Here is a 72,089-nt window from a genome sequence, read left to right on the forward strand (position 1 = left end):
CACTCGACAAAGGTTGCATTAAATATATTTTAACTAGTGAAACCATCAATTGAAATTGCCTGCCTCGGTTTTATGTATACTCTATATGAGATATAACCAAAGTTTTCCGATCTAAACTTATATTTCGATTATACGTAAATTTGTTTCTTTTTAGCTCCTCATTAAATTCGTTTGTCCTAGAGTAATTTTTTTTTCTTTCTACTGATATTTTTGTCATAATCTGTCTTTAAGAGGCGGTTGCATTCTTTAATACCGTACAATTTTTCAGGACATTCTTTTCATTGTAATGGTACTTTCTCTTTTTTAGATTAAAATTTTTCATCAAGTACTAGTTCAAGCAGAATCTTTGTATTAATTATAAACCTATTAATTTACATTAATATTTTTCTAAAATCCTTTCTTTTCTTGATTCATTCATCAGCTTACTTCATTTTACTAGCCTGTGTACCGATTTTTATACACTGCAGAGAGTGAATCATTTATTTCTCTCTAAGTACGTATTATTAAGAGATATGATTTAAGAGATTATTATTATTATTTTATGATATTAAGAGATTTGATTGATAAACTTTTATTGATTCTTTTTTTTTAACTTTTTAAACTTAAATTAGTGATTTTAATATTAACAAGTTAGATTAAATAAAAGTAATTTAACAGTTGTACAGTTGTATTTGTAATATAATGTCCTCACATTATTTGTTAACGTATACACACATACTCAGTAGTGGGAATACGCTAACTGTAATTAAAATAAATAAATAAATTAGCTTTTAATTTTGGTACACGTTAATCATTTTCTATGCCCTATTGAATTTTTATTTGCCCGTTATTTTTACAAACTATAAAGAAATTCTTATATTGTCTTGGCAAAACGTAAAAAATTACAATTGCTGTAAAGCAAATATAATTCAACATATTCTTTGTATTAACAGCAGAAAGGAACAATTGTTTTTTAAACTTACATGCTAGTTTAGAACGATTTACAGATCTGTATTCTTAACCACAATAATACAGTCAACTCTCGTCTATAAAAAATGTGCATGACAAATCACCCGTGAGATTTAACTCTTTGAATCTCTTCACTATTTAGCAGCTTGTATGATAAATGTTGCCAGGGCCGACTTATCTTAGTTTTAAAAAAATTTCCTTCTTTTCTTATCTATCTTAAAGTATTGTATTCTTTATTCTTTTGTTTAGGTACAACCATCTTGTTTTTGTTGAGGTAGATATGTAATACTTTCTACTTCCGGTAATGTGTTTTTCTGCTGACCATTTTGAACCATGAGGTTTCAGAATGAATTTTCTTAACATACTTATTTTGTATGTGTCGTAATTCCTGACAGCAAAAGCCTAACAATATATATAATTAAACTATATATAAAAATAGTTATTTGTTAATTTTTTTTTTTAATGCATAGCATTCTTAAAATTCTGTTGTTTTATAAAACGCTATTCATTACATTTTACTGTTTTTATGGCATGTTGCGTTTTATGTTTATGAAACTTGGATAGTATGCAAATAACAAAGGGAAACGATTGAGTGTCACAGATGGATGTTAAAATTTTCTTAGCTTGATAAAATTCGAAATTAAAAGGTCTTAAGACACATAGGAGAAATGAGAAATTTATGGCAGAATTTTCTAAAGACACGAACTAAGTTCGTAGACCATCTTAGGACATTTAGATTTATTTCATTTATAACTTTTATAAAAATCTGATTTGGACAGCATATGACTTCCTTGTACGCCTATTAAATTACATTTACACATTTAAAAGAAAAAATTAAAAGTACATGAAATTTTATTTCATTAATAAATTCTGATATTTTTTTAATTTTGTTTTTAATTGTTTTTGAATTAATATTTATCGTAATTTTTTTTTTAAATTGGAGGTTGATAATTTATAAATATCAATAAATTTAAATTAAAAAAAAATTAGTTAAAAAAAGGAGATGATTTCTGATTCGAACCGATGTGTCTTCCTCGTGAAAGATCCAAATACTTCATTAATAAAAATTTTGTTTGGCTATAACTCTGGAACCAATGGAAATAAGTACCAGTTATGGTATATCGTTGAAAAGCTCTCAATGAGGGCATATTACTGCTTTTAAAAAGCAGTCCAAAATCCAAATTTGTTTTGATTTTCGGCTTTTTTGGACACTTTTGGACAGTCGATTGAAATTAAATGGGAAGGTACACAACTAGATGTTACAACAGTCCTAAATTCAAAATTTCAACATCGTACGGCTAATCGTTTTTGAGTTATGCGAGATACATACGTACGTACAGATATCACGCCGAAACTAGTCAAAATGGATTCAAGGATGATGAAAATGGACATTTCCGTTGAAACTGAAAACCGAAATTTTTCGTGATCACAATACTTTCTTTACTTCGTACAACGAAGTAAAAATGTGTAGTATTTATTCGGATAAAAAGCGCATCGACTTACCTAAGGTCTGGGTTATATTTACACTGATATTTTCTACGTAGTCACATTCACTCGTCTTTTCTGTTCATATAAACAAACGTCTTACTTTTGCTCCATTTGAACAGTATTTCGTGTAGCCACATTATCTGTTAGTGAAGCTTAAGCTTAATGTTGAGAGAAATGCACGGTATGTTTATTATATATGCAGTATGGTCACTATCCCTATCCAAGTTAATTTTCGCTTTATATTACAGCTAGAAACCCGTGTTGAGATTGAAAGTGACTGTCTTCCAGATGATTAAATCACAAAAAAATTAAGCGAAGATTGCAAAATATGAGTGGTACTGATTCTTATTCTATTAAAGAGGGATCAAAAAGATGATTTTTTATTATATACAAAAACATATGTTTAAATGCACGCGGTTTTAACCACGATTAATATTTTACCTAATTTTCGTCCAAAACCCAGAAAAAAGAATAAAATACTCGTTCAAATTCTGTCTAAATTATTGCTGTGAACTATAACATTACTAAACTTTTCATAGTAGGTAATATAAAATACCATTTGTTATAACGTAATTAGAAAAAAAGAAAATTGTTTACAATGCATGAATGGATTTCAGCCATCTGCTTATGCCAGATCAGATAGAGTTGCGATGATAAATGGTTTACATTACGCTAAATAATAGTAGGATGTGTGTAGCAATAAATTGTTTTGTATTCAAAGCTGTACAAAAGTTTTTCTTTCTAGCACCGGATAAACAATTTGACGTGTGACACGTTCACCTGTAATGTGGCGGGATTTTAAAATACACTGCAATTATGATACTGTCATTTATCAGGCTTGCAGGTAAGACAAGCTGATTGCAGACTGATCTATTAATATGGATCAGACTGACTCCACGTTACAGTTTTAATCCTCTATATGATTGATGCATCATTGGGGTGGTGGCTTACACGTTCATAAAGCTCGTTTTCGATCGCTCTTGTATCTTATTTCTCTTCAATGTTTGTTAATTTAGAGCTACCAGCATTTACTTCACTGGATTTTTAAAAGATTGTATTAATATTTTACTCGATGAAGTAAAAATAATTAGGTAAATAGTTTTTATTTATTTTATAAATCTATACATCATCGTTTATTATTATAAAACGTGTAATATTAAAATAAAATTCTCAATAATGGAAAATACATAAATTTTTAGCAATTAATTCCAAAATGTATACAACTATCACTACACTACTATCACTAGTATTATTAGTATTAACATACAAATAATACTAGTGATAGTTGCTGCATTCTATAATAATTTATTCTTGGTTATAAAAAGTAGGAGAATATTTAAAAAGCATACTTAAGTGTTCTGGTATTCCGGTTACATTTGCTTTCATAACTAGTACAAAATCTAACACAAAACCTGTTAGTAGTTCGGTTGACAAACCCAAAATGATACTCTTGCAAAGTTGTAAATAAATACTGTAACTTGTCAATAACATTGATTGCTTCTTGTAGGTGTTAGGAGATATTGAAGTTTGGCTTTACTCTAAGCGTCTCTTCTCGTGAGTTGGGCATATTTTAGAGCTGCGGATGCGATATTCCTGAACAGTCATAGATCGAGTCACTTCAACTTACCGTACAAGGAACCAAGGAACCGTAATTCTGTATGTCTTTACTTCCTTAACATTTATTCAGCGAATAAATTATATAGATAAATGCATTGCGCTTCTCACTGTGCAGTCCGCTGTTAGCAAAAGCCAGAATACACGCCGGAAAAAGGAATTACGGAAGAAGATAAGTGAGAATAGTAAAGAATCTACCTATAGAGTACCGCGGAAGGAGGCTACTCGAAAGATTTCATGGTCCTTTTAGGCAGTAAGTACCCATCATGCTCATTGTTCTTCAGTATTTGGGAAATTCTTATCCAAGATTGCAGCAGAATTTTATTGATCAACGATTTTGAGTCACGGCTGTACTAGAGAGACACGAAGAACAGTGTTTGGCTTTTTTATAAAAACCTGAAAAATATTATACAATGCTCTGATATGGTGTAATAATATATAGCATAAGATATTACTTATGAATCGGTCAACCATCCATTTTCGTATTGGATAGTGTTGATCTATAATTCATACAAAATTTTTAAAAAATGTTCACATGTAATATGCAAGTTTTTACTTTCAATTCATTGTTATTTTTTACCTAAACCCTCCAGCGTTAAATAAATTTCTCTAGCCTCCTCAATGTACATATTTGTCTGATTTTTCTCCATTTCTGTCTTATTTTTTATCGGTAAAGTAGCTAGCCATCTTTTTTTCTACCTTAGTTATAAGTTGTTCGTAATTCTTTTCTTCTTACGTTATTTCACTTTTAGTATCACTTGATTTCTTATAAAAATTTTTTTTTATTTATTTAATTTTACGTATTCGATTTTTATATACTACAGAGTTATTCTGTGGAAAAAAATCTGTAGTAAATGAAATTACAAACTTTTATTTGCTAGAATATAAAAAAATATTAAACAATTCAAAATAATAGTTTTGCTTACCGGCTATAATTAAACAATCACAGTAACCTACAGTGTCGGTTTTTGAAAGAACACTATTCTCGGTGTGGCATTCTGTTTCATTTTTTTGTGTTGAGATAATTTTTTTCTACTGCTTCCCCGGGTCGGATCGGGATTCAAGCAATACTCAAACCAGGGGGATCTTTTATTCACTTCATTCGCCTGCCTAAAATCACTGAGGCGGGGCAACCGGGCCCGGCTATGCCGTTTCCGGGCCCCGTCACAGTAACCGGGACTCGGTCTTGCCTCTTGCCTGCCTCAAGCCATCAGGGAGAGAAATCAAGTCCGACTATACCGTTCCCAGATCCCCCCTAGTAGCCGGGTCTCGGTCTTTCTCTTCCTTCTTTTTATATTTGCTGTTCCCTGCTTCAGTCACGAAACTCTATTTCTTTCCTGTGAAGAATTTCCGTGGCCAAATCGTCTATAGCATTCCATTCTACCACCCCTTGTATCATGTAGCTTACAGGGTATTCGGGTGTTATCCACTCAAGGCTTGCTCTCTCTTTACATCCGATCCATCTCTCACATTAATAAAATATATGGTAAGGTGAATCTATCAGGCCACAGTATATACAGTTGGGCATCTCTCGCTTTCCAAATCGGTGTAAATTTTCACCAAATTCTCCATGGCCGGAGAGAAGCTGTGCAACATAATAACTCACATCACCATGACTTCTTCTGAGCCACGGCTCTAATCGCGGTATAATGTTCTTCGTGTCCATGTCCCAGTGTATGACGCATCCTAAGGCCGCTGCCACTCATGCCATAGGAGAGTTTTAGCGTCCTACCTTATCATACCGTCGTTTTTTTTTCCTGTGTTGGGCTATAAATTGAATGGGAGATACTCCTGCCAACACACTCGCCGCTGCTGCCGACACTGTTCTGTACGCTGTCGTTATCTTTAATGTGATTCTCCTTTGCAGTAAGGTCAATCGCTTCACATTTCTTTTCTTTTCTAATGTACTGTACAATATCGGTATAGCATATAAATTATAGCCATAGCGGCTGTCATCAGAAACTTACGTTTTGCAGCCCTCGGTTCCCATTTAGACTCCATAAGGCGCCCCAATTGATGGCTCGTTCCGCCATCGCTGAGATTTCTTCCAAATGTTTGTTGAACATTCCTGACTGCGCAGTCCATACTCTCAAATATTTTATGTGCATTATATATTAACAAATTGTATTTTAATTTATATTATGATGCATTAATTATTTGTTATATTGAGGCGTAAAATGAGATAATCATTTATTTAGGTTAACTTATTTTATATCTGCTTTGCCAGATATTCAAAAATCTTTTCATATATGTAAACGAATGTTTTTTAAAATCCCTTTTTCTGCCGATGATAAATTTCTATAATACTTAATTGTCGTTTTTATTGAAACTGTTTTATATAATAAATCTTCTTTGTACTTTTAAAATTACCGTAAGTTAATACTGTAAATTACTTTAAGTTTGAAATAGAAAGGGTTGTTAAATAATACATCTGAAACATTTTTTTTAATTTTAAGATACATATCGAAAAAAGTGTAAAATTTTACTTACGATTTTTGTAAAAAATGTACTGTACTTGGATAACATTTAAATATTTCGATTATTTCATAAATTCAGTCTTGGCACCGGCAATTAAAGCTACAGAATCTTTTAAAAGCGCAACAATATTTTTTGATTACTTCTTGTCATGAAGATGGACGATGGTGTTATATGAAATTAATATTATAGTTTAAATTAATATATAGGTATTAAAGTATATAGTATATACAGTTTTAAATTAATATAATTACTATAGTTAACGTTTCTGTATATTGTATAATATTAATAACTTCTAAATATTATATTTTTCTCACTAATCTGTTTTCGTAACAAATATAATTTCAATTCTGAAATGGATACAAGAAGAGAATTGAAAACTGATTTATTAAATAAGAAAAAAACACTGCGTACTGTAATTTCACAACGATTGCAGAAGAACGTTAATTTTACATACTGAATACTAGTGACTGTCTTGTCAGTCAGTTTTGAAAGCTTCCCAATTTTCAAGACGAAGGATTCAATATTTATTTTTGCGTAGTTTTTAGTGTTATGATAAAAAAAACGTTAAATTTTACTCTGAAAATCGTAAGAATTTTGAAATTCAAAATGAACTCTAACTTTTTACGTGTTAAGATTGATAAATTACGACTTTTCATACACTTAATTACTTGCACGTACCGGTAAAATCATAAATAATAGTATCTACTTACATAACCATGAAGTTGTAATACTCCGAATAACTAACTGCAAACACGAAAATTGAATTTTTGCAATCGGTTGTATACGAAAAATAATTTCATTACTTATGAGGCAGCTATCTTCACTAATGATCTACTTATAAAATTATTAGTTTGGCTTGTTAAATTATTAATACTGTGAACGCTCAGCACTCATTATTATTTTTAACGGGTAAGGATATTTTAAACTTATTCAATGGAAATGGTTTTGTGATAACTCGGTAGTACGCTTGCGCACCGTAATGCAAGCTGATAATCTTTTGCCCGTTGTTATTTCCTCCACTAGATGTAATAAAAAATATTAAAATAATAATAGTAAATTCATAAAAATTATCACCTTGCATTACGATGCGCAAGTCGGGTTATTTGTCTGCAATAACTCGATTGTTTGTAAACGGATTTTTAAAAATGAGATGTCATTTTGTTAAAAATAAAATGCTTAATAAATTTTGTAATAAGTCAAAATTGTATAAATAAATAATTACAAAGATATTGATTAAAAAATTAAGATGGTCGCCATATTGAAATTTTTCAAGGTGACGTTTTCAATTTTTTTTGGAATAAGACACTAGTCTCTTAGCTTTGCCAAATTTAATTGAAGTAGGTTTTCCCGTTCCTGAGAAATAATTTTTTTTTGTAGAAAATTACAAAATGGCGTCAACAAAAAAACGGAATAGGTCTGACTCGATATGGCCTTTTTTGCTCATTTTGGTGTCCTGACTCAGTTCCTGAAGTTCGGCGAATACGTTCCGGAACACTCCCTTTACAAAATAATTGTACTTCTTTTCGAAATTATGTACGTATTTTCTGAATTTAATACTAAAATAAAAAAGTTGATGGTACTTCTAAATACCAGTTAATTAATTAGGTAATTTTACAAAAAAAAAGTCATTTTGTCGTTTTACATACAAATGTAATTGAATCTTGTAAATCAATTAATTTCTTCAGCAATATTAAATAATATGTATGTGAATGTAAAACAAAAGGAATAGGATATCTTGAAAAGCTTATGAGTTAATTACCCTATTTTTAGGTAAAATTATTTTTTGTTGTGTTGAGCCACTATTTTTTTAATTTTTTTTCCCGAAGTTACTAAATTACATCGTAAACAAGAGAACAGCTGATTACAGGAACAGAGTATTAAAACTTAAAATATTTTGTGAATTGAAGACTTATGGATCATCATACATCTCAACCACTCACTTCTATATTCAGTTATAAATTATTAATTATACACAACTTCTAACTGCTCAATTTCATACTCGGAGCTTGTTTAATTGTGGTTTATGTATTCCTACAATCATAAATAGAGTATTTTGTTAGATGTATAATTATTGTATGAGTAGTACGGAAATGGGGATACGGCCTCCGGAAATGACGTCATCCAAGATGGCGGCCGTCCGCCATCTTGGAAATTGCGGTCAAGATGGCGGTAGTCGGGCATCTTGATTGCACATTGATTGTGACGTCAGTGGCGCCGTAGCCCGCAGTCTTTCAAACATGTTTTTTTTTTGGGGGGACGTTCCTCGAGAATGATCCTGGTCGTTGTAGATCGTGCACCGGGAGGCGGCGCCCGCCATCTCTACGACGAGAACCTTATCGTCGTCGTCGCCTCGACGCGGACGTTCCTCGAGGTAGATCCAAGCCGTCGTAGTCGTTGCACCAGGAGGCGTCGCCCGCCCCATTTTAGGTCTTCGTTGTGGCTCGTGCACCGAGAGGTGATGTGAAACGTACTTCGAGGATGATCCAGGTCGTCCAGGCGACAGTGTTGGGAGGCGTCGCCGATCGAGAGGTTCTCGTCATAGATGGTGCACCAAGAGACGGTGTGTGCGTGTGTGTTTGCATGCGTACGTCAGCGGAGTGACGCAGAGGTGTTCACCGTGCGAGATGCGGCGCTCGACTGAAGAATTGTGGGACCGACGTGGTCTAAAGTTGTCCGATTGACCAATCGCAGCGTTCGAATTCGAATCGGCGCATGCGCACTAGCCGTTAGTGCGTACGTGCGAACTGGATCGTCGTTACTAATAAGAGCGGATGCGATAAGGAACATTTTTTTTTTAATAATTATCGGGTCACTAATACAAATGTGTGTGTGTGTGTGTGTGTGTGTGTGTTGTTGTAACCGGTTAAATCCAGTTGTGTCTGGTTCTGTAAAAGAAAAAAGTTATGAAATGCATTTATGTGTTACATACACACACATGTGTGTGTGTGTGTGTGTGTGTGTGTACGCAGTTGCAGAGAATTACAACCAGCGATGTTGATGGTGTGGGAGTTCGAGTGCTACTGACACGAACAGTTGATACAATATACATACCTCCCCTTTGCAAAATTGTTTCATTCCTTTACCGACTTGTGATCAGTGAACACGGTATTATTGTAAAGTTAAAAAACTATTAAGTGTAGTTTTATCATCACCTTAAGCAACTAGGTAAGTTTGAATATAAGTTATTTTTTTTAATATGACTAAGGTAACATTAAATGACGTTCAATCAAATAAATAATATAAATATGTTAATTAAATTTTTTAAAAATAAATACAAATAAATAATAGATAAATTTAAGTAAGATTAAATATATAATATAAATAATTTAATTAAATTTAAAAAAAATAAATACAAAGAAATGAAATATATAAATGTTTTCTTCTGTTACTGTCTGAAACACAGAAAAAAAAACAAAAAAAAGATTACCATTTTTTAAAAAAACAATGTTACGATATATGTTATTTTAATTTGCTTTCAATGTTACGATATATGTTATTTTAATTTGTTTCAGATATTACAAAAAAACTAGAAATAGTATTACCGGTAGTTATCCGAGCAATAAATAACCACGTCATCCGTCTTCGATGGGACCTGTCTGACTTTGAGAAATTATACCTTCATTCAACCCTTTTGCGGTATCAGATCAACATCCTGAATGGTTTGAAGGAAGAAGGCAGACACTTTGATGGCAACATAAAATGGTAATTAAAAAACGTTAATATTTTTTTGTAAATGTACTGTTTTTATCTTTAAAAAATAGTAGTCAATATGTACTAAAATTATTCTGTTTCTACAGGTATGTTGCTGTAAATGTTGAATTGATGAAACAGACACATCTCGAAGACGGAGTAGAAACAACATTTACCAATTTGTACCTGCATGGATAAACTAGAACGGTGATAAATTTGGACGATAACACCGACGTTGTTGAAGAATCGTGGATAGAATCTGAGGAAAAGATCATAGAGACACTAACCAAATTCATCAACAACGGTAGCGGGTGGGTAATGAGTAAAATAATTTATATTGATTTAAACATTATCCGTTACCGTCCGTTATACGGCGCCTCTAGTTCATTTATAAAAACACCAAACAAACTAGAAAGAAGAGAGGCAATAATTAATGTAAAAAATCTGCATGATGAAAAATGTTTCCTATGGTCCGTACTAGCATATCTCTACAATCAACCTGGCAAAAACCAACGACAGGTTTGGAATGCAAAGTACGAACATGAAATTAACATGACCGACATATCATATCCAGTAAAAGTAAAAGAAATTGATCGCTTCTTGTTGAACCTCACTATAAGCATCAATGTCTACGGCTATGAGGAAGATAACGATCGTGTGTACCCGGTACGTGTTACCAAAAACCGCGATCGTACCCACTGCATACACCTATTGCTGCTTGCAGGGAGACGAGAGATAAATTCCACTATTGACTTATAAATACCAAACCAGGTAAAAATGGCCTTTCTCGCCTACTTTCAGTTCTTACGAAACATCACGGTAGCAGCCAATATTACCCTTACTTTTTGCACCGTTTCAGTTCATCAGACCAACTTATCGCTACACAAAACCTAAACCAACATTTGATCGAGTGTAAGCGACACGGTGCACAAAGGATAAGAGTACCCGATACCATTAAAGAAAAGGAATGCGTGATGAAGTTTAGGGACTACTCGTCCACACTAAGCGTTCCGTATACGGTGTATGCAGACTTTGAATCATTTGTACTTCCGATGGACACTACCACCCCTAAACCAAACACTAGTTTTACCGATAAGGTAGCACATCATCTTCCGTCCGGTTACGCCTATATAATCGTCGACGAGGAAGGGCAGATTTGTGAAGGTCCTGTTATCTACTGAGCGAGAACCGATGGTGAAAATATCGTTGAAAAGATGCTGGATAAATTGCTCGCACACGCCGATAGATTGCACAAAATTATGATTACCAAAAAAAAGATGGTGATGACCACCCGAAGACACTGAAAAGTTTCAAAGTGCAGCAGAGTGTTTTCTTTGTCATTGTGAGTTGAACGACGACGACCGTGTAAGTCATCATTCGCATACCACTGGACGGTTTCGCGGTGCATGTCATAACGAGTGCAATTTAAATTGTAAGCGCACCTAGCACATTCCGGTATTTTTTCATAACCTCCGCGGTTACGATAGCCATCATATAGTTCAAGCTTTGGGAAAATATAAGGACGATGTAAAAATAAACTGTATCGCCAACACGTCCGAGTGATAACAGTCACTGTCCGTCGGTCCATTGAGGTTCTTGGACTCTTTACAATTTCTTTAGCCGTCGCTCGAAAAACTTGTAGAAAATCTTGTAAAAGATTGTCAGGACAAAGACACCGAATTTAAACGTCTCACGAACTGTTACCCGCTACCCGAGAAAAGAGATTGTTTAATCCGGAAAGGCGTTACCCGTACGAGTACATGACCCATATAAACAAGTTTTTCGAAAGAAACCCAACTTCCACCGCAGATGGCATTCTACAGTACGCTAAGAAGAGAGAACAAAACGGACGATGATTACGTCCACGATCAACACGTGTGGAAAACGTTTGACTGCAATACGTTAGGCGATTACCACGATTTTTATTTTCTTAGCGACGTACTATTGTTGGCAGACGTCATTGAAAATTTCCGAAGTACGTCTATGCAATATTACGGTTTGGACCCCTGTCACTTTTACTCCACCCCCCATTTCACGTGGAATGCCATGTTAAAATTTACTCGACAAAAATTGGAACTGTTGACTGACATAGATATGCATCTGTTTGTTGAAAAAGGTCCACGAGGCGGTGCAGCCATGATTTCAAACAGGTACGCCAAGGCGAACAATCCCAACATTCCAGATCAGTATGGCCTATCCGAACCCTCGTCCTGGGTTCAATATTACGATTGCAACAACTTTTACGGAACAGCCATGGTTGGGCCCTTACCACAAGCTAATTTTAGGTGGTTGAGTACTGAAGAGATTGACAATCTCGATATTAACAGCGTCGTCGATCGTGGTTAAAAGGGCTACATCTTGGAAGTGGATCCTGAGTATCCGAAAGAATTGCACGATCGTCACAAGGATTACCCTCTCGCACCAGAACGATTTGTACCAACCGATGATATGTTGTCCCCCTATTTGAAGGACATAAAAAGATGTCCCGTAAAGAAATTAATAACAACATTGTACGACAAACAAAACTACGTTTTACAATACAGAAACCTAAAGTTGTATACTCGACTAGGACTGAAAGTGAAAAACGTTCACAGAGTTCTGTAATTCTCCCAATCGCCTTGGTTGAAACCGTACATCGATTTCAATACTGAAAAGCGTGCACAAGCACGAAACAGTTTTGAAAAGGATTTTTTTAAGTTGATGAACAACGCGGTGTACGGCAAGTCCTTGGAAAACGTACGACACAGAAAAGACTTCCAACTGGTCACTAACGAACGTAAATTGGATAAGGTGATTGCAAAACCGAGAGTTAAGGCTTGGTACATCTATAACAAGGTTGTCGGGGTAAGTCGGAAGAAAACGCAGATATTCCTCAATCGTCCGATCTACATCGGATTTACCGTATTGGACATTAGCAAAATGATCATGTGCGAATTCCACTACGACTACATGGTGGAAAAGTACGGTCATAATACAAATCTTCTAATTACCGATACGGACAGTCTGATGTATCATATCGTGATCGATATCGTTTACAACGATATTCTTCATATATCGATTGTTTCGATACTTCACTGTGATCACCCTCGTGATCACGCATGTTTTAGTAATACTAATAAGAAACGACTTGGTAAATTCAAAGACGAAATGAATGGAAAAGCTATTCGTGAATTTGTCGGTCTTCGTGCTAAGACGTATAGCATTCTCGACTTTAATAAGAAAGAGAAGAATGTAGCAAAGGGTATTCCTAGAGTATCCATTGCAAAGGATCTTAGACACGATCTGTACAAAAAAGGTGTTTTAATGATTCCGTTATATACACAAGCGCGTACGGAATCATAAGCACTTTGCACAATATATTTTCTATTAACAAGTCAAAGAAATCACTTTCACCTTACAACGATAAACGTTACATATTAGAAAATAAAATCAACACAGTTCCATACGGACATTACAGTATAAACAAAAGGAAACGTAAACTCTCACCCAACAATGAAGACAACACTCAGCAAAAGAGACCAAGAACCGTAAACAAAGTGCTCATAGCCCACAGTCATGACTAGTGTAGTCCAAGAACCGTAAACGAAACCCTAGTAGCTCAGGACCATGACTATGGTTAATTTTTTATCATGCGGATATATATTGCGTTTCTTTTATTTAAAATAAAACCATTATGTAATAAATTATTGTAAGTGAAACAAATTATATCTAAAAAAAATTGAAATAAACTATATATCTAATAATATAAATGACTTTTTTCCAAAAAAAAACACTAAAAAGAATTATAATTACTTACATCAATTACTCTCGTCTCCCTCTCTAATGTGGCGGTAGCCCAATACATCTCGACGACAGACGGGACAAATTCTGCTGTACCTTGCTAATTTTCGCACACAGTCTTTGCAGTATCGATGACTGCAAACCAACAACAAGACAGTTACTGATTCTGTTAAACAGATTGGAGATCTGTCGGTTAATGAGTTTCCATCACTGATCTCAACAGACTGGCTTGAATTAGCGTCGACCTGTTGTAGAATTCTATTTAGAGTTCTACAATGAGGTAGACGTGGTGCCGAACTAACATCCACGTCTGTGACCTCCGGACGACGACACACTCGAACACGCCGACGTCGAAATTGATGTCCACGACGAACACGACGATTGGTACTACTACTACAACTACTACTCTGCCCATTATCACCATCGATAATTTTGTGTATTATTTGCAATTCATTATCTGGTAATGGCGATTGTGGTGGCTTATTTTCATTGTTATTGCTGTTGTTGTCGTTGTTGTTGTTAGGATTGAAATCCGTTGCGGACCCATCGGATTCTGCCTCTTCTTCTTGATGGTTAGATGGTGACGGTGATGATGGTGGTGGTGGAACATTGTGGTTGAAACGAACAACTAATCGTATTGCCCGTGGTCTCGCCCTCAATATCCCATTCATCAAGTCATTCGACGCGTGTTCGACTTCATTGTGGTCATACATATTTCTCAGTATGCGATCCTTAATCTCAAATAAGTCTTGAAAGGTGCTCATCAACTCATTTATCTTATGCTGTACCTCATAGTATGCGATTGTGAACACTTCTTCAATATGTAATGTTGACATGTAAAATGTTGAAGTCAGAATGATACATATATATATCCAATAAGAAATATTAAGTAAACTGCAATTTTATCAATTTAGTTTATGTACTGTTTTTAATTGCATTGTCAGCGATAACAAGTACGCGGTTACCAATTAATTTTATTAAAATACAATTTTAACTGCGGTGTGAGCGATAACAACTATGCGGTTTTGATAAAACTTCTTATAACAAATAAATGTAATTATTATCATCAAGAGAGAGAGAGAGAGAGAGAGAGACATACTGCATTTCATAATAAAGAAATAATTATTGCACATAATAATAAAAGAAATTATTAAAATAAACTAAATTTAAAGAAATAATTATTAAATAAATTAAATTTTATACAACTTATCAGCGGAAGTTGCATTTAGATAAAAATAATTGAATAGTAAAACAAGTTATTTTTTTAAGAGATAAAAAATATTATTCGAAACTTTATTCATTCTTGCGTTAACACTCAATCATAATGGAACGTTCTTTTTATGATAGAGTACATACATTTTACAGAGTTACTAAAAACGGTAACAAAAAGATATATACACCGTTATGGCCGCATATGAACAATCAGTTACTTTCCCCCTGATCCTAGCTATGCATGGGTTCAGGTACGAGGGTATTCATGATATGGTCAGATGTGACCATTGTCGAATACGCTTGTGGAAGTGTGAAGAGACAGACAATCCATATGTGGAACATAAACGGCGTATGCTGTCTTGTACGTTTTTCGGGTAACCGTTTAAAATGTAAAACGACCCTTTATGTAAAACGGCCCTTTTCAGGGCCACCCTAACCCCCCGAATTGATCACACATTAAATCATTAACCCATCTACACATGTGCAGATTGATTAATGATTTATCTATGTTTTCGATACGGCCGGTGCCAAGGCCGGGATATAAGAGTGGTGAGGCGGGTAAAAAAACCATAAAGAAATAAAGAACCTTTTTCTTCCTATTCCTATCCAAACACACGAAATACGGTCGGCACAACAATGAACGTCAAGGCATCAATAGCTAAAGAGCTTCACCGACAGGCTCAACGAAACTATCCTACAAGACTGTCGAACTCAAGAATATTTCTGACTTTTTTCAAGCTGACCTTGTAGAAATGGGACCGTACGCTAGATCAAACAAAGGCTATCGATACATATTGACGATGATAAATTGTTTTTCTAAACTAGTATTCGCCGTACCGGTTAAAACTAAAACCGGTACGGAGATTGCTAAAGCCCTCAAACCTATTTTGGATAAACACAAGATGCGGCATTTTCAAACCGATTTGGGTAGAGAGTTCTACAATCCGTCGGTTAAACGACGATTACAGACGTACAATATAAATCACTATTCCACACATTCCGATAAAAAAGCGTCGATAGTGGAGCGATTTAATCGAACACTGAAAACGATGATGTGGAGAAAATTTACTGAATAAGGACCCTAGTTGGAATCACTACCGAAATTAATCGCAAAATACAACAACACCAGTCATCGCACTATCGGAATGAAACCCAAAGATGAAAACAAGCAAAACCAAGCCGATGTTTTACGGCGATTGAATACGGCAATCGAGTGCGTATAAGCAAATTTAAAAAGACATTCGCTAAAGGATATTTACCGAATTGGACGAACGAAATATTTATCGTACATAAGGTACATGACAATACGCGACCGTGTAAATACACATTGATCGATGTTCACGGTGAGGAGGTGAGCGGTAAATTTTACTCTGAAGAGCTCACTAAAACTAACGTTACAAATAATGTGTATTTAGTCGAGAAAGTCTTACGAAGAAAAGGCGATAAGCTATTTGTAAACTGGCAAGGGTTCAAACATATTTACATGTTTTCGAAATCGCATTACCAACCGAAATATGAGTTTCTAGAACAAGTCATGACTGGTGTCCCGGAGATCGGCTTTTTTGCATACACAGAAAACGATAATGTAATGGCACCCGACGAAGCGGAACGGAACTCGATAATGATTTTCGACGATGTAGCTTGCGAAAAGCAACATAATATTCGCAAGTAGTTTGCGATGGGACGACACAACAACATCGACAGCTTTTATTTGACTCAGACATATTCCAGTACCGGGAAGCACCTTGTCCGGGACAACGCAAATCTCCTTCTTATATTCAAACAAGACGATCTCAACTTACGTTATATATATCAAGATCATGTAAATACCGATATGAAATTCGATCGGTTTAAAAGTCTGTGCGGTGTTGCATGGAGAAAACCTCATGGATATTTGGTTGTGGATAAGGTGAGTGATATTGACGGCGGTCGATATAGATTATGCTTCGATGTTTTCGAAAAGAGATCAGTTGATAGTCGTTAACAATGGCAAGCATACACACCTAAGAGGACGGTATACCGTACGCTAACGCGCTACGTTTTAGACAAAAACCAAAAAACAACTTGTGTTCCAAATATTTTAGCGACCGTCAGAAGTTTTGCGGTAACTACGTCTGTCGTAAAGTGAACTCCTGTGAAAATAAAGACCGACGATGCTGGCGACATGTAAAAAGAATGAATCGTGACTATCCGTTGGTCGTTCTGTTGATGATTACTAGCGAAGCAAGATTTTCAATAAGCGTATATGGTTACAATTTTTTAGAATGCAACAAGTACGAGATGCCTATCGAACTGGTGATCTACGATAAAAACATGTTCAACACAACGTTCCGACACGATGGAACTTTATTTCAAGATGTAGACCCTCTCCGCTCGTGTACAAAAATCCTTTATTGGAACTTCGAAACCATCATGCATCTATGGACTACACAAACGTTTACATGCACATGTTGGAATACGCTATTCGTCTAGAAGGAGCGAGATGTTGTATAGTGATCACGGAATGAACTATTCCGATCAGATCGCCCAAAACGTTGTACCGCTTAGCGTTATCATACGGTAGAAAATGTTTTGTGGACACGGCTTACGGAGTACAATTTACCGACGACGTACCGGAAACATTACCGATAAGCGAGGAGGATTACCGTTTGACATCATGAACAACAGGGCGCAGGCGCCCTTTTCCAGCGAGTTTCTAAACGAAGCGCTACCTACGTTGCCATTATACGCCGATGCGTTCGGATTGAGGTACAACGAATGACGCAAACTCGAAAACGACGAAATCCAAAACGAAGATCAGCTGCGAAAATGGTGCGAATATGCAGGCGCGAAACCGGACGAACTTTGGTTGTTGAATAGCTATTTGTTGCATTTACATTCGGAAGGCTATCGTCATCCGATCAGACGACTTACCACACGGTACTTGACAAAGGTACCGCAACGCGATCACTCAACGGTTCTGGATATCTCGCTGTGGGTTGGAAATGTAAAACGACAGTCTGTCTTTAAAGACAGAAGCATAAAACAGTTGATACCGTCTATCGATCAGGGTGTGACGCAATATTACCGCGTATTGTGCAATACCAATCACCGTCCGGTGAGAATGAATGTTTCGTTAATCTATGTTATACGTTTCCTATGCGGAACCAAAAAACATGCAGTGTTCTTTAAATCGGTGGAACTAGGATAGTGATGAATGATAGTTGAAGGATAGTGATGATAGTTGTTGAATAGCTATTTGTTGCATTTACATTCGGAAGGCTATCGTCATCCGATCAGACGACTTACCACACGGTACTTGACAAAGGTACCGCAACGCGATCACTCAACGGTTGTGGATATCTCGCTGTGGGTTGGAAATGTAAAACGACAGTCTGTCTTTAAAGACAGAAGCATAAAACAGTTGATACCGTCTATCGATCAGGGTGTGACGCAATATTACCGCGTATTGTGCAATACCAATCACCGTCCGGTGAGAATGAATGTTTCGTTAATCTATGTTATACGTTTCCTACGCGGAACCAAAAAACATGCAGTGTTCTTTAAATCGGTGGAACCAGGATAGTGATGTGATCGACTGTTTTCCGATCATTCGTAACCACGATGTCAAACAAGAACGAGGTCGATATGCCATCGTCGTCGTCGTCGTCGTCTGTGAAGTTGGTAATGGAAATGGATAGAATACGAGATTCGATTGAACGAAAACATCGTGCTATTACGCAAGGAATAACAGAATCGGAACAAGTTATGGAAAAGCATTTTAAGCCTATTGTCGAACCGCTCCAAGTATTTAATCAAGCGTTTAAACAAAAGTACGATGTTAAAAAAGAACAAGAAGAGGATGCAAAGGGAGTGGGTGAAAAGGAAGAGGTAGAACAGACACCGACGGTTATGAGAAGACTCTTTAAAACACCGCCGTCGGAAAAACAGTTCGTCAAACCTGTAGACCCGTCAACACCGAAAACGTTGGGTTGTCGTGCAAAACATTTCTTGGATCTTGCCGTAACGGATAGAGGTAAAAAAATAGACAACGTCTACGGAGTGAAAAACATTGACGATCAATGGATGATCGGAACAAAACCACTTGAGTTCAAAGGAAATAAAATAGTTATCGGCAACAAGACGTATAGCGGTTCTAAAGGTTTATATCAATTGATTTTTTGAATGAACCTGTAGATTATACAACCAAAGATTTAAATAATTATAAGAAAATATTAGAAACTACTGAGGCGCATAAAAGTCAAAATACCGGTCGCATAATTTCCAGTCGATCGTTAAAGTACAAGAATATTATCAAACGACTGTTCCCTCGTACGCTTCTTTCATCGGAAAGCGGCCAAGACGATGAAAGTCCAATAACCGGATAGGGTCTGTTGATGAGAACGAAAAAAACGATTAGACCGGATTACGTTTACTGGGACGATCCGAATGAACTGTGCGATAGACTGCAACTTATATTGGCTTCGAAGCGAGTACAATTCGAACGGTATGACCCGTAGGTCATACCGTTCATAATAACGAAATAGTTTGGATCATAGAAGAACTGCAAGAAGGCGGATACATAAAGGAGGGTAGTACAGGGAACTTTTTATTTTAAACAGTCTGAAGATGAGTATCGACAAGTTCGGACGTTCTCGCGTTGGGAGTGCAACCCCTAACCAGCACCAAATCGGATTGTCGAAACGTTCGACAAAACCGCCGATGGAGATTTCGAAATCAAAAAAAGACGTTTGTGCAACGTCGGATTACCTGTTGAAGATGATGATGGTACAACAATTGGTCACGTTAAGAAAATGTTCGTAAAGCAAAGCGAATGGAATAATAAATACTTACCGACGGTTTCACCGATGGACAACATTGCATTGTCCTTTTCAAAGAGGCGATTGTGGGATATCGCCGACCTAATTGAAAAAACAGACGTCGTAACTGTCGACTATTTACGGAAAAACCTTTTCGATAAAAATGAGACAATTAACGCGAGAGGGTGCGTTATCGCAAATGCTGGTGCACCAATTAATAGTACGGATCTCACTACAAAGTCATACGTAGATAAAGTGACAAATGGGATTTTAACGAGTAAAAACGGTGTTGTGGATATCCAAAAAGGTGTTATAACAAACGCCATGGCGCCTCAACAGTTGACCGACCTCGTGACCAAAGGATATGTCGATATAATGAGGGATGAATTAAAGGGAGATTTGGTGGAAGAGTACGCAATGTATAGCGATCTAAATCATGTATTCTTAGCGAAGATTTTTAAAGATGATGTCAACGCAGTCAATTATCAAAATAAGCGAATATGTAGAATCGGTGATCCTGTCGAAAAGACGGACGTCATTACTGTCAACTATTTACGAAAAAACTTTTCGATGAAAAACAAATAGTCGACGGTAGAGAATCTGTTATCACTAACGCTGGCATGTCTAATAATAGCACCGATCTCGCTACAAAGTACTACGTGGACGATATGGAAATACTTATACAAAAATTACTTAGTACGACTAAGGGTTATATCGATGACACACTATTTAAGTTTTACAAATTTCTATTAAACATTCACGACAACGCTAACAGAAACATAAATCAAAAATCGCTTATGCGTATATTAACCGCTGACAATCATCACCAAAGCGATTCTGCAAACACAGATCTAAATAGTAAAGATAGAAAGGAGAACGAGGATGCGACAAAAAATATGATGCGTTCTCCGATCACTGGTAAAACAATGAAGAATGGTATGTGAATAAAAATATGATACGTCCCCCGGTCTCGGATTCAAAAACAGAAAGGATGACAACGAAAGAGGATGATGTGAATAAGAATATGGTACGATTGCCAAACACGGATCCAATGTAAGATGGTAGAATGTCGTAAACAAGTTCATTGTCTGTCCGACATGGCAAGAGTGAGGAGGTCCAAACGTTCTCCCTTTCTAAAGGGTAAGGTGAGAAGATCTAAACGAATAGCCAGTCTTAAACGAGGCGGTGGACTGTTAACAACTCTAACAGCAGGGGCTGCAGGAGCGTTGGGACCTTATATTGGCGATAAAGCATTAAAAGATGTCAAAAAGGTGGTGTGTACGGTTGTAAACAAAGGGATCGATTTATTACCGATAGAGTTACATATTCCGAGATATCAGTACTGCGGACCGGGAACGAATTTAAGAAAACGATTAAAGAGAGGCGATCCCGGTGTAAACAAGTTGGACGCCGCTTGTAAAGAACACGATATCGCATATGGAACGTACAGCGATAACAAAACAAGAGCGGCAGCAGATCGTAAATTAGCCGATAGCGCTTGGGAAAGAGTTAATGCTAAGGATTCCAGTATCGCGGAAAAGGCTACGGCATTGGCGGTTACAAACGCGATGAAGTTAAAAGCAAAGTTCGGTGGCGGAAGAGTAAGAAGACGATCAAAAAGGAATAATATAAAACGTCTTGTTGAAATGATGAAACGAAAAGCGGGCGCTGCAGGGTGGGGATTATACCTTAAGCCCTACCCTTTGACCGGATCGGGGATGGGCGGTAAAAAAAAACGTCGTCGTCTCCAATAAAGGGAATACCAGTGCGACCGCTATCCAACATAAAACTAATGTGGTACGCGAGAAGACTAAATATAGCTGATTTTCGAGGAGTCTTCATGTTGACGCATTACCCACACAACCGAAGACTAACGAAACTGCGATAGTTAATCTTGACCGCAGTACCGGTCATGGAACACACTGGGTATGTTATAGAAACATGGACGGGCGGTGGACTATTTCGATATTTTCGGTAATCTGCGTCCACCTAACGAATTGATGCATTATTTTCCACTCGATTCGATTATAAATTTCAATTATAACGCCAGATAGAGTATAAACACGGTTATCTGCGGTCATTTATGTCTTGAATTTCTCAGTCGTGATTCGTCAGCCTACAGGTAAACATATTCTGCATAAGTGGAAATATGTCGTTCTTACACGCTATATTCTTTCCGCCATTGGATTTGTCTGATGACGATTGGGAATTGGCGTTGATAAACTTAACCACATATAACTCGATTCCAAATGTCGAAGAGAGAATCAACAACACATTTACTGTTGTACCAAAAAAACCCTCAAAAACCGATTAAGCTGACACTAGCGATCGGATCGTACGAAGTGGATGATATCGCCAAACGCTTGAGCGATGAACTCAAAGACAAAAGCAAAATAGATTTACTTATGCGTCCAAATAACAACACGTTAAAATGCGAACTTAAATGCAGTGCCGCGATCGATTTGACATCAACAGATAGTTTGGCACCGTTGTTGGGGTTAGAGAAAACTAATCTGACGGCGAATTTATGGCACGAGTCATCGAAGCCGGTCGCTATTAACAACGTGAAAACCGTACGGGTCGAATGCAACCTTATACGAGGCTCCTATATGAACGGATCAGAGAGACGCATGCTGCACGAATTCACGCTAAGCGTACCTCCTGGTTTCTAAATAATCGAATCGCCGAAGAATATAATCTATCTACCGGTGAATACGAAGAGCTTAGACGATATCGCTATAAAGTTTACCGATCAAGACGGAAAACCGATAAATTTTCGCGGTGAAACCGTTACGGTGAGATTGCATTTACAAAGGAAAACCAAGTAAAAAGGAAAGCCAATAGATGGGGTTAATATACAATAGCGGTGGTACTAGATGCCAGACGACGTGCAAACCGATCAGTCGACGTGCAAACACCAAAGCGTTAACATTGCGTAACGTGTTGTTTCTTCAAAAACTTGGTTTTACAGTTTTAGTGAACCGTAATGGCAGCGATAGGAGCGAATATGTTGGACATCGGTGAAAGTGTTTCGTTCGACAACACGATCACACAGTACGAATATCATACCCATCTACCGTACACTTCGTCGACTTACAACAACAACGATGAAATCCGGATACCGATACACCAACAAGATGTGTACACGTTACCGCATAAAAGCTATTTGATGGTCGAAAAGACGTTAACTACGGCAACGGACGTTAAAGGCAACGGAATCGTGGTTATAAAACAACGCGATACCGTTTCTCTTCGAGGAGATACGATACGAGATAAACAGCACGGAGATGTGTCGCGTTCAATAGTTAGGAATAACGACAACGATAACGAATATTCTTTCGTTGCGTAAAAGCGAAGAAAATATTTTGGAGAATTTCGGGTGGAAGTTCAAAGCGTCGAATAAGTTCGATTTGGATGAAACTACTGGAAGATTTTGCTTCTACGTACCGCTGCGTATGCTGATGGGTTTCGCAGAAGACTACAAACACATAATATTGAACATGAAACAAGAATTGGTTTTTCTTAGATCTTCCAGCGACGTGAACGCACTGGTGTCGTTCAAAGAGGCGCACGATTCCAATTTGAAAGTGACTAAGTTAGCGCGGAAGATTCCGTATGTTCACGTTGCCGATAAGATGCGATTGCATTTGTTGAAGGTAGTAGAACAAGATAGGCCGTTGGCGATAGCCTTTCATAATGGCAGATCCACGAATATCCGGCTCTACCACAAACAAATATACATTCATGGACGGTAAAGACATGTGCGCAAACGGAGAAACCGAGATACGTGATATTCGATTTACAGACGGACAGAAAGAATAAAGCTACAAAATCATTGACGCTCTTCGATATGTGCTAATTGGTAAACGTTCGTCTGTATTTGAATTCGCAATACTATCCGTACAACAATCTACAGGGTGATGTGAATATGATGTATGAAATGTTCGCCAGCTTTCGGTCCGGTTATTACAACAAACAGGAGGACGAGTGTCCCGCTTACAGTTTGGCAGATGTCAAAGCCAGTGTACCATTAATAGTTATCGACTGTTCCCGTGAGAACGAATCGCTTAAAACAGGAACCGTAGATGCACTTCTCGATTTCGATACCAGACACAATATACCGGCCAACACGACCGCTTACTGTCTCATTATACATGATAGCATCGTCACGTACACTCCACTCACTGGAATAGTGAAAAAACTTATGTAATGGGGGAGGTATTTAAGATCGATCAATTAGGTGGTCATCAAACCGTCGCTTATTCATCAATTGAATAAGCGACTTGTTGCTACCAACTTCGTACCAAAAAGCGTTGGTGATCTCACTATCGGTAAACCTTATGAAATTGTATGGTTAAGGAAAATCGCTGCACGTTGTGGGAAGAGCATAGTATGTCGTTTACGAGATGGCGAAGAAGAAGAACCATTTAACGTTTATTTACCAAGACGTTTTACCGAAACGCTTAATGAGGATGAATTAGAATCTATGGTATCTATGAAATTAAAACTCGTATATAAAGACTAATTGGTAAAGCTTTCGATGTAGCATTCGAATAATGATTAACAGGTAGCTATAAACTGTCCTTTTCAGGACAACACAAAATTACACATACATACACAAAACAAAAAACACTTTAAACCCCCATTCAATAAAAACTGTAATTAACTATTGTTTTTTTTTAAATGTTTTCTTTTAAAGAAAACAAGATAGAAAACTATATTTAGTTACGTTTATTGAATGCAGTGGTTCCAAGGCCCGCGACACGATGTGGTAATAGATTTATCTACTATCATATTATGTTGCAAATGGTGAGGAGAGTGTTTAAAAAAACGGATTTAGTTCTGTTTTTAAAACTTCTTGCGACAAGCGTCTTAGTTGTCTGCTAACGACAATAAGTTTATTTGTGCTTAAGCATTCGGCGTGAACGTTTGAACATCGGGAAAATGAATATTTTATTGTGTGTACTGCTTTTGTGTTACATTATAATTACTGTAGAGTGTCTCAATTCGTTATTTTACGAAACGTATATGCAAACGTTATGTATTATTTGCGGACCGTCTAATTGGGGAAAAACAAATGTTCTATTCAAATTGTTGTTCTCCCCGGACGGTTTAAGGTTCAAAAATATTTACATGTTTTCGAAATAGCATTACCAACCGAAATATAAGTTTCTAGAACAAGTCATGGCTGGTGTCCCGGAGATCGGCTTTTTTGCATACACAGAAAACGATAATGTAATGGCACCCGACGAAGCGGAACGGAACTCGATAATGATTTTCGACCATGTAGCTTACGAAAAGCAACATAATATTTGCAAGTAGTTTGCGATGGGACGACACAACAACATCGACAGCTTTTATTTGACCCAGACATATTCCAATGCCGGGAAGCACCTTGTACGGGACAACGCAAATCTCCTTCTTATATTCAAACAAGACGATCTCAACTTACGTCATATATATCAAGATCATGTAAATACCGATATGAAATTCGATCGCTTTAAAAGTCTGTGCGGTGTTGCGTGGAGAAAACCTCATGGATTTTTGGTTGTGGATAAGGAGAGTGATATCGACGGCGGTTGATATAGATTAGGCTTCGATGTTTTCGAAAAGAGATCAGTTGATAGTCGTTAACAATGGCAAGCATACACACCTAAGAGGACGGTATACCGTACGCTAACGCGCTACGTTTTAGACAAAAACCTAAAAACAACTTGTGTTCCAAATATTTTAGCGACCGTCAGAAGTTTTGCGGTAACTACGTCTGTCGTAAAGTGAACTCCTGTGAAAATAAAGACCGACGATGCTGGCGACATGTAAAAAGAATAAATCGTGACTATTCGTTGGTCGTTGAACTTTTGAACATCGGGAAAATGAATATTTTATTGTGTGTACAGCTTTTGTGTTACATTATAATTACTGTAGATTGTCTCAATTCGTTATTTTACGAAACGTATATGCAAACGTTAGCTTCGGTGTAAAATACCGCAACAAAGATCCGTACCGGTAATGAGTCTTTCGAAAGATTTAAATTCTCAAAGATTTACTTTCAGACCGGTTTATGTCGTTCTACATCGTTGTGATATAGGTTCGGGTTGTTGTCATCAGAGTCCTGAATTCGTATGCCAACCAGATGTTAATGGTATCGAAAAAGTGATAGTAGAAATTAACATCACAGAACAGTTTATTAATAACACTTTGAAAATGTATCATAGAAAAATTGTAGCTTCAAATCATACAAAATGCACTTGTCAGGATATCACTATACCTATCAGATGAATTTTTCCGAATTGTGGAGGGGAGGTTGTGACATCCTGATTCGTTGATAGCAGGGTGTGGTAGTTGTGGTGGTGGGGAGGAGCTTATAAATAACGTGTAACTGAGTGAAGCAATTTATTCGTTGAGAAACGTTCGAGGTGTAAACATGAATCAGTTTAGTGAAGAAGATGTTTGCGTGCGCGTCGGTGACCATCATCTGACGCCTATGTGTTTTAAATTAAAACACAGTTACGTATATATTGTTGATTTATCTGAACATGATTTCGATAAAAACGGTGATAACTTGACCATAAGAATGGTTTTCAATGATGATGATTTCGGATATGGACGAAAATATTATTGCGAATTTGAATGCGGTGAACAAGCTATTCACAGCAAAGAAGTACTGTTTTCTGGATTCTACGGGGACGACGGTAACGTAAAGGCGTTCAAATTAAATCGTTCGGCGAATATAAAGTTGAAGGCGACGGTGTTAAAAAATCTCAATACATCGCATCGAAAAAATAACGTACTCGCTGTAAACGTGTTTGCTGCAAATGAAAAAGGAAGAGTAACAGCTAATGTAGCTACGGACGAAGGACTTTTCTTCAGGACCCGCGATGAGTTAGATTGTTCTAACAACGACGGTGATGATGATACCCAGTTCTCAGTATTAAGGTTAGTTGCAAAATTTAGAGAGACTGGTTCTGTTAATAACAAGGAACACAAAAGATCTGCGTCAGTGTTGAATGCAGATACAGTCACCGAAATCAAAGACCGGATTACTCGCCTCGTCAAATAAATCGATCAGACGTTTGTCCGCTGAAATTAATTTGTCTAAATCAACTGTTCATCGGGCGACCAATTACAATTACGACCTTATCGCATTCAAACGGTTCATCAACTTCTTGAGCCCGACAAAGAAAAACGGCTACAATATTATCAATGGTTCCGTCGATTTCTGCTTGAGGGAATTAATGTTATGGATTCTTTATTTTTCACAGATGAAGCACGGTTTCATTTGGATGGCTACGTAAACAGCCAAAACAGTAGAATTTGGAGCGCTGAAAATCCCCACGTTTATCACGAAAAACAATTACACCCGCAGAAGTTGGGCGTGTGGTGCGCGTTATCGCGTAAGAAAATAATCGGTCCTATTTTTTTCGAGTACACCATTAATGCAGAACGATAAAAGGATATTTTATTTCAGTTCATTGCACTCTTGGAAGAGGAAGACAGACACTGCTGGCCACAACATGACGGTGCGACATCGCACTACGCAGGTTCAACTTCTGATTTCATTGAGGAATTCTTTGGTAATCGTGTTATCGGTCGAGGCTTGTGGCCACCAAGATCTCCAGATTTGACTGCGGCGGATTTTTTTCTATGGGGTTACCTCAAAGAAAAAGCCTACAGCAACAAACCACGAACACTTGAACAATTGAAAGTCAATATTGAACAAGCAGTATTAAATATCCAGCTACAAACTTTGATAAAAGTTGCAAGAAACGCTGTAAAAAGAATTGAAGCTTGTATTCAAGAAGATGGCGGCCACTTTCAACATTTACTCTAAATGTAAGGTAATGGATGGTAATAATAAAAATTACATTTATATTTACACATGCCTTTTTATTATTTCAATACCTACCAATGTAAGGTTGGGTTGCATTTTATATGGGACACCCTGTAGTAAAGTAGTGTGTAAATAATGTAGGTACTTTTTTTCTAACATAGGCTTACTTGTTAGGCACTTTCTCGTTGTCAAAGTATCCCTGCTAATTTAGGGGAAACCTTTTTCAATGTGTATGCTATTCAATCAATAGGTTGGCAGTTATTTAACAAATGGAGAGGAGGAACTAACAATTGTAGATGAAATACCTGCTTATGTACTGTTATTGATAGATGTTAATTCATATTACTATATAAAAATCTCTATTATATATTAAATTAATTATAATTATATATTATACAATATCCCAAAAACGTTTATGATATGATAACATTCGCTAGCTAATGTTATTATTATTAAAATAATTTATTATATAATTATTATTATAAATACATCCTGGCCCTCGCATGGGAAGATACCATTAGCCACATCACTCCCTCTGTTCCTAGCCCTAATGGGCTTTACTGGAGGTCATCTTTTAGATCCTCTAAACCTGATAACATGTCACAGTCATCAGTTTGGCCTCTCAGGATGTCATTAATGCAAATGCCTCAGCAGACATTTTCATCAGTACTATCAACATACTGTCAGATATTTTCAACCTTCGTATGGATTCTATCAACCTCTATCACCTACCTTAATTACCAAAACTAACTTACAACCCTCAATTATCAAATTAACTGATTCCTGGAAGTGCAATCCCCATGTCTTCCTGTAACACCAAAGATCTTAGAAGGTGTCTTGTAATAATTGCAATTAAATTTAAAATTCAGTAAACTTAGTATAAAATAGGTTAGATAATGGATTCAGTTATGTGGGCCTGAATCAAGTGTTTATCCACAATCACCACAAAAAATCTAAAAAATTAAAATTAGCCTTACAGTTAATATAGCAAAATAAACATAGCTATGTCATAATTAAAATAAATAGAGAATAAATACCACTCATTAAGTGGCTAAGATAGTTTATAACTACTGAGCCTGCTTTTACCCACATGATCACTTATGAAAATTAATGTCTGTGCATTACTAATCATTTTTATAAAATTGAACTGGTGGCTAGAATTACCTTATCTCAATGAGAAATTCTCACTTCCTAGAGTATGAAAGTATGGATCATCAATAAGTCTTGCTGCCATTGCCTCGTCCATAAGTCTTGGCAGTTTTCCCCCAGCCTTGAAGTTTTGCGATTTGAGTACCTAAAAAAGAGCAGGGTAATCATATATCTGATTGGATTATTTCTACAGGCACAAAATTAAAGAGTAGTCTCCATAGGTACTAAAGACTGACGGCAATCATATATCTGATGTTTATTTGGATTATCTGTACAGGCACAAAACTCATCAGCTGCTAGATCAAATATTTTTAAGTACGGGAGAAATTTTCTGTGGTTGGACAGTGTTTGACCAACCATCATTCTTAAATAGATTTTAAGGTATACCATACCCTAAAACCTGTTGTGAATTCATACACATACCTTTCCAGAAGTGAAATTTTCAACTCATTATGCCATGCTTCCAAACAGGCAGCGTGAAATATCTTTTTCAGGGCAGTTAAGAGCAATGAAACGAAATTTCAAATGACAATGGCATCAGTTACACACATTCTCCAGGCTGTATTTCAGTAGTAGACCCACTAGGATTACTTTTACCTCCTGATCCTACACAATTTTCGTATAATAACCTACATCATTACAATTGAATCTGCTGGGACAGCATTTTGTAAAATGGTAGTAGACTGATAGGTGCATATTGTAAACAATAAGTACAAACATTGGGTATTAGAAAATTTTAAATAAGACTTCTACTGTGAGATAACAGTAAACCTAGTCAAGGCTGCATGTCATTTTAAAAACTCTGTTATACACCACTATTAAACTATAAGAATATAAGCCCTGCTCTTGACAAACTAGTCTCTTCAACTTGTGAATTATTTTGTCTTCAGTGTTGCCATTACTTCCCCGACATGATTACTAAAAAGCAAATTATCATTGAGGAATACATCCAGGTATTTATGGGCCTGATCTACTAATTATCATCCCTTTATATTTAATGCAGAGGTTCCGACTGAAAAATCATTTTATTAAACCTTTCATAAGGATGTACTTTATCATAGGCACGATTATATTATGTGTATATAACATTTTCTGGCCTATTCAGCCCTGATGGTCAAACCATGAAATATCAGAACTGCCCATTACAGACCAATTCAGAACCATATGGACTTCTCCTGATTTAACTATTAGGCGAGTGATTTTAAATATAGTGGTTGTGTTATTCAGATATCCTTTACATTTAATTAGCAAGATAATTTCCTTCAGGGGGTAAGGAAACAGAGTATCCAAAAACCCAAGATAAGTTTCTTTAGGAGTTTTTATTTTCCCACCACGTTATATTCACTGAACAATGCTGGATTTTATTTTAGGTTGATATAACAACTGAGCTATTCACCATAACTCTTTCCTGCATCTTTGCAAACAGTTCTCTCTGTCACTCTTGGAACCTTTATTGGCAGTCAAATCCTTCTCTTACCCTAGGGGTTCAGAAGGTACTCTGTCCTAATGATTTCAGATACATCACCCATCTGGTACCATATTCTGGCAATGCTAAATCTTATACTTGGCACGCTTAGGTAAGTAAGCTACCAGATATTCTCTACTTTCGCCATGATTGCTTTAAAAATGGACATCCTTCAAGCACTTATTATGGAACAGCATGTTCCTTTTCTCTAAAAAAGACTTTATGTTCTTAATATTAAGTTTTTCATAATGAAGGAACTACAAAATGGCTCATAATTCAAACTGACTCACTTCAATCATTTTTGCAATGACTTAGTTCTTTTAATATGCTTAAAAGAGCCACAACCAAATTCCAGGAAAACACCTCTTTTTTGGTGATAATAAAATATTTCAGAATTTTTATAATGGAACAAAATTCAAAACCACATATAAGTACCGAGATACTACAGATTTAATAACTCTGGTTTACAAGTTTTGTTACAGAGTTAATTTTGGCTTATTCCAATATAATATTCTTGATACTGAATAGAGATATGATTTCAAAATTTACCTTAATGACTTGTTTTTTTTTTTTTTTGTAAATATTACTCATAAAAATTGAAAATTGTTAAAACGACTTATTTTTCCAATTAAAACTATACACTTGTAAAGATTTGTTATGAAAAAATGTTTATGTTAATAATTTAATTAGGATGTCTAGTTATATTTATAAATGGCTCAGAGTGGAATAATTTGGAAGAGTGACCTTGTGGTTAATATGGTATTACATCATAGAATAAAATTGATACTGTTTATGACTCATTCCTTTTAAGAAAAATAAATTTATCATGGTAGTGTGACTAATATCATCTTTATTAATATACCTTTATTAATATCATCATAACTGTTATAGACATTTCAATCATTATTTTTACTGTTTAATTACTCAGCCTGGAGAATTAGTTTCATTCTGGCTTCCATTGGAATACCATGGCACGTTTGGTCTTATGTTTTATTCCAACATTTTGTGATACGGACGTGTAATTAATTTTGTTGTGATATATACCTTTTTCTTTGTGTATTGTTAGTAATTTATATAAAAATGCATAGTTTATAAATCATCCTGACAATTTTTGCTATGTGTGGGGTGAATAAAATCTTAAATCTAAAGAAGAAATCTTACTTCTTTGGTTCAAAACTCATGTGAATTCTACTTTTTGTGTAAAATAGAGATCATGAGAAGTCTTGGGACTCCCCATATTTGCTGTAATTCTTCTTAACTTTATTAATGAACTCGCTAAGTATGAAGACACATGTCTTTTGCAGTTCCTATAGCATGGAGAACCTAAGAGTCACTTGAGATAAGGTTATGTTTGTATCATAAAATCAAAGGCATCGCAAGTAAGTTCAATGGAATCTGTTGCATATTGTGGTTTTTCTTCAGCCATAAGACCTAGTTTACACACTGAAGAGCTACCTGTTCCAGTTCTACCAGAAACATGGAGTTTAGAAAGAAAATATTGGTGATGAAGAAGGCTATGCGGATAAAAAGTAACAAAAAAGAAAAGGATCCAGATTACCAAAGTGAGAGAATTGAATCTTACAAAATTACTCAAACAAAACTTAATGATCTGATTCATGAAGCTAATTTTTCTAAAATCTAGTTGGGATTATTTGTTTCAAAGTTAAAAGGCTGGAACCTCATCGAAAATAGCATTAAAATATTGTATTAACTATTGTTTCTTATGCCACTGGCACAATAGAGGCAGTAAAAACCAAACATTAAAAAGTAATGGCTGAAGAGAGAAGCACTCATACTTAAACCGAAAAATGTTATTTGTCTAGCTGTTGTGAACTCAAAGAATGTGTATCTTCTACCATCACACATAAAACTGGTTTGATGAAACGTTTTGTCGAAGGAATGAATCATATTGGCCAATTTTTCTTATCCTTAAGTGCAGGTTCCTAGAATCTGTAAGGAAAAAGTAAAATAAGGAATAACTGTAGGACTGCAGATACTTAAGCTAATGAAGGATTTGAACTTTGAGAAGAGTTAGAATGATTTGAGAAAGCAGCATGGGTATCATTTTAAAATACTGTTAAATTAGTCCTGTTGAAAAAGAAGGCTAAGAACTATAAAAAAACTGGTGAGTAAACTTGAAAATTAGAACAAAAAAAAACTGAATGTCTCTAAAAATATATACCTGTTGCATTCACATTTGGATTTTATCCTCCTAACCTTGACAATGTAAGTAATGACCACAGAATATATCAATGATGGAAGCATGCTACAAGGAGAAATGGATCCCAATATACTGGCTGCTGGTAACTGAAAAGGGACATACCAGAGATTGAATACAGAAGAATATCAAAGAATAACAGATATTATGTAAGGTAATATCATACTATAGAGTATATAATCCTTTAAATAAAAATCAAATTTTCTTATTACCTGTTTTACTAAAAAAAAAAACCTTCATTCAATTTTGGTTAGGAGCTTTAAATCAGAGAAAAGGACACACTCATCTTATTAAATGCAAAAAAAAACATTTTTTTTTTAATTTATAAAGTACATTTTTAAATTACCCATTTTAAAATAAGATAAGGAAAATTTCCTTGTTTTCATTGAGACTGTCGGTTTACACATGTGTACCAAATTTTATTAAAACTTCTCAATCTGTTCTTGAAGTATAATTATATTAAACCCTAAGTAGCTGAAAAACAAAAATTTTTCTGGGTATATGGAAGCGTTTCTGGATATATGGTTATAGGGAATTTTTTGTAATTTTGAAACTAGCAATGTACTCCCAAATTTTTTTTATTTATTTCATGGTCTTTCTGGGTATAATGAATCTGTCAAAGAATGATTTAACATGTTAGATACGTATAATTTTCCCATTATAATTTTAAATATTTCAATAGGAGTTTTAAAAAAACATTCCTCTTAAATCTTAATGAATTGCTTTCTTTAGTCTACATGTTAGATATTTGAACAATCTTAAGAAGAATAAATAATGCTTTCTATTTATTATTATTACTGTTCCAGTAACAGTAGATTAATAGAATCATAGATTGCATTACAGTAAGTGTAATTGTACATCGAATAAACCGGTAATCCAATCAGGATGTACATACTGTATAACATTCCTCTTCATCAAGAGAATTAACATATTATTGCCTATAAATTGAGTCTTTAAAATCTTCTATAAATGTATTTTTTTTTCGTAAAAAAATTGTATAAAAGAAAGTTTTATTCTAATAACTTTTATTTTGTCTATATTAAACATCACAGTTACTTTTTTCTAATAAACTGATCACAACAGTAACTAACGATAACTTGTAATGCTTTACTACAGATAAGAGAATTAAGACACAATTATCTTATTATATTTGTACTGAAAAAATATGGATTGAGATTTAAGTGATGTAACAAACAAACAAAATTAAAAAATTTAAAAAAATATTTTAATTCTCAGTATCTATTAAATACTTATAATTATTTATGATTAATTTTTAATTAAATAATTCTCTTTTTGTAAATATTTAATTACTTTGAAAACGCAAAATTCAATGTTAAAATTAGGTATTTATTAAGAAACTTAAAACTGTTTTCAAAATAGATAATTTTAGTATAACTATTAACTTATTGTGACATAAATATTTCATAAGTTATTTTAGATTATTATTTTATAAAGAAAAACATTACGATGCTATAAGTTTATCCTACATCATATCTCATTCACAACTCTATGTAAAAGCTGTCATATACAGAGCCCTTAAACACTAATCACAGAACATGAGTGTTTTCTACATCTCCTATGTTTTCAGTTCCCTTCATTTTACACGCCCCCACTGTGTCTTTCTCCCTAATCTACGATGTCACTCATTCATTCCAATAGACACACAGACCAACAAATAGAGAAACACGGATTTACACGTGAATCTAAACGAGTACTTGTTCATCCCATTCGTGTATGCGTACAATGTACGGTTGACATACAAGTTTGATAAATACAGGAATTGAATAATGTGAAGAGCAAGAATAAATTTTACATGTAATCAAAGTATTTTTCCAAATCTGATTCCTCAAAGCTTATAAAAATAGCGCTATTTAATTAATTCCATTAATTTTCATTTGAATGATTTCTTTATTTTTTACCATAAGCGCATGACAAAATAAGGCTGTTATGGGATTACATTGCAGACTAAATGAAAAGCTATGATTTTCTTGATAAAGAAAAGTCTTTAAATTGTAAAAACCATAATTACAAAAGAAGTTTATGTTAAAATAAATTAAAAAAATCTTTCGTTTCACACTTTTCAAGTTTTTCCCGTATGTCTGACTACATATAACTGAATTAATTCAATTATTCTTTTCTTAAATGGTAATTGTTTGGTAAAGTTTTCTAATAATAAGCTTCTAAAACTAAACATTTAATAAATAAAGTCATGGATTCTTTTACACACAGCTCATTGACTCATAATTTTATTACCTAAAGTGGACATCTTGATGTGGAAATTCTCTTAATTTTAAATATGTTTTTAATTTGCATTGTCACATTATAAAGATAGCAGTATAAAAGCATGTCTTTTTCAATTATGTGATTCTTTCTTAAATTAAAATATTAAAAACTGGAAACAATTGCAATTGTATTTAACGGCAATTTATCTATTTTATCTTCAGAATAAACTACTGAAAATTTCTTTCTCGCTGTGTGTGAATAATCTTATATTACCACTCATTTTCCTTATTTAGTTAATGTTAAGATATATTTCATTTGTAAATGAATAACAAATATTTTTCTTAAAAATTGAAGAAGTTATATAGTCGTTTCACATACTTTACTGGATTTCTTTACTTTACACATTCTTTGCTGATATATATAATCCTACACATTCTTCCTTCCAGTCTGACATTTGAGTAAAATGGAATGTGATAAATTAGATTTTATGAGCGATATTCAAAGTTGGTGATATTCTATTCTACCTTTATTTTTTTCGTAATTCACATAATTTCAGTTTAAATAATTTATAAATTCAATAGAATGTCTAAAAAGTAAAATGAAGTTTAAGGAAGGTGTGAAACATTATTGCCATTTGTTGAACCTTCCACGTACCACTTCGCCTGTAAGTATTCGTACCTGACGTTTACTGCACTTAATGAATGTTTCTGCACCTTCTATTTTTTCTATTTATCTGTGTTCATATCCTATGTGGACAACCAACCTTATACATTTTAAGTTTGACCTCATGAAATACAGTAAAGCATCAACACCACTTATTTTCTTTCAGCTATTCTTTCACCATATTCTCTCCAAGGAAAACCCAGATGTAGTGGTATACACAAATGGGTTGAAACAGAACAATACCGTTAGCTGGGCGTTTATTGTTAATGACCAAAATTATATGTTTAGTCTACTTGGTATTATTGCTGAAATGTAATCCACCAGGATTAGTCACGAAAAAATTACAAAGTCGAAAACGTAAAAACTTTGACTACTGGGTACTTGGCTACTGAAAATCAACAGTGCTTAGCAACCTTAAGCAACTGTGAAAAAACCCACGGCAGGCGTAAATACAAAAATAATACTCACCGAAAAATAACACCAAAAAGAGTTCAAAAACAACAAATTGCAGTAGGCAGCACTAGATTATAAACTAAGTTGTATAAATGTATTCCTGTGTGGAATACACAGGAATCCTGTGTATTCCTATGTATAAGGAAAAATGTGAAAAATAAAAAATAACAGCAGCTAAACGCGAAGCGTAACGAGACCCACGCGCACACCTCGAGACTTCAACGTAAAGTCTGATTTTTACTTGCTTTTCTTTAACTTACAATGTTTTTTTTAAGTTTGTCTTCAAATCTTGCATCCTTAATTTAACATACTTCCTGACATTGCCGATTGATGAAATTTTACACAGTTACTAAGGTCGGGTTACAATACAATATTCCGCCATTACTTTTGCAAACACCCCCTCATACAGGGGTAAATTAAGGGTTTTAATTTCTTTTAAGATATTAAGGATCTTAATATCTTTTACAAAAACATATAAATACGTTTGTCGAAAATTGTGATAGTTAATTAAATAAATGAATAAAAACTTCACTAAGCAAAAACTTCGCTACTTCGTTATTTTGTGTAGTAAATGTTTGATTGAACATTTGTTTGATCTTTTATAAATAAAGTGGAAATTTCATTACATGATGTTATCTTTTAAAGTACAAATTAACCTACTAATTAGAGTCATGAAATATATGATAATAATTTGATTGAAGTATAAATAAAACGTATAAAGCAAGTTATTAAAATGTTGAAAATATTTTGTAATATTATTTGAATTAAGATATCTGAAACCAGCCATAAAAATAAAATTTTACTAATAAAACTTCCTCTTCGCACAGGGACTTTAATTAAACTAAAATGAATAAGTAAAAATAAGAGCCTGAAAGTTTTAATCACAATCAGAAGCAGTATTTAAAATATATAACGGGCTATAATTTTGTTACTTTAAGTAAATTACTGGTCTTTAATCAATTAATTTTACTGAAGGGATTAACTATTAGCTATACTTTTTTATATTGCTTTATAAACATTACTGGATTTGAATTAAAAAGCAAGCAAGTGAGAAAATAATTTAAACCAAATAGATAATGGATGAAATGCGTAGTTTATTTACAGAAGGCGTATTAAGTGTGTTGCTTTCCCGTTGTTTATGTTTGTGACCCACGTAAAGCACCTGAGATTTAAGAGGCTTCAATTAAAGTTGATTTCTCTGAAAATAAGAAATATTAATTATACAGTGAACAGAATAGAGAATTCCCGCGGTGAATAGAGTGAAGTCAAATAATAGCTCAATATCACTTGAAATTCGGTGGTTTGGCATGTCGCTATGTATATGTTTTGCATGGTGAACAAGACAGCAAAAGTCCTCTTCGCTCCTGACGTTTCATAACATTCTTGATACGATTTATTGAGGATGGCAATAATCATTTGTAGGCATGAATTTTGTCTCACGTGAGGTCGTTTTACAATATAAAATATTGTCAAATATTTTATATTGTAAAACGAAACAATAACATACATAAATATAAACATAAGAAATCTACAGAAAAAAGCTGTAAGCGATATAAAAACATTGTGATAAAGGATCATCAGTTCTTGATAACCTTATTGGACATTTTATAAGTTTACTTATAATAAAGAAAATCATTTAAATCATATTTATATCAACCAGGGAAGTAAAAGAATCAAAACCTGTCATCCAAGTGAAAATAAAAATGAAACAAAAAAAAGCCAGTCATTGTGATAAGAAACGTAATATGAAGCCTAATGTCAGGTTATAATTCTCGATTAAATAGTACTGTTGTAATGTTGACTAGTAGACATATTTTTCTTACTGATTGTTACGTTATATTAATGAAGCTAGTTTGTACACGCGTGAGGATCCGTGACTAATAGCAAGAAATGTACGCAAACATGACATTTCAAAGTGTCCGCTACGCATGAAAATCTGTGTTGTAAAATTCTTTATATTATTTTCTTTCTTGAAAGTATATAAAAGTAATTGATACTACTTATTACTGCAAAAAAATTACATACAAAGACGCAAGAGAGATTTTTTAAAATTTTGGCTGTAAAGAAATTCTCTCTGAATGAAGAAAAAAACAAAGATAATAAACCCTAGCGATCTGTGCTATCATAAAAAAACAAGTATTCAGTAATTCTATAAAAACTTTCTGCGTGCTGTTTTGTGAGATAATTTTCATTTATGTATATTGCCTGAAATTTTGTGAGAAAAAATGACTTAATTGCAATAACAAAGATTCTGGTTGGGTATAAATCTCTCAATAATAGCGTAAAGATAAAACTTTGTTCAATGACCTCTGTTATACTTAGAGATTTTCATTGAAGGAGGTTTGACAATTTCCTGTTAAATACATAATTAAATAAAATTTTATTCTGCTTTAAAGCTTTGTAAAAATAGACCCAGGGAAAAAATTCTACATTGCATTATACATTGAAGATATAATATTCAATATTTGTAAGCCTCAACGTGCTCCTGTGTTCATACACTACACTAATGTGAAAACAGAATTATATGCAATATGCATTTGACGTTTTTTTCGAATCACTGGTATATTTTATTCAAATATAAAATAATATTTGTAATAATTTTCAGATATAAAATTAATTTTTTTTTTGTTTGTAAATTATGAACCATTAAAAACTGGATAATACATAAAAGTTTCAGTTACAACTGTCCAGGCATCTAAAATTAAATTTAAAAACAATAAATTTATTAAAAGCGCTGTTGTGTGAGATAAAAGTATTATTTTATACAAGTGGATGTTTTCAAACAATTAAGTGGATTGTACTTTTGCCTACAGATGTTTGAGTATGTAAAAACTTATACCCTAAATAAACAAGTATATTGCTTAAATGTCATTCAAATTTCCTGGTATTTGCATACTTTTACAATTTAATTCCTTCCCCGATAACAAATTTAAAAAATTATTTTTATCCTTCAGTAATAGTTTCCTTGAACTCTGTCCCAGTATAACTATTTTGTTTGAAAATTTCCTATTATTAAAATGCCTTATTTAGACGAATAAAAATGTATATTCCATGGTTGAAAAGGTAAAAAATAAATAAAATGTAAAAAACCTAGGTTTTAACGGTGGGATCCTTTTGAAATTTTTTTATATATATCACATAGCCGCTATTTTTCATTTTTATTTGCAAAATTACATACCAGCAAAACTCTCACGAATTTTCAACTTCTTTGCAGTACTACCTTCCCCTTGAATTCCCTTTATTTATCCGGCTTTTTACAAAGATCAATTTGAGTGAATTGTTGTTTTACAGAAACTGTAATGGTGTACATAAACCATATTAGATATATTTGTAAAGCAAATTCGATTCCATTGTACGCATGTAAAACATAAATCGATACAAACAAAATTTAATGATCGATATTTTAGTATTGAAGAACTGAGGAACTTCGAAAAGTATAAAAATACGTATTAAATTAAACTTTGTTACACAATAAATCATTATCTTTTATTCACAAAAATTGTATATTTAAAAAAAAAAAACAAGTTTATAGATTTTTCGCCCACAGCACTTACGGTAAATGTTCAAGTCTTTCAAGTTATCTCTAACACATAATGGAAACCATGTAAGAAATTTCTGTCTTCCATTGATCATTATTGATTACTAACAATCCCATTATTTTTCGAACATATGTTTGTTTACGTGTTTTGAAATTTCCCTTAATTAATAAAAGAAAACCACGGAATGAAAAGTAGTAAAATAAGATAAAACTAAATTAAATCAGAAAGTATACACATGCATAATCTCTTGTATGCCTATTAACTACATGTCTTTCAATTTAAAGCATATTTTATAATTTATGACGAATTACTGAGATAAAGAATAGACCAATTGTCAATAAAGAAAATAGAAAGTTGTCAATGCTTAGTATATAAAACTACAAAAATTCACCTAATCAACTCACCTATATTGTTTTGTGATCTGTAATTTAACTATATTTAAATACATCAGTAAAGTTTATACACTTGTAAACGTTTAATAACTATATATACTAAAACACATTTACGCACGTAAATAAATAACATTAATAAACATCTATACAATTTTAACCAGTTATTTTTTATAAAATAAAATGGAATAGTGGCACTTTAGTCATTAAAAACGTATAAAAATATAATCCTTAACGTAATGGAAATCGGCCAAGATAATTATTTTTATTCTCATCAAACAAAGAGCTGACGGCTCTTGTTTGTATCCTGATAATCCGGTTTTGATTTTTCATGTAGCCCCAAGACTAAATATTTTAGATGAGGAAATTTTAGTTTTTAGGAGTATAACTATTTAAAAATGTTGCCAAAATTTTTAACTGATTAAGACATTAAAAAAAAATAAATAATTTAAACTTGTAACAAACAAAATTTGGTAATCCTACAGAAGATATTAAATAAAACGCCCCAAAAATGTTGGCCTATGGATAAAAATAGTAGAAAATTTAAAGTTAACATTTAAAACATATACTAATTTAATTTACCCATGGAAGATGACTGGATACGTTGAAAATGTTAAAAACGTTGATAAAACGTTTGGTTAAAAATGGCTTGCTCAAAAAATGGATTTTAGATTTAAAAATACTTCAAGGAGGAATCGAATAGTCCAGTAGCTGTTCTAAGGATATGGACAGTAACGTCGAGTGCAAAGATTTAAATTAGATAAACGAAGTATTAAAATTTTCCAACACTGTGGAAGTACATTTTTGCAGTTACTGAAATCAATTGTTGTATTGCTATAGAATAAAGACATCGCCTATTATTATAAAGTGTTATTACGTAAATTATTTTATAAAATTTACTGGGCCGGTAAAAATGAAATAAATTGCTTCATTAAAATGGAATACTTTTAAGATAAAAAATTAGAACATAAAATATCCAGATGCTTGCTGACACTAGTGGGTAAATAAGGATACTGCTTAAACGGAATCGGATTGCACAATTTTCAGTTTGAGTGACCATTGAGGGAGCAAGAGTTTGGTAGGAGGTTTGAAAATAGATCAATGAGGTAGAGGTATGAAAACGATTTTATGATTGGCTATTTCAAGAACTTGGATGAATTCTTGGTATCGTTGTGCAGATCAGTTAACTTAGTTAACTGATCTATGGAAAACGATCTAGATTGAGCCACAATTTAAGATTGTGGCTCAATTTTGACGTTGTTTAATTTTGCCAGCTTAAACGATGAAATATCTCTTTGGTTGAGAATATGAGAATAGGCAAGTTAACCATTGGATGGCAGTACTATTTCAGGCGTTGTTATTAAAAATATAGGTTAATTTAAACACAAATGTCTAAATAATACGTCTCTAAAAACTAATCGCATCTAGAGAATAGTAACAAACTCATTAATATGGACAAATAAATACGAGTTTCAATAAAATAAGTAAAAGTTTATAATTTATATTGATACTTAAATTGTAAATAGCTTTTCTCCAATACCTTCGTGTGATAAAACAATATCTAGAGTTTATACAAATATTTGAGGTTATGTTACTTCTTGATTTCGGATGGTGGTAGTCGTTGTTGTGGTTGACTATGTTCTCTTTGAAAAGAAAGTGAAAGAGTAATGTTTTCGACTATCTGTTAATATTAAAGATGTTCGTCACTTTGAACGCCAGAATCCGACGTCTACGGCTACTGTGGAAAAGAAGAACCTGGTGTATTCGCTTTTTGTCCCGAAAATCTTTAGAGTGATCCCGCCGTTCATCTACTGATACTAACGGCCAGACAGAAAAAAATTTCACTACTGGTTATCAAAAATAAACCGTGCAGTTCTACCTCATATTCAGATTTCTTCCTCCCTTTATTAACACCCAGTGCATGTCATTATTGTCTATATTGTCTGCACTGTTTTAATTTGACGATTCTAAAGCAAAAAAAAAAAAAAAAAACAAGTTGCAGAAATCTGTAACTAGAACTATGATCTCTCGTGATAAAGGTGTAACAAATGGAAAAAATGAACATGATGTAATGAGGTTCTAAAACTACTTACCTTGATTTTGTGCATCATACAGCGTCTCTGCAGACTTTGAATGGTTTACCACACTTACCCAAGAAAAATAAAATGAGAAGGTGAAGAAGCAGAGCTAAATTCAGGGAGTGTCTGGATTTACCATCTGAATTTTGGTTCGTAATAGATGATGAAAGCGATTATATCTGCGTCGGTACGAGAGTCTACTTTACTCTGAGTTGTGGTGGACAACGTTGTCGAAAGGATGCTGAAATGCATTAGAGGCCTGTATGGTCTGATGATTTTAGAGAAAAAATTGTTATAGAAGAAAAGGCTGAAGAAAGATTAGAAGAGATCATCGATGCTTCCCCTGCAAGAAATAGTTGGAAGGTGACCGAGTGGAAACATCATTCGTATACCACATCATTGCATTTAGTTGCGATTCACAAGATTTACACTATCATTTATAAACATGCCGAGCACGTACCTCCTCTCTTTTTTCACAGCTTTAGAGGATACGAAACACACCACATTGTGTATGCTCTATAATTACAAGATCTCATGCATCACCATTATTAAATCGAAATGTCTATGTCCATCAGCAATTGAAATTTGAGCTTCCTGGATAATTAGCAGTTTATGACTTATTTATGAAAAAAAGTGGTATCTAATCTTGTAGCAGACAGCAATCGAGATATTGCACATACTACACAGGCGAGTAATGAAAACTTTTGCCAGGACAAGGGGAGATTATCAAGAAAGCCTATTTCATGAGTGATGTACTGCTGCAAACTTTCGTAAAGTATCAGTCAAGAAATAAGAATCGGATACATTTTATCTTTATACCATTTTTTAAACACAACAAGGGGCGATCGGTAACCGCCTAAAAGACGATGCCTCGATCACACCCGTGTGTCGCGAAGTAGACTGCCTCCCTGACTCAAATCTAACCCGGACCTCCCATAGGTTCTCCTCCGGATCATAAGGATATCCCGACCACCTCTTCCGGACAGCCGAGATACCCTTCCTCAGTGGGGTTACCCTTCCCGTGCCTACACTATCTGGGATCCGAGTATGCTTCTTACGCATACCCGCCATCCAGCGCGCCTTCCTCGCATACCACGATGGTCCTTTATGCTTCATCAGCACGCCTTGACCCGGTCACTTTTGCGTGCGACCGGGCCAAGACACCCCCTCTACAAAAAGGCTGCCTTCCTGGCCCTACACCGGTTCCGCGTTTCAATCCGGCTTCCTGAATTTTTTGAAGCCTCTCTTTTTCTTTTTTCCCCCTTTTCAAAATATACACCGATATCTTCCGTCAGAATCGGATACCTGTCGTTATTATTCGACACTGTACTTTTGAACGCAATGCTGAAGATGACCGGTATGCGCTTAGAGCCGCATACAAACATAAATTTACTTCTTTATTTAAGTGATACATCCCAACCCCCGTAGGGGAAGACACCCGCCTAGTGACGTTCCCGGTCGTTCCTAGCCCTGTTTGGCTTTAACGGGAGTCGTCTATCGCCCTCTGACTTTTTATATCTCATAGTAATAAGCCTGGCCTCGTTGGGATGCCACCGATGTAAATTCCTCGGTAGACATTTGCATCGGTGATTTATTAACTCAGCTTTTGTCTTCGCTGTAGGCCTTGTCCGGAAATCTTGAATGTCATGAAAGGGACTAAAGTAGATGATGTAATGACTATACTGGATGACAAGGAAAAGAATATCTTGCGCTATCGAAATTTGAAACTTTACACAGACCTTGGTTAGAGTAAAGAAGATTAACCGACTGCTGGAGTTTTATAGTCGGCTCATTCTTACTTTAATTTATTTTAATTTAAACATGAGAAGATTTGCCAAAAATTCATTAGAAAAAATTTATTCAAATTGATGAATTGCGTAATGTTTGGGAAACCACTGGATGAAGGGACCAATCGAATAGCCTTCAATTTGAACACGGATGAAAGAATCTGAATTAAGTCACTTCCAAGCCTAACGTAAAGATCTGGTTCATCTACAACGAAATGTTGTAGACATAAGTCTCAAAAAGAAGATTTAATACTAGATCGGCCAATACAAGATTCGTTATTCTCACTTTATTATTATTAAGTAATATGTTATGCATTACTATTACGTACGATAAGTATATTAAATATTACTTTCATTAGAATTATTAGATGAAATAAGGTGAAAAGACAGAACTGTTGATGAAAAACTTCAACAAATTGAACGAAATCTAGCTGAAAGACAGATATGAAGACCGATCTTCATTTGTTTGACAAATCAGATTACCCATCTCCTCACCTTTGCTATAGTACTATAAAAAAGGAAAGCATGCACATTCAAGGACGAGATGAAAGGGCAACACATTAGAGTATTCGACGTTCTTCATGCAAAAATTTATTCAATTTTACAATACGAAAACACCAACAAACTAGTTGTAAAGGAATACCGAGAGTATTCGTCGAAAAAGTCTTTACTAGAATCAGTATAAATGCTGTCTGTTGATTGAGATAGGTTTTATCAACAGCGTCAACATTAGTAAAGTTATAGCTTTATCTATTGCACTACTACCCAGAAAATAAGGTTGATAAATCAGATTGCCCCATTAGTGGGATAATCTGTCGTAGTGGAACAACAATCAAGTGACTATTAAAATCTTGAAAAACCTTTTGTTTAGCAAACTACAGAGGGGGTAAATGAAATCATCATCTTTAAAATAAACAGACTAAACAATTCGCCTTTTTCAGATAAACGACTTAAAAAATGTATTTCAAGACTGTAAATAATTTTTTGTTGTTAAAATTAAATTTAAAATTAATGGTAATTTTATGCCGTCGATTAATTTCTTTGTATATACTAATTAACTGAAATTTCTAAATTTAAAAGTAAATATTGTTACTTCTACTTCTTATGCCAATGCTTGTTTGATAAAACCGTCTATGTTTGCCCGTTAAATTACTTGAAAAAAAGTGACACAAATAAATATTTTTAAAACTTACGTAAATGCATTAAATCGTTTTTACCACGAAGTTACAGAAATAAACTAAAGTGTTTTATGTCAAGAAATGGCAACAGGTTGAATAATTTTATATTGCAACCCAACAGTTTTGAAATGAAAGTACAAAGTCAACGGAATGCAAACATCTTCTACGTAAATATGTACAGTTTAAACAACATAGGTGAGTTTATATGTTTATTCAATACTCAATAAATTATTTCAAATTGCTTTCATTCTACTCAAAGAACTATTTATAAATCGAGTATATGATTGTAAAAGTTACCTAGGAGCAGTTTTATGGAGCAACCGTATCCCTCTACTCTTGAAATGGAGATTAAATTAAAAATAATTACAAGAAAACGACTGAAAATGAAAAAAAAATATGGAAGGTGAGAGGGGCAATATTTAAAGGAAAATAGATAAGTAAAAAAAATTCATAACTACGAATGGAATGATGAATACATTAACAGAAAGGACTGTAAATTTTACAAAAAGAAGACCCAATTTGGCTTCAGAAAACGAAGAAATTAAGAAGTTAAGTATGTTAGCATTAACATTATTCAAAAAGAATAGAAGAGAAAAAATTGTGTTATTGGCTTCAGTAGAATTAGAAAAGCATTTCATATCATTAATAGGAAACAAATGTTTGCAATATAAGGAAAGCTGACAGTTAAATGGAGAGATCATAAAGTCTTTTGGAACGTCGACAGAAAATATAAGTCATAAATATTTTGAATGTTTAGAGAGAAGTAAATGACTTTCTTTATAAAATGCAAATAGTTTTGTCAAATTCACGCAAGTTCCTTTTTAAATCACACTGAGGTATTTTAGAAGGAAAAGCATTTTTAAAAACATCTGTGCTGATCGTAGGAGAGAGAGAATTTAGCGTAAAAACACATTAGAAATTGATTCTCTGAGCGATTTATCAAAAGCTTTTCATGCACTTAATTTTTTATCTGTTTATTTATTCGTTTTCATTCGAGTAAAATAAATATTCCTTACCAAAGACATACACATAAGCTAGTGTGTGTAATTAAATTTCTACCTCTAATTAAGTTTAAAGCGTTAGGAATCGATTTATTCCTACCTTTAAAGATTGGTTAAAATAATCTCAAATGGTTGATTCTAGATATGGAGATAGAAGTAAGTACAGTTTAAATATTCTACGTTATTTAGGAATCTGGTTAATATTTTTATTAGAAAAGTTAAGACCACTAAGTAACCTGATGTAAATATTATGAAGAGAGTATTAATATGTGTTTTATGGGAGGTAGAATTAAGCTGGATGATGCGGTGGTTATCGCCGCTCTTTTTTTATCGATCAGGAGTGTGAGTATTTGCGTATACGGACACGATTGTCCGCTCAGCAGTATTTTTTTAAGTATCTCTTGTTCTCAGATAGGTGTACTCCTGGTCGGGCTCTGAGAATAGAAACGAGTAGGGTAAATCTTGGGTATTTTATTGTATGAAGGAAAATTAAGTGGCTCGTTAATTTTTAAATATGAGCACACATCGCTGTCCCTGTAATATTGTAATTGTCAAGCTCTGAACTAATTTTACTTTGAAATTCAAAATAAAAATTTAATAATAGCTAATTTAACTGGTACATTAATTATTTTGTTAATAAAACTATTTTCGTTATTCAAAATCTTTTACTTTGGATATGTGAAATTTATCACGGAAATTACATAGTATGTAAATTATATTCAGTTAATTCAACAGACCTCCTCTATGAATCATGAGACCTTGCCGTTGGTGAGGGGGCTTGAGTGCTCAGGGATACAGAGTAGCTGGACCGAAGGTGCAACCATATCGGAGAGGTATCTGTTGAGAGCCAGACTAAGGAATGATTCCTGAAAGAGGGCAGCAGCTCTTTCAGTAGTTGTTAGGGGCGTGAGTCAGGACGACTTAAACGGCCGTATCAACATCACTCAGTCCTCTGAGTACTGCGCAGCTGAAAGCAATGGAAAACTACAGCTGCTTTTTTTTTCCAAGAAAATGTGGCTCTGCATTTTCACATAACAATAATGGAGGCGCCTTCCTTGGTAAAATATTCCGGAGGTAAAATAGTCCCCCGTTCGGATCTCCGGGTGGGGACTACTAAGGAAGGGGTCACCAGAAAATTAAAAAATAACATTCTACGAGTCGGAGCGTGGAATGTTAGAAGCTTAAAAAAGGTTGGTAGGCTAGAAAATTTAAAAAGGGAAATGGATAGGGTGAATGTGGATATAGTAGGAATTAGTGAGGTTCGGTGGGAAGAGGAAGGCGACTTTTGGTCAGGTGATTTTAGAGTAATTAACTCAGCGTCAAATAATGGGCAGGCAGGAGTAGGTTTCGTGATGAACAAGAAGATAGGGAGGAGAGTGGAGTATTTCAAAACGCATAGCGATAGAATCATTGTAATAAGGATAAAATCAAAACCTAAACCGACAACGATTGTTAACGTTTATATGCCTACAAGCGCCCATGATGATGATGAGGTAGAGTGTGTATACGAAGAGATTGATGAAGCAATTAAACACGTAAAAGGAGATGAAAATTTAATAATAGTTGGAGATTGGAATGCAAGCATTGGAAAAGGCAAGGAAGGAAATATAGTGGGTGAACACGGGCTGGGCAAAAGGAATGAAAGAGGGGACCGACTTATAGAATTTTGCACGAAGTATAATTTAGTAATTGCCAACACCCGATTTAAAAATCATAATAGAAGAATATACACTTGGAAAAAGCCAGGCGATACTGGAAGGTATCAGATAGATTATATCATGGTTAAGCAAAGATTTAGAAATCAACTCGTTGACTGCAAAACTTACCCTGGAGCAGACATTGATAGCGACCATAATTTGGTGATAATGAAATGTAGATTGGGGTTTAAAAACCTGAAGAAAAGGTGTCAGATGAATCGGTGGAATTTAGAGAAGCTTGAGGAAGAGGAGGTAAAGAAGATTTTTGAGGAGGACATCGCAAGAGGTCTGAGTAAAAAAGATAAGGTAGAAAATGTAGAAGAAGAATGGGAGAATGTTAAAAAGGAAATTCTTAAATCAGCAGAAGCAAACTTAGGCGGAATAAAGAGAACCGGTAGAAAACCTTGGGTTTCAGACGATATATTGCAGCTGATGGATGAACGTAGAAAATATAAGAATGCTAGTGATGAAGAAAGTAAAAGGAACTATCGGCAATTAAGAAATGCTATAAACAGGAAGTGCAAACTGGTGAAAGAAGAGTGGATTAAAGAAAAGTGTTCAGAAGTGGAAAGAGAAATGAACATTGGTAAAATAGACGGAGCATACAGGAAAGTTAAGGAAAATTTTGGGGTACATAAATTAAAATCTAATAATGTGTTAAACAAAGATGGTACACCAATATATAATACAAAAGGTAAAGTCGATAGATGGGTGGAATATATTGAAGAGTTATACGGAGGAAATGAATTAGAAAATGGTGTTATAGAGGAAGAAGAGGAAGTTGAGGAGGATGAAATGGGAGAAACAATACTGAGATCTGAATTTAAGAGAGCATTAAAAGATTTAAATGGCAGAAAGGCTCCTGGAATAGACGGAATACCTGTAGAATTACTGCGCAGTGCAGGTGAGGAAGCGATTGATAGATTATACAAACTGGTGTGTAATATTTATGAAAATGGGGAATTTCCATCAGACTTCAAAAAAAGTGTTATAGTTATGATACCAAAGAAAGCAGGGGCAGATAAATGTGAAGAATACAGAACAATTAGTTTAACTAGTCATGCATCAAAAATCTTAACTAGAATTTTATACAGAAGAATTGAGAGGAGAGTGGAGGAAGTGTTAGGAGAAGACCAATTTGGTTTCAGGAAAAGTATAGGGACAAGGGAAGCAATTTTAGGCCTCAGATTAATAGTAGAAGGAAGATTAAAGAAAAACAAACCAACATACTTGGCGTTTATAGACCTAGAAAAGGCTTTCGATAACGTAGACTGGAATAAAATGTTCAGCATTTTAAAAAAATTAGGGTTCAAATACAGAGATAGAAGAACAATTGCTAACATGTACAGGAACCAAACAGCAACAATAACAATGGAAGAACATAAGAAAGAAGCCCTAATAAGAAAGGGAGTCCGACAAGGATGTTCCCTATCTCCGTTACTTTTTAATCTTTACATGGAACTAGCAGTTAATGATGTTAAAGAACAATTTAGATTCGGAGTAACAGTACAAGGTGAAAAGATAAAGATGCTACGATTTGCTGATGATATAGTAATTCTAGCCGAGAGTAAAAAGGATTTAGAAGAAACAATGAACGGCATAGATGAAGTCCTACGCAAAAACTATCGCATGAAAATAAACAAGAACAAAACAAAAGTAATGAAATGTAGTAGAAATAACAAAGATGGACCACTGAATGTGAAAATAGGAGGAGAAAAGATTATGGAGGTAGAAGAATTTTGTTATTTGGGAAGTAAAATTACTAAAGATGGACGAAGCAGGAGCGATATAAAATGCCGAATAGCACAAGCTAAACGAGCCTTCAGTAAGAAATATAATTTGTTTACATCAAAAATGAATTTAAATGTCAGGAAAAGATTTTTGAAAGTGTATGTTTGGAGTGTCGCTTTATATGGAAGTGAAACTTGGACGATCGGAGTATCTGAGAAGAAAAGATTAGAAGCTTTTGAAATGTGGTGCTATAGGAGAATGTTAAAAATCAGATGGGTGGATAAAGTGACAAATGAAGAGGTATTGCGGCAAATAGATGAAGAAAGTAGCATTTGGAAAAATATAGTTAAAAGAAGAAACAGACTTATAGGCCACATACTAAGGCATCCTGGAATAGTCTCTTTAATATTGGAAGGACAGGTAGAAGGGAAAAATTGTGTAAGCAGGCCACGTTTGGAGTATGTAAAACAAATTGTTGGGGATGTAGGATGTAGAGGGTATACTGAAATGAAACGACTAGCACTAGATAGGGAATCTTGGAGAGCTGCATCAAACCAGTCAAATGACTGAAGACAAAAAAAAAAAAAATTCAACAGACTTATACAAATATTTTATAAAATGTTAACCAAATTTTCAGATCTCTTATGAAGAGTTACAGCTGAGAATCAAATAATTCCCCAATAATACAAGAATTATAAATTTAACTTCATGCTTCAATCAGAACTGCATGCTTCAATCAGCAACAATCAGTTGCTGATTTATTAGTGATCCATTTTTCAAATATCGGAGGGTAAAGGATTTATATTATTGTCGATGACAAAAATTATATAAGAATGATAATTCATTTTTACACTGTTTAAATAAGAATATTTTATTATTTTTCCAGAAAACGCGTAGAAGTAAAACCAGATTGTAAAACGAAATATATATTTTATAAATGCAGTGTGTAAGTGGGCATTTACCGTAACAGAAAAATCAGAAATCGGATAACTTACTGATTTCATTGCAATTTTCACATATGACGTTACAAGTTCCTTTGTAATTAAAAAAATTTAAAAAATTTTAACAAAAGTTAATGTTCCATTAATCAAACAATTTATCACTTTCAATAATTAATTTTAAGATTTTTAAATCGGTTAAATTAACTGCGAAGTACCACGCTAGCATTCGATGTATAGGCTTTGGCCAAAAATGAAGAGGATCAGAGAATGTCATGCAGAAGAATCGCTCGTCAGAAACGCATTCTTTGGCGAACCATAACATTTGGAATACTCATAATCACAGTTACTGTATTCATATTATTTCAGTCTGTTTAAGGTCTCTTACCCTGCTGATTTTTTAAATTAGGAGGGTGATTTCTGCCATCAAACGATTAGTTACCATGTTCTACATTCTTTATATGTCTTAATGTCTTTTTTAAGAATGATTCTCAGAACTGAATTTCCATACCGGAATTTCTTCAAATTGAGGTATGAAATTGAAAAATTCCTTTCAATTACTCCGTTTTATAATACTACACTAAATTTATCTTTTTATACCAGATACAGCAGTTTTCTATGTTAAGTGAGGCCATTTCCATTGAAATTTTTAGGGCATAAAGTAGATATCAGTAAACAATAATTAGGTAGAAACAATAATCTAAAAAAAATTTAATTAAAGGGGACGAAATTCGATAAAAAAAGTTATCTTTTTCAGAAACAATTACTTTCCACCATAAACCGGTTGTTTATATCATATTTGAACAAATAAATTTTTTAATTTAAATTTTATTAAATGAGGTATCGTCTTAATGTAAAATGTTATTAAGATAAAATGGTTAACATTTTATCTAATAAAAAATAATGTTATTAAAATTGTTCGGATACAGATATTAATGATCGAAGAATTAATGTAACCGCCATTTTGAAACGGGAAATGTTACCTTTATTCGTTTATTAAAAAATCTTGGTGTAAATTTGCGTATAAAATTACTTTAAGTTCAGCAAACTAGTTTTGACAAATCAGTATAAATAATATAGACAGATAGACAAAATCTAGAAATGCATTTCCAGATTTGGGTTTTTATATTGTAACAGGATAAGTATAACAAACCAGGGTAACGGATTTCTTCCAATTTAGAAGAAAGAAAGAGAAAATAATAATGAAAAGAAGAATACAGAAGGATCTAAAAGGAATCCTTTTCTAAGAGTAACGGGTCTTTTTAACAATCTGTTCTTTGTAATACAGATAAAGGCACCTCCAAAAGCTGTTGTTCGACGAGAAGGGTTACCGGACCGGATCAAGAATTTATAGAAAAACTTAAGTGTGCGGACGATGAAAATTATTACACTTCAGCAGATAAAGGGATGAGACAGGTACTGGTTGTGCAGGCCAGGGGATAAAATACTACTAAGGATCAACGGAGAAAGTCAATAGTTCTGCGAGTCAATAGTTCTAGTCAGGATAATAAGCGATAACAGAGTAGTTTTGCGAGACCGTGTTCGAGTTCGACGCGTTTACGGTTATAGCAGTATCACTAAACCTTTGATAACGAATGAAGAGTACGTCACGAGCATTCCATTGTGTACAATGGGTGAATGCAGGAAGTTGTTCGGTGAGTTATTGGTGAAGAGTACTGAAAGTGACAGTATTCACTCATTCATAAAGTGTAGGTAGTTCTATTGCAACAGTAAAACGAATAATATTTGCAGAAAGTGAATTTTATGAACTTTAGACTATTCTGTTGTTATAATGGTGTTAATGGAATATTAGTTTTTATCAGTCATTTTAGTTAATAATTTTTAACGTTTTTTAGTAAATTGGACTGTATTCTGCTTTTTATAATTGTAATTAAACAAATCTTTTCCTTTTTATTTGACTGACTATTTTGAATGTTATGTATAAATATTGATATTATTATTAATATTATTATTGTGTTATTGTTTATTTTGTTTATATATGTCTAGAGTAATAAATTGTATTTTGTAAGAGATTTTTAGTTTGTTATTCTCTCAATTTCCTGCTTGAAGAGCAAACACGCGACATTTTTGTATTAGAGAAGCATCACTGAAATAGTGGATAATTTTCTTATACGCAGTTTTATTTACAATATATCATAATCTTGTGAACGTACGTATATACGTTACATGAAAAATAAGTATACATACAAATAAACGAGTATAAGTGATATAAAGTGTAATAATATAATTTTGTTATTATCGTAAATGTTATTAATAATACAGAAAATTTGATTTCTGCCAAACTACTTTAACTTTATATCGAAACACTACACTAATTAATATTGTAAAATTTTAATGTTCTCTGTTCTCATTATAATAAGTAAAATTTTTCTTTTGTAAGATTTCCTTATTGTTATACGGCTACTTGTATCATTTTGTTACGATGAAATGTTGAAGTGAAAGATAGATTTGGAAAATTACAAAATATTTTTCAGTATGAAATGTGTCGGAGAGAGATACTACATTTTTTATTATTAAAAATTAAAAAAAGACTTGAAAAGAGAAAAAAATTACAGTTTTCCATTTTACTATTTCTTCTCTTTTTTTTTTACTTAATCGATATTTTTAGTAAGATTTAAAATAATAATGTATGTTAATTACAGTAGTTAAAAGAATAACATTGTACAATTACAAATAATCGTATTTAGCAACGAGACATACAAGAATATTCCAGATATTTAGCTTGTTAAAAATAATATGTAGAACATATTTTTTTTTATGGATTATTAACAGTTAATTATACTGAACCGAAAACCTTCTTCTGCATTTTTCTTATCTATTGTCATTTCATTGAATTTATCTTTTTTTTTAACATAAAACAAACCACAACCTACACGTAGCTTGAACATTGTCTGTTTATTGGTTATAACTCTCGAGTAAAATATAACTGACCATCTTTACTATATCACAGTGAATATCATGCTTACTTGCAGATTTTTTATTTATTTTAAAATTGAAGGGATGGCAACACGTTTACAAGGAGAAAAGAAATACCATAGAATTTCCGTTCAAGTAAAAATTGTATGATCTTTTATTCTACAATCAAAAACATTAAGAAAATAAAGGTAATACGTCATACCCACACAATAAGATTAACATTGTTAGTGCAATCTTCATATAAGAAGTTCTTTATTTTTATAGACTCATTTATTCTACGCTACTGTCCTGAAATTTTGATATATTGCTGCCGAATAAGAACCATGTACCTTTTAGAACCCGGATATAACCTTTTTTTATTATTATTCTATTTCAATAGACTTAACCTATTAATATTTTATTATTGTTGTTATTTTAAATAATCCTATTCATAAACGCTTGTTATTTAGAACAACAAAATTAATGTTTTCACATCTCATTCCTAGCATTTTTATCCCTGTTATTTTTTCTAACCATGCATCATCAAACTTTTTATTCTTGAAATCTTTACTTATTTTTTTTAAAGTAAGCGGCAGATATGACTGTCATGCAATCTACTACAATATGTTTAGGTTTGCCTCAACAATTTTGTCGAGCTCCGTTGATATTCTTTCCTTTTTAGAGTGTATTTTTCCATATTCCTTGGGAAATCCCAAAGAGGGTGGCGGAGTATGGAAAAAAGTCTCAAATTTATATGGCTTGAGAATACAATACTGGAAGAGGATTATTAATCATAAATTAAGGATTAGAAAATTATAAATCAGGGCCAATACAAGACTACTACTTCCTCTAATTTAACATATATACCAAAATACGCTAATATAATAATAATAATCCCCTGAAGTAATTCTATCTCCACGTTCGGATCAGTAACATCTACGATTCACGTCTAGGGTGGACAACGACTTTGTAATTGTCTGAGAATTGTACAAAACTGCAAGCCCCCTAACGGAGCTATGGTCTAAAATCCATTCTGGACGAGGATGGTCATGGGAGTATAGATCATGGTCGTTCTTCACCTCAATACTGAACTCCCCTACGTGTTTGCCGTGCGCAGTGACCTTTTTCGCTAGAAAGGGAGATCCTGGCACTTGAGTGAAACCCGGTCGTTGGTGTGGAAACCACGGTTGGGTGTAGCAAAACAGCGCATTGGCCCCTAATTTGGCTAAATGGGAGGCCGGTTTGCTAACCACCGCCGGTCAATCAGCTCGTTTACCTTCCGCTTGCTGGAGGGACGGGTAGACAGGTGAGAACCCAAATACTTTGATAGGACTAGTTTTCTGTTTGGGATGGATTGGGATCTATATCTCTCTAGTAAACCCAGTAGCGTCCGGATGAGCGTTCCAAATGTATGGCTCCGTAGTGAGTGGGGAGCTAGGGATATGAAACTTTTAAAACAACTTAAAGTTTCCAAAAACTCAAATTCTCGTCCGGGACAACGTTGAGGGCAAGCGCCCTCGTACTAAAGTCTCCCCTCCATCGACGCCATCGTCGGAGAAGAAGAAAAATGTAGATTTACGATTTGCGCCGGTAGTTCAGTAAAGAGGAACTTCTCGACTAAAATATCTAGTAATTAAAAAAAACTTCGGAAGGAAACGGATTTTTCAAAACTCTGTCCCTTCGCAATAGCTAAGGAACTCACGACGAAAGCTGGCGGACCAGTTAAGAATGCTAAAAATACACAAACTGGATAATTCAAAGAGAAATGGTATCGCAAGGTAACATCGCATGCAGGCGATTAAACTTGAGGAGGAATGGAAAAGTATTGCTCTTTTCCTCTGATTTCTTCACTTTTAATAAGCCGTCGTTGCCTGAAAAAATTATAGCCGGAATCCATTAGTTGGATATGCGCGCTTATAATCCCCCCTCCACCACAACCCATGATGAGATGTTTCAAATGCCAAAGTTTTGGTCATATCTCCAACAGATGCAATCGCAAAGAGATTTGTGCAAGCGGCGAAAAAATCCATGAAGGTGAACCCCTTCATGTGTGAATTGCGGAGGACAACATTCAGCAAGATCTTGAAATTGTCCTGATTTCACAAAAAGAAATCGCGATACAAATGACTAAAGTCCTAAAAAAGCTTAGTTATCCTGAAGCAAGGAAAATAGTTAAAGCAAAAACGCTGGGAAATAAATTTTTTGTGAAGGCAGCTGCGCCAAGCACACATAATCTTCGCCACAGCCAATTGAAAGCTCAATAAAGCAATTGAAGCCAGCTCTAACTACACTTTTAGACAGATATATAGAAAAGAAAGTCACTACAGTTAAATCACTGCCGCCGACTAGTAGACAACAATCAAACGTCAACGCCAATTTAAAAAAAAAACCTTCGACGTGGCAAATACAAGGGATTACTGATATTAAGCGCAACGATAAACAGCAACCCAGTGCTGATGATAAATAAACACCGGGTTTTTCAAAACGCAAATGTTCTTTGGAGCCTCAAGATCTCCCTCAAGGAGATCAAACAGCAAAACAACAGAGGCCGCAGAAGAGCGATACCTCTGTTCAAGTCGTTTTAGAGAGAATGGAAAGACAAAAGACGCTACGATGGAACCTCCCACCCCTCAGCTGTCGATATCTCACGCATCCTCGACCGAATTTACCTCTAACCGATCTACCTCTACCGATCGATTTCTAACCGGTCTAACATAGAGCGTAGCTCTGCCAAACCCTGAGATTTCGATATTCTCGGTTGAGGAGAGTGATTCACGCGCTGTGAGTTCACAAATTTACACAAGTTTTTCTGTGGTTACGAAAAAGAAGAAAGGATAGCCTTTTAGGTAAACTACTTCTATAAAAAAATGGAGAATATAATATAATGGTATATTAACGGTTGTGTATCACATTTACATGAGCTTCGACTGTTTATAAATAAGCTCAACCCTACATGCAAGTGTATTCAATAAACATACTTTAAGCCAAAACCTGATTTCAATCTACTTGGATATGATGTAATACGTACAGCTGCTTCACCTGATCGACTAGCAAGTTGTGTTGTTGCCACTCTTGTACATTCACATCTCTTTTTTCGATAAATACTGCGTTACAAGATGTCGCTGTACGTCTACATTCTCCGGTTGAAGTCTCAGTCTGTAACATCTATCTGTCAGATGGAAACTGGAACATCGATTTTCTGCAAATCGTATACGACCAACTCCCTGAACCAATAATTATAGTAGGGATTTCAACGCGCATAACCCTCTTTGGTGTTCACAATGATTAGAAAACAGAGGGCGCAATCGGAGAATTTATATCAAACACCGAGCAAATCCTATTAAACAAAGGTACAGAAACCTTTTTCGACATACGCAACGGTGAATCTTCGGCGATATATTTGTCGTTTTACAGTCTGGTGTTGTTGTTGTCCTTGGATTGGAACGTTGATAAACACCTTCAATGAAGCGACAGTTTTCATATTATAATTAAAAGAAATGTACGGCAAAAAGCAACAAATTTTATTCGATGGTGGTATCTTTAACGTCCCGATTGGACTGGCTACAAAAACAACATCGTTACGCCAGGTCATATTGGAAACAACGACGAAGACATAGAAATAGCTACGCGAGCAATTTTAAATTCAACGGAGGAAAACATTCCTAAAACCACCCCAAATTTGACAAAACCCACAGTATCGTGGTGGAGCGTTGAAGTAAGTATAGCGATTAGCAAGAAATAAAAGCCTTTAATTTATTCAAGAAACGTCCTACCCAGGAGAATTTAATATCTTATAAAAACCATCGTGCCTACGCAAGACATACTATATCATCTGCGATAAAAACATCCTGGGAGGTATATGTGTCCTCCATTGGTAGCAGAACATCTGCTATGCAAGTATGGAAGAAGGTTAAGACTATAGCTGGCCGATCCGACAACCGTTCACTAAACGCGCTTGAACAAGCCGGTGTCATTTTAATCGATCAAAAAGCTATATTTGAATTGTTGACCGATCAGTTCGAAACTGTAAATAGCGATGAAAATCGTCACATCGATTTCATTTGCATTGCAAGAAAAAAGTAATACTAAACTTTGTAACGAAAAACTACGTCTTTTACAAGACCGTTTTAATTCTTGGAATTCACCAGTGATACTTCACCATGATGTGATGATACTCCATATGCATTCGTCAGAAATCTTAAAGACGAAGATAAAGTGTGGATATTGCACTTACTTAATAGAATATGTGCCTCGGTCTCATACCCACAAATGTGGAAAGAAGAAGTGGTCGTACCGCTTTTGAAACAAGGAAAGAATACTTTAGACATCAGGAGTTATAAATTGATATCTGTTGATATCGTGTGGGCAAACTCCTAGATAAAATGATAAATGCTCGTTTAGAATAGTTATTGGAAAGGAAGTAAAGAAGGACCCTCCATTTTTTCCTTTCATTTTAATTTTTTTTTTACTGTCGACTCATTTTATTTATTTGTTATTTAGTTATATATACTAATTTCTCATAATCAATTGATTGTTTCACAATAAAAATGGTACGCTTATTTCTGATTTAACTAACAATTTTGTAGATGTTGAATTTGAAAATAAGAAAGCTCCCAACAACTAACAGTTGTTGGGAGCTTTCTTATTTTCAAATTTAGATTGCACATAAAATAAATTTTCATTTTTTGTTTTTTCATTAACCATCAACCATTACTATCATCAGATGATTCTGATATAAATGAACTAAATCTCCGAGCAAAATCTTTTGACCCGCCTTGACTATATTAGGTAAAAATTTGTTGCTTGTCATCTTTAGAAAGATATTATTACAATCTCCTATCGATTTATTTTTAACTGACGAAATTGTTTTTTACCCGTACAAGTCTTACAAGTTAAGATTTTCTTATTTTGTAACCTATACTTTGAATTAAACTCATCTGAATAATTCATAACTCATTCTGAATATACTTTAAATAAACTTATCTGAATTTTGCCAAATTACTTATTTATTATTATTATTTTTTTTTAATAATTATCGGGCATCGACTACCAACGTCATTAGCCTTGTCAATTTTAAAAATAAAACTATAACTAAAACCTAACCTAACTAAAATATAATACACTGCTGATAAAGGTATAAAGAACCCCTATTAGCTTGAAAGGATAGCACAAGAAGAAAATATAAAATCACAAATATCGTACACATACAAACACTTTCGTGTGTATGTCTAATAATAAAAAATTAACCTATACATGTTTTAAGAAAAACACTTAATCCTTGATAAAAGCTCCACATCTGCATGAGAGTAAAAGATACCGTTCAGTACAAAACAGACATACAAAAAAATAAACAACTAAATAAATTTTCACTCCGGACATAAAAATTTATATCCGGAAGAGATACCTTCTAAAATTACATTTAAATTCTGTAGAGGAGACCCGATGCATAAAAAAAAGACAACAGGGCTCTAACAGTACATTCTTCGTTTCTCAAATTTTTCTTTATTCCTCCTCCTATTTTAAATTGATGACGCAGATTTCCATACACGATGAAATCTTCCACTAAGTGTTTAAGCATTCGGAGAAGTGCACAAGTATCACTTGCATCATCGGGTCCGTTGAGAACACATCCTGCAGTGTCTGAAGACGACTCATACAGTCTCTGCAGATCAAAGAGGATGTTACACGATAGTGCTCACAATACCTCAGAATTTGCCAAATTGCACACAACTCCGCAGAAAAAACAGATGCAACAGCCGGTAATGACCACGAATGAGTAACGCCCACACAATGGAAGGCACTGCCAATTCTATGCGCCGTCTTAGAGCCATCCGTGTATAAAACCAGCTTCTGGTTGTGTTCCCTCACAATCTCTCGAAAACGATGAGGAATCTCCCGAGAATTATTTCGCTTAAAAGGTGCTAAATCCAATCGACAAAGGGTTGACGGAAATAACTACAGTGCTGATTCACACCCCGTAGATTGATTCAACAACTCTGGGAATTACATTATCATACTTATCCATCAATTCTTGAGCTCTGATTCCGGCCGGCTTGGTATAACTCTGAAGGCGGTAGTAAGCTTCTTTGTAAGGATGTAAACGCTGGTTCGTTTACATAGTGCAGTGATAATGTGACATTGACCTCATAGAGAAATAACAGGATGTCTCTTCGTAAACGTAGCGGAGACAATCCTGATTCATATGTAAGGCTATCATCGCGACTGGTGCGAAAAGCTTCAGTCACATATTGCGTTTTAGATGACGTTTAAGGCTTTTAGTCAGCTCTTTCGAGCCGAAGAATAAACAACGCAGCCATAGCTGATTCTTTATTTTATCGATGAGGTATACAGATAGGAAAGCATCTCGATCCGATCCCCAATCGATTTTTGATATACATTCGATTATGTTTAATGTTCGTTTGCATTTCGCTGCTAATTGACGTTCATGAGGACGCCATGTAAGACCTTTATCGAAGATATTTCCCTAAAACTTGACTCCTTCTTTATATGTAACTTCAACACCCTTTATTGTTAGTCATGAGCTAGGGTGTGTGCTCCTCTAAAGCGAAAGAAATGTACGGAGCATGACGTTTCGGTTGAAAACCTTAAACCAGAATCATTTATATTTGAGGACTGATTTTTAAATATTATTTTCCACGATTAAGATTAAAAATCATAATCTCAAAAAATCTAACTCGAAACGGTTAACGTGCGAAGGTGTTCTTTCTTAGGCAAGTAAACCAAAGGAAAACTACGAAAACCGACTTCAGCGGAACTTCGAAGCACTGCTTATCGAAGAGGTTTGGAAAGAAGTTTAGATAAAGAACTGGAGATGAAAAAAGATTTCCAATAGTAGAGATCAGAATAAAGCGATCCGTTAAGTAAAGGAGGCTACGGATGAAAGAAAAAAGCATTCAGGAACAAAACGCTGAGGAACACGACGCTGCAGGAACAAAAACAAACATAAATGGATTAAATCTACTTCTTACAAATGAAACATACACACACTTTATTAATCGCTTAAGAAATCGGAGTTCTTATAAATTATTTAAACCGCAACGAGTAAACTCATCTGTTCGGTTTTTACGGTAAAATTTAAATCGTACCCGCTACGGAAGCTTAATTCCAGAACGAATCGTCGTCATGTTAACATTAAAATCGAGATTGATAAAATAATACAAGGTATGTATAATCGGTATCAATATCTTAAAGCTGTAAAGGCAAAGAGAAGAAAATGGAAATTGTCATAGCGCAAAGGACCTGGCTCAGGGCAAACAAAAACGCGTCCTATAATATGCAGGTTTTTTTCTAAAACCATTCTCTACATTTTATAAATTGTAGAAGTAAAAAAAAAAAATCAGGCAAAAATAAGTAAATATAGGATAAATCGGATATAAGATATCTTGGTCTATCTGAGGAATTAGAAAATTTTGAAGCATGTCTACATAAACGATACCGTTTACGGTCGCCAGCTGGAAGAAGAACGGACTGTTCTGTCTGGAATAACAACCTGTTTCGACGAAGGTTTGGTGCCAAGACTAAATTGTACGGCTACTGGGGGGCTCCCTACCGTATTCTCTACGAAAATTACGTTGAACTACAGTTGCTGACTGAAGATGGTGAAACCAACACTCACAGCGAGCACGTTCCACACCAGTAAATGTATCTATTTTTAACAAACCGGTGGTGGCCGAATTCGGTAGTAACGAACTACGCGAGTCAAGACTTGATGTGTTTTACTATGAAGTGAGACCTTAACCGAATCTTTGAGTTATCTAAATAAATTTTTATACGGTTTTAAAATTGTGAAACCTCTTTTGAATCAGTCGGTATAACAATAAGAGTAATCGCAATATCTTTATTTATAGAAAAAAAATACCGTTGACAGTACGATTTAAAAAAAAAACACATTGCACGAACAACCACATTTAACCCATTTTAACCTATAGGCGAAGAGAGAACCATGTTCAATGAAAATCAATGTTAACCACATTATTATGTTACTCTTTATGTACAATATTTACCGTGCAATTAAAAAAAAAGTATGAAGTGCAATATAACGTACACAAATTTTTAATCGAGACTAAAAATTTGTATAAAAGTTATCGTAAACAAAATCATATAATAAATCAGAGGAGAAAAAAATCACTCATTAAAACTGAGAAAAAACTTGCTCGTGAAATATTCTAAAAAAAAAACAACCTACACCCTATCGCGTTATATACATTTGAATATTAGTAATTAGATTCATAATAATGATAAAACAAATTCAAGAATTTAGCCGACAATTTTATTTCTGAATTTTATCCTTTTTGACTGCATTTTTAATGTTACTCGGCTCGCCCGTGTAAAACTATTTTACCATCACCCGATTTTAATGATCCAATAAAAGGTAATGTTTAATAATTAGAAAAAAAAAAAATTGAAACTACAAGAATTGTGAATTTTACGCGACAGTGAACAAGAGATTCAAATCGATGCAAGTTTCATTTAAAGTGAAAAAGTGACCAAATTTTCAAAGTTCGACTAAATCATTTTTTTTTCAATTTTAATATATTCCCTGTTACTTTTCCTTTCTAGTGGAGGCGTTTTACACTTTTACACTCCCTCTAATCGCGTGTGCATACGCACACACAAAATTACTTACCTGTTACTGCATTTGTTTTTTTCCTTTTTTTGCGAATTTTATTCGATAAATGGATTTTTAAACATCTTTCAGCCGTATCAACGATATCACTGATTGCTCATTGCAACTTGTACCGGACCATTGTAGTTTTCGTGCTGGTATAGAAGATCGTCGACATACATACATTTACCAATGTCCATTGGTATTGTTTATAGAACCCTGTTGACGGCAATTTTAAACACCGTACCACTGAGAGGTGATCCCAGTGGAATTTCATTTTGTAATCTCCTAATTATCGAATAGGTGTTGCTGACGCGTACACTTATAGTTCGTTGGGTTAAATAGTTAGCGATAGTCATGGGGATATTTTCACAAATTCATGCATTTGTTTTAAGATTCCATGCCTCGAGGTGCTTTTTCTAGGTCGAAAAATACGCCTACGAAGTGCTTCTTTTTAATAAAATTATTCTGTATAGCGTTATCAAGAATTATCATATAATCAGTCGAAGAACGACGCTTTCTATAGCGAGCTTGATACAATGAAAGAAATAAGGAATGGAAGTAAAATGTCCCATTCAGTACAAAGCAGACATGAAAAAAAAATGAAAAAAGTAAATAACTAACTAAATCTTCTCTTCGGACACGGACATAGAAATCTGTATCCGGAAGAGATGCCTTGTAAAATGAAATTTAAATACTTTAGAAGAGACCTGTTGCCATTTTTCGTTTTCGTTTTTTAGTGATTTAGGAGCGTTTAATTTTTTTTCATTGTCATTTTTTCAATGTTTGTTATTATTATTAATATTATTACAAAACTGATCCTCCAGGGTTGAATTGGGTGATTGGGCCACATTCCTTCCTTGTAAGCGTAAATCACGGTTATGGTTATAAGATTAAAAGTATAGTCTCGGAATACAAATGGTACCAATAAATTAGATAACCGAAAGTACTCCAGATCTATAGCATCTGGTATAAATAAGATAAATTAAATCATGATTTGGATTAATAAATCGCTTTTTCCAACAAGGAGCTTTTGAAAAAATAGTAAAAATGTGACGAAATATAATTTGGTAGAGTAATAAATTTTAACGTAGCGGTGCTGGTTAGATTCCAATGCTAAAATAAGGAAAGAAAAATTCTATAAGTATACTTCTGGGAAAAACGGCCTACATGATGACGAAAAATTAATTTTTCTTTGATAAACGAGAAAAGACCAACTGACTTTGTCGTACAGAAAATAAAAGTCCCATAGGAACAAGAATACGAGTCGATATCGATTTTGATTGGTTTCTGACAGTGGAAAATATGAAAAAGAATAGGAACTAATAATAACAGAAAAATGAGAGTAAAGATATAAGAAATTATCAGACTAAATGTGCGACGAGAATAGTTTGAAGAAAATGCGAAAAAATCTAATGAATCAATTTGTGATAAGAAGGAGAATCCCCTTAGCAATAATAGGCGTGGAATAAAAAAAAACTTTTGTAGAGTAAGAACACAAGTAAAAAAAAAGTTCGACAGGATGGTTTTGTGAGAAAGGCAAGATTGAGATAGTGAAAAGGAAATTCACACACTATAAAAGTTTCAAAAAATTAAAAAAAACAGAAACGAATTTTAAAAGAATACTTGGGAAAAAATACAGCCGAAATTTATAAAACAGTCGAAGTGGAAATAGACAATGAAATCAAAGAGATGTAAAACACTTTGACAAATTTTCTATAATTTTGTACAGAAGGAGTAAAAAGGATAAACATCAAATTGACGAAATGAAAGATAAGGAAGGAGATTTGTTCGAAAAAAGAGAAAACAAAAATTCAATGGAAGGAATATTTTGATGAACTGTTAAGAGTTGAAATTTTCAGAAGAAGATCCGAGGAAGACGTAAATTTAGTAGAAATAGAGGATTTGAAACCTTTCTTTAAAGAGGTTAAGTACTCCAGAGCCATTAATTCGTCATTAGTGTCAGATGTAGAAAAAGAGCTAATAAACGACACATCCTGAGAAAGATTAGAAGAAGAGATATATTGTTTAATTTATTAATATAAAATAGTTAGTTTATATGAAACAGGTCAAAAGAAAAACTTGCAGATGGTTTGAAATAAATAGCAAATGTACTGAAGAAAGAGGATGAATATTTACAGCAATAATTATAATAATACTACTAACTCAATATGTAATGTAAATTCTCTACGATTTTCATTAACTAGTTGAAATTTTTTTCAGCTGAGATTGTAGTAGAGTTACAAGTTTCAAAGAAGACAGTCCTCATTGAATGAAATATTCATTGTTTGAAAAGAGAACTGAATGTGTGAAAAACACAAATTTTTTCATATAGTAATTTTTTAAAAATATCTGAGTGAAAAAGTAAAAAAACTTATCTAAATTCTTAGATCTAGAGATTCCACAGTTTTGTTAAAATATGTAAACGTTTAGTGGAAGAGAGAATTAATTAGATTAGGACCATGGGATTAGGAGAGATAACTAAGGTTTTTGAAAAGTAAAGTGAGTAAAAAAGGCTGAGATAGATTAGGCAGTGAGAAAAGCTACTTGCTGGAAATAAACTTAAGAAAACGCGGACTGGATGCTTTAATTTATAGTACTAATTTATTAATACTGCAGAATCAGCAAGAAATAAAGGAGAATGTAATGGAACAGATTGGGAAAAATGATAAAATTATTAGGTTGGAAATATATAGAAAAAATTAAATAAATAAAAATAAAAAACCTCTTTTGTGTATCGAATATGACAGAGAGAATAGAGAGGACAAGGAAGCCCATTTTCAAATGAACGAATTGGATTAGAGGAATCCATGGCAATGATTAGATTGAGAAACTTAAGATCGCTTGGAATAGAGTGAGCTCTTTGTGAAGTCTACTAGCCGTGGAGGGGTTAATGTGCTGAGTTGTGGCTAAAGTAAGCCGGTAAGTCGGTAAACAATTTAAAAATATTTACCAAACTGAACTATTACTTTAGAAGTTATATGGCGTTTAGATTGTTCTACTTCATGTTTGTTTTGTTAAAACATTTCAGATCGTATTTCCATTCATTAGTTTAACTAATCGTCCTCTTTCTATTGTAGAGAACATATTAAAGTGAAATTTTAAAAGAATCTATGAAAAAAATAGTAAGCCGATGAGAAGAAAATCAATAGATCAAATTTACGGTGACTTTTTAGCCAAACTCAATAATTACACTTGTTAAAAATGTCGGTTTTTAAAAAAGTGAAAACATGAAAAAAATAATCATTGTATTATATTTTTCAGTAATAAACAACTAGTACATTTTTACTGGTTAGTTTTTCATCAAAGCGCTGCGGCGAAATGCTTGGTTCGATACAGTCTGCGCTGCTACTATATACCGAAAGAATTATGAGAATGCTGCACATGAAAGTCAGTCCTTTGACTTTAAAGTTACATTAAATATATTAAGTATTTCATTGATTTATTATTTATATTTTAAATATTTTATTGTATCATAAAAATGTATATAATAACTGTAAACTTTATCAGTTTAATTTAATATGATAATTATTCTGTTAATTATGATATTGATGTTGAAGACAGTTGAACTTAATAAAGTTAAGAATTATAAATACGTAACTTCGGGAAAATCATTGTTTGATATGGATTACTTACTCTCTTTAAGTTTATTACTTATATTAACTACAAATAAACTTTTTATTTCGTCTATTAACCTTTTTAATTCTTTATATTGATTGGCCTTCTATAATTTTATCGTTATCACAGATTTTCTTTCACTCTTTTACTGTTATTTGTGAAAAAAGTTACACAGTGATTTGAAATTTTTTGTCTTAAATATTATATTATGAGTTGCAACCCAACTTTGCAGAAAAGTCCACACAAATTCTATGAAGATTAGCTTGGTGAGGTAGAATTGAAAACATATGAACATTTGCCCAGTTTCAGGTAATATATCTATTTCGTACTCCTTTGCAGGGTTCTCTGTAGTTCAATATTAAACGGATATCAGTTCAATTTTTAATATACACTCTCTTTGTATGTAGTCAATCTTACATATAATGTTTAATACTAAACGAAGAACTGAAAGCAAAACGCTGATGTAGGTTTGAAATACGAAACTAAAATTAATCGTACGTGGAAATTTGTAATCAACTTTTTTTTAAGCATACATTTAAAAATTCATTTTCCCATGATAGTAATGCGTAAAACATCAAATTATTTCCACAATAATATGAAAATGCACATTAAGGCATATTCATCCAAGAGTCACCCCCTTCCACCACCTCAAAGCCTTATTATTAATCGAGACCACTCTATTTTCATTAGTAAATATTTTTATATCCTTGCAATATTCAAATATTACATCCTTTCGAACAATAAATTTCCGGTCTGTTAATCAGTACGGATATACTCACTTTAGTTTATCAACAGTTCAAACCTGAGCTATTTGTTTATTTATTTATGCTTAATATTTTATTCTCCTTTAATTTACAAAGCAATTTTTGCAATAGTAGAACATATTTATAATTAAATAAAAGTTATTTACTGTACGACGAATAGTGAATCGGTTAAATGGATCTACAATACTATCCCTTTTTTTTAGTAGATTTCGCTTTTTAGGAAAGCTAAATGAAAAGCATTCACCGCTTTCAATCCGTTTGGATTCTATTTTAATTCTACAGGTAAACTAATTGTCACGCCTGTTGCAGCTCCTGCTCTCCCTGAAATATTTTTAGAGTTCATCATCAAACAGCTCGCTTAAGCATATCTGGTCAGGTAATTTAATAAATTAGACTACAAGTCTCTTTTACAATAAGTTAGGTTTCAATTATCTGGCTATGAATTAACTTGCCAGATAATTTTTAAATTTTATAACATTCGTCTAAATAACAAAAAGGTTATTGATAGAAAAAACGTTTTAATCAGTAATATTGAAAAAAAAAACACTATAACAAATGTAAATCCAGAAAATAGTTTGACATGCCAAGATGTAAACTAATAACTACAGATAAAAAACTAATAAATTAAACTGAAAAATAATTATGTATTTTAGCATTGCAATAAGTATTATGAATTAAGAATGTATTTATTAATATCTATTAATTAAAGAATCATCAATTCAATATTGATCCTTCTAAGATAAATTTTTGTATTATTTATAAAGGTACACGGGTAGACTATCGTACACTCTTGCGGGTACGGAATGACCTAAATTGTCGATGATGAACCATTTAGGAAGGTACGTTACCTTCCCAAATGGTTCAACCTCTCGTCCGGGACTGTTTAAACAGAACGTTTTCCCAATTGTCAGCATTACCGTTAGGGGATGTTGACAGAGGTTTGGATCTCGATTTTTATATCGACTGCGCCAGTTTTCAAAGAATCACTCTGTTTCGAACAATCTGTAAAGATCAGCGGTATAAAAGGGTATTTGCTTGGAACGATTAACGCTCCTTCAGACTTCCTGTTATAGTAAGATTGATAACTCTTAAACATTTCATACAATACTAGCGGATCGCCCTGAATATTTTCGTATGAATAGCATATCAAATTCAAATATAATCGTATGTTGTGTGTAGAACCGGAATCAAAATTAGAAGCGTTTTAGGCGCTTCTCCTTTTTTCGATGTCTGAAATCCTGCGATTATATAACGAGGTTTTTCCGTTTTTGTAGTTGTTTTCACCGTCCACATACTGTCTTTCGCGTTAGGCAAAGACGCGTTTACAGACTCCATCTACGGAAAACTATAGAAATACGTTCGTCGCTGTCGACGCGTCTGAGAAGCGATAACCACCTTTCGTCTGACACGTTTTCGTAAGGTAATTTCCATACGATTTTCGTCATCTTCAAAGCGAACGTTTTTCCGGCAGGAACGACCACCGCGTTGTTATGACTGGAAGCCCGAAAAAGGACGAGAGTTCTTGTTTCACGTTCAGCAATATTCTGTTGTAGTCCTCAAAGTATCCTAAGAGCATCCTTAGTGATAGCGTGACGCTAAACTTGCCGATTCTGCGCTGATAAAGCCGCCGTTAGTCGAATGGATATCGTCCACGGATGATGACCAACCAGCCGTGAAAATGTCGTCTTTTTCCAAATTTCTGAGCGAAAGAACATTTTTTATAGTTGATGTTATGCCTACGTTTATCACCCTGTCGACCTCTTGGCCGGCTATCTCGTACCGGATTTCGTCGCAAAAACAATCCGAATTTATTGCACAATTTTAGCGTCGGATCTGCCGCTTCATTTTCAATACCGTACGTTCCGTAGATGGGCAAGTAACTTTCGCAAGGAAGCGTGGTACACGTCTTGTTGCTAAACGGGGATTCTTATCTCATCGTTGTTTAAGCTTCGCAGTCTGACTGTCCAAAAGTGAGGCTGCCGGAGGGGATTTATATTCGGCATCATCGATAAAAATCAACTACATCGTTTCTTCGACTCAAATGCAGCCTCATGGTCACTTCCTCGTCTTCGAAATTTATTACCTTCGATTCTTGATTGCACACTCAGACGGTTATGTTTCGTATGAACTTGCTGTTCATCGACAAGTAAATGAAGCTGTGAGGTACTTCGACTATCTTATATCTCCGCTCGACGGTAGGAAAGAATTCGTGAATTATATGACTTTCTTCTCCGTCTATATATGATCCCCGCATGATGTTGCAAGTTATACATATCGCGTTTACAGTTGAAATACTGGTTGGTCTCTGAGATACGTGCATTGTGTTAGCCGATGGGACCACCGCGTGAAATCCCAAGAGTGCGGATAGATTAGGCTTTTGTAACGTCAACTATTTCGGAGCAAAAAGTTGCGATTGCATTGTCGTAGGAGTGATGTTCAATAGACATTTCCGAGGAATTTTCTTATTGCGCTGTTGCGGTGTCCTTTTCACTCTACTGCGCTGCCGCAGCTTCAATTCTTCATCATTATCAATCGTGTTCGACTGTTTGTTCGCTATATTTTCACCATCCTCGCATTCGCCGATCCCATGTTTCAGTTTCAACCGCAGTTCCTCTATCTCATATATCCCCAGGGATAGCGTTATCGTTTTACCGTCGCCGTAATAAAACATGTTTTTTCCCTTCTCTACCTTCGGAATGTTATTGTAAGACATGAAATTGACGAGACCGATTTCCCACGCGGCATCGCTGAATTCTATCGGCAGAAAACAATCCATAGACAGCACGGCCGATTTTCCGCTCACACAGAACGTATCAAAAACTTCAAACACAGGTGTCCGCAGATGACTGAATTAAATCCCTGTCTGCTATCAAAATTATAGTTGGTCGATTTTCTTTTCGCCGGATCTGAGATAACGCTCTAACGCTTTAGGCGGGCGTAAATTTCCATAACTGTCGAAATAAACCGCGTTTGCACCTCGTTTTTTATAACAGACCCTATGCATACCAGAATTGTCGACGCTAACTAAATTCACTATCTCCGATTTTTATTTGTTTATTCAATCCGGTAGAGTATCCCACATGAAAATCCCTTTGAAATATGGTATATTCACTTTGCGCGCAAACCGTATCAGCTCTAAATTAGTCAAAGGCTTATTCGGACGTTAATTCGGGCTAATTCTAACGCCTTTTTCGGCCAAGACGAAGACGACGGTAACGCTGTCTACGACCGGTGGGTCGTTATTTTTTCGGCCTTTGAACGGTACGGTTCGAGATAAATGCCCCTCCCTGTTGTTGAGCGGTACTGCTCGAAGTAAACACCCTTACCTTTTTTTCGTATTGTTTTTCTACGCGTATCTTTGCTCGAAGGTTTCTTTAGTCTTCCGCCGAACTTTCCTTTTAACTTCATAGCGTTTTTTACAGCCCACGCGGCGGCCTCCTAACCAATGCTAGAATCGGATTGCTCTCTGTCAGGTTCTTTCTACTAATTCATTATCGGCTTGCACTACGTCGAAAACCGCTACAGGTGTTTTACGTTATATCGTGTATCTTACAGGCTTTATGGAGCGGATTTATCCCCGGATCACCTCTCTGCTATCTTTTTTCTAATTTGGTTCCAGGACCGCAGTATTGGTATTCTGGTATGTAGGCTTCAAAAGGGAGCAAGTCCACCGCCCTATTGAGTACAGTTCCTGCAACGTCACTTACGATACTTTTCGTGACCTAACTTAACAAACAGTGTCCTGTCGAACCTCACCAAAAGAACGCGTGCTCGACGATGCATTATATTTATAGGCGCGTTTGTTGTACTTAACACTATTTTCTTCAGTCAACAGATCGAATATAGTCCCCATATCAAGCCTCTTCTCAAATTCACTATAATCCTGCTTCTCTTTCTTTCTCAACTCTTCGGCGGACTCGCGCGGCGCTGGACGTGCCTTCGGCAATGCTCTTTCTTCGGTCGTTTTATTTTAACCTCATCAGAATTGATTTTTTCTGCTAGTTTAATCAAAATATTGGTAAGCGGTTTAGTCTTCTCACGGCTTTAGGTCAGATTCAGTTTTCCCTCTTGTCAATTCAGCATGCTTTCTTTTAATACTGTTGCGAATTTTTGCAATTTCTGCAGTAATCTGCTCATGGTCCTTCAGAGTAGCCATTCGAACTTTTCATGAACGCGGTTGTAAACGGATTCACCTTAAATACCCTATGACAATTTAGCGTGGATGTGTTTTTTGGTTTTACCTCGGACTTTTTTTTGAGCTCTTTTCATGCTTTTTAATGAATATCGAAATTAAATCTGTACCGTCCTCTATCGTTATCTTTCTCCTTATCGATTACCATGAATCCGTTTTTTGTCCGGATCCACGTCCCGTTGCATATTTCCTTAAAATATTCAAACGACATAACAGGTGTCACGTGGTGATATATATGCCTTCGGTTTCTTTTGTCTTAACGGAAAACCGTAAGAAAATTAGCATTATCGCGGGCTAACTGTTTTGGAATTATGCTATAAATCTGGCTCATGTGAAACATATCGATGTTATTGTGCCAACACATTGTGTATTTTGTTATGTCATTTTGTTTTTCGTCGAATATCATTATCGAATTCGGCTCTGTTTCTTTCGGTGCTACAATAACATCGTTATCGATGTATGAATAATAACCTATTTCTTCGACATCGTCCCATAAACGTTTAAAAAATAAATACGTAAGTTGGTACAACGATTTAAAGAAAACGTATATATTATTACACTTTAATCCGATAGGGTCAAACAAAAGGTTGAAAACCGCATTTCATTCACCAGAATTCGAAGGACTTACGACTAAACATCTGATATTGTCCGGAAGAAGAGGGCTGTGCCTCTTTTTTTCTGAATTGAAATCGATTATATCGCCTATTAAACGATCAAAATTAATCACAGTTAGTTTCCGATTTTGTTCTTCGACGTCTATCTCTGCTGCTAACGTACTTGAACAGTGTGTAATTTATTTTATGAGGTCCTTCTTTTCTATCAATGAATCTTCTTTCTTCTCGAACCCCAAACAACGGACAAGTAGTTTATCGCCCTTTTTTTAATAGTTTCTCCACCAAGTAAACTACCGTATTTAGTTTTACTAAGCTCTTCCGTATAAAAGCTTCCCTTTATTACCTCCGCGTTTCTAACTTTAAGAACGTACGTTATAGGTTGTGTTATTTTTACCTTACAGATTGTAAAAACTTCATTCGTCCAATTCGGAAGATATACTTTTGCAAATTTTTTTTACTCATCCTAACTTGATCGCCTACATTAAACTTACTCGTAATTGCATGCCGTCCATTTTGTTTACGTGCAGATTTTGCTATATTCAACAGCACTTCGCATTCGATATTATGAAACATCTTTCGGCTTTAAACTGGTAGTATTGTGTACCCTATTGTTATAGTTATTGACCAATTCATGTAATATGCTTACCCAACGGTAGTTTTTTTGTTCGGTAAATTTACGCCACATATTAGACTTGAGAGTCCTATTGAATCACTCGACTATTGACGTCTTTTTATCGGAATAGGTTGAATAATCATTCACATTTAATTTTAGCAATAAAGATTTCATTTTCGAATTAAACCATTCCCTACCGTCATCGGTTTAGAAATATCTTGTTTTCTTATTTTGAAATATCGGCTCGAGGACTTTTACATCATCAGCTTTTTTGCTCTTCAAAGAAAAAGCAAAAGCATATTTCGAAAATCAATTTATTAATGTAAGAATATATTTATACCACCTGTTGACTGTAGTAATCAACCATCTCAACTAAATCGGCTTGGTGCAAGTCGTA

Source organism: Lycorma delicatula, chromosome 1, assembly GCF_047948215.1.
Source record: "Lycorma delicatula isolate Av1 chromosome 1, ASM4794821v1, whole genome shotgun sequence".
Classification (NCBI taxonomy): Eukaryota; Metazoa; Arthropoda; class Insecta; order Hemiptera; family Fulgoridae; genus Lycorma; species Lycorma delicatula.